Source organism: Cavia porcellus, unplaced genomic scaffold (genome assembly GCF_034190915.1).
Source record: "Cavia porcellus strain 051 isolate PalLab524CR breed Dunkin Hartley unplaced genomic scaffold, mCavPor4.1 scaffold_22, whole genome shotgun sequence".
In the NCBI taxonomy this organism is placed as follows: Eukaryota; Metazoa; Chordata; class Mammalia; order Rodentia; family Caviidae; genus Cavia; species Cavia porcellus.
The window spans coordinates 50,788,081-50,860,169 of NW_026947505.1; positions in this window are offsets into that span (position 1 = coordinate 50,788,081).

A 72,089-nucleotide genomic window follows, 5' to 3' on the forward strand; every position below is an offset into this window, starting at 1 on the left:
CTTGCTTAGAAATCCACTACTTATACTATTTTTTAATCAAAATGTATCATATAAAGGCAAGAGGAAAGTTCCTCTCTGTGACAGAAATATTACTTCATCTAAGCTGAAGTCCCCTGTAATTCTTCTCCAATAATAAGTTTTTTTGCTTCACATTAGCTTGTAATTCCCCAGTGCAGTGCATTCAGAGAGAAAGTGGAAGTGAAGTTTCTTAATTATATATTTTGTAAATTTTCATCATGAGTTTTTCTATTAAAAATTATAGTTAAATACTACCTGATAGTCAAGATAATGCATCTGAAGCTGAAAATATCAAAACTTGAACTGTGTTCTAATCTTTGTCAACAACATTTGAGACCCATAAATGAGCTAATAATATTAGATTCACAAAAAGTATGTAAGAATACATCTTCATAAACTTTATTCATTGAATTGTCAGTTGGGCAAGAATCTGAGGAGCAGGTTCTTCATGATTAAGGATTTACATAGGATTTCTCCATGACATCACAATTCTTGCACATGGCAATTACCTACGTCAAGAAACTCTCTTTCAACAGTTTCAAATATTCATGAAATAACATTGATTCACTTGTTTAATTTCAACTTCTATGGAAATGCAGAACAGTCAGTCATCAAGAAATATCCCTGTTTTGCTATACTCCAAACTAAATCAGAACTCATCTTCTACTAATATCATAGAAGATACATACTTTGAGACTACAATGTTAAATGAAATAAGTCAGACACAGACCTTAAATACTGCATGGTTTCTCTTACATGAAAAACTCAAAATGTAAATAAACAGGAAAATAAAAGATAGCTAACAGGAAACACGGAGATAGGTCTTTTGCAAAAGAGAAGGTGACCAAGAGATGGAAGGAGTTGGAAAGAAGAGAAAGAGAAGGGAATAAAAAAGGGCTAAGATATGTTACCTACATATGCTAACTCCACACACTGAATATAATCATTATATACTGTGAGCATCCACTAATAAAAATAGCCATTCAAACAAAAGAAGATCTATTGTCCAAGCCTTAGCCTTCAATTGGCTTTATATCTCCACAGTGACTTTTCAAGATGTAATAATAAACCATTCCAGTTTTTCCTATGAAGTTGTAAGTTTCTTGAGAAAAAGGAGCATTTTTTATGAATTTTGGCATCACTGTGGTATGCTAGTAAGTGGTTTACTTTGTAGTGTAAATTGATGTTGAATGAATATATTTAACACATTCTTCCCCAGCACCACACACACAAAGAATAAATGAACACATTCTCACATAGAGCTCACTCCTATGGAGCTTGATTTATGTGTTTTACAAACATTGACTCCACTAACTGGTTTGGTTGGCTTGGGTTGGACTGAGTTGGGTTGAGTTGGATTGGGGTAATTTTGATAGGGGATACTACTATGCTGTCCAGGCCTGTCTTGAATGTATGGTCTCAAGTGATCTTTCTGCCTCAAATTTCCTGGTAGCTAGAAGTAAAAGAATGTGCCACTGTACCTAACTTCTATTAAATTTTACAAAGCCCCACTGCATATTTGAGCATTTTGTAACTAAGGTTATCAAGGTACATATAGGTTAAAAAACTACATAAAGACAAGAAAGATGCTGAATACTTGAGCTAGGATTCAGACCCCAGCAGTGGAACTGTAAAGGTCCTGTGCTCATCCTCTGCAAGATCTCTGAATGAAGGCACAATGAGACTGTATGCTGATACGTTTCTCACTGTATTGCACCTGCTTTCACAATAGTGGTTACCTGTGAACTGGCTGTGATGAATTGCTTTTCTCCCTGACTACATTAGCATGAAATGTTACCTATTTTCTGCTTTCACAATCTGTACCTTTTAATAAATTTTTGATTTTATTACCACATATTTTCAGTAATAATGATTACATTCATTGTGGGAAGTCAATACATGTGCACAATACATCTTAAATTTAGTTTTTACTTCCTTTGATTCTGCTCCCTTTTTCCTCTCTCTGTCTCTTGATCTCTTCTCTTTTCCAAAAGATTATACTCTTTAAAATTTGCTTTCCATTCCACTGTCCTTTTACTTCTATTTTATCCTGATTCAGTTCCACATACAGTTAATTTCAAGAATTTAGCAACCTTTTCTACTTTATCACGGTCATAATAAATTTCAGTGTTATGCTTTTTGCCAGATGTTACTTTCCAAAATTACATCATCTAAAACTTTAATGATGTACATTCAATTTCACCATCCAAGTGAATGACAAAAATTCTTCTTTGGGGAAGATCTATCATACTAGTTGTTGGATATGTCATGCAATTTCTGCTCAAATAGATTAGGAAATAAATCCCAACCCCTTTTAAAAAATGAATCTTTTCTCAACAGACACACTGCATGGATGTTTCTATGATTCAGAACACAATACTAGGAATTTATCTGATTACAAAAGTACATCTATTACACATTTAATAGGTTATCAATTCAAATACATCTAAGAAATTTTCTTTTTATTCAGATTTTTAAAAACTACCTTCACTAATATAAAGTCTTCATTTGGCTATCATAATTAGAAGTTAAATCCTGAGTACAGTTGGGCTTCTTCTCCTTTCTGAAGAAGCAAACTTGAGAACCTTGGGGACAGGGAATGTGTCTAGTCTTCAGTCCAGTGTGGGCACTTTGTATAAACTCAGTTCAAACCTTCATGTGCTTCTGAAGTTCAGGGGCAGTTTGCTGACTGGTCACATCTAGGGCGAAGGAAACCTTTTGTAACCCAAGCCAGCCCATCAGATGTGCCCGAGGATTTCCAAAGGGTCTCTTATTTCCCCAAAGAGTTATTAGGATGAAAGTTCTCACTAGTTGAGGCATCTATCTTCCTCTCTGCATTTCCCAAACTAAAGAAAAATCATGTTTGCTTTTCTTCCTGTCTCTGAGTGCACTCTTTGGATCTCTTCCTTTCTAGAAACATTGTGTTTCTTTCCATGAATTCAACTATTTACCAAAGACAGAGAATCAATGTCTAAATTCACCCTCAGTGAAAAAAGATTGCCTGAGAAAAGAAACACAGGGAACTGATCTCTGGAAATAAAAAAAGAGAAAAAGCCTAAATTATTATTTGAATAGATCATTTTGACACATCTGGTATCAGGGTTCTTGCTTGTAGTTGGCTCCCCATTTTAGCATAGGAAGGAAGACATTTTCCATGAAAGAGATCAACATGTCAACTTACCACATGGCACTATGGACAAAAGCCTCAGAAATCCAGAGGACTGCATTTGTCTGTTCTACACTGAACTTTCTGTAACTACAATGTCTTTGGAATATGGGGAAAGTGGTCAGGAATAAAATGAGACAAGTTTGAATGAAAAAAGCAAATATGTCGTGTCATTTTTACCAAAGACTCATGGAAGAAAAAAGCTGTAGGAATTCAGGGATGAAAAATTAGATACAAAACCTCAAATTTGGTTCCTTTCTTTTCCTTAGGAGTAGAAAATAATAGTAAATAAAAAGAAATGAAAATGTGTAGGTGTTTATACCATGTGATACGTGTTAGGAGTTAATGTGTTTTGTATGTTGCTTTTTAGTATAAATTCCAGTGGGAAACACTTCATAAACACTAATTCATGATTCTATCCAGCTTTGATCACAATATGGACTTATGAAACAGTAACATTTAAATTTTTCAACTTCACACATATCTAGATTTTTTTTATATTAACTACTCACTAAATCTGATATTTTTACATTTTACCTCCTTAAAAAAGAACAATCTTAATTCAGGAGGTAGAGACAGTGGTTTGGGAGAGGACACATTGTGATAGATCACTAGCACAAAGCCTTTCCTTGCCTTTTAAAGAACTTAAACTTTGGTAGAATCATGGTTTGTAAATCTCAAGGGAATTATAATAATTTGTTAGAGTCTGTTTGTGATTTGTATTCCATGTTTATTATAGCTGATATGAAATGTTATTCTAGGGATTTAATCCCTAGGACTTTGACAAAAAACCACTATCATTTAATGTAATGGGTGGCATGTCTCTTGTTAGGTCTAATCTCCGCTTCAGTTAAGAATCCTAACATACTTTTTTTATTATACTGCTTATACTCATACAACTGTTTTATATAGTATGATGGAGGTTACTGGAGAGGAGAAGAGCTAAAGAGCTATTGGGAAAATACTTTTTATAGAACATATAAAATGCATTACTTTATTTAACCTGAAAGAAATAATAACATGATATTGAGGTTATTTATTTTCTTCCAAAGTTTCCAAAGTTTTCAAGCCAATTTCTGTGAAAAATTAGTATGGATTTTATTGCCTACTTCCACTACCTAGAAGGTGAGTGAAAAGACATATGTAGGAGTACTTCTGTGTTTCATTGAATTTAAGATGCTCCATTATTTTATGCTCCACTAAGAAGAAAAAAGTGCCTCCAGTCTAGCTGACGTAGAATTTTTGTATACTTGCATTTAGAATTTGTATCTTATTGAAAATTTATCTTAGGCTTACTTTAGATGTACATCTTGTTATTCATATATTATGTTATTCATATATTATTGCTAGTTCTCTGCCTTTCCATGTGTTAATAAAACTTCAGTGCTGATTCATGGCATTACATTTTGAAAAATGTTTACAAAATGAAACATTTTGAAATCAACCTTTGTTAGTAATAATTTTGATTCCTAACTCCAGAGAAATGACAGCACCATGAGTTACTATGACTGAGTTTGAACATGTCCAGGCTGAGCAACTGTTTCACAACCCCTGTCTGATTAACAATTGTAAGATATATTTCCATTCAAAAGGTTAAAAAAAACCCAATACCTCAGGATCAGTTAAATATATTTTGAGAGAAAAGTTTTCCCATGGAAAATGCTTTGAGTGTGCTTGCATAATTCTGCAATTCCCTTTAAACATCTGCTGCTCTTGAGTAAGACCTTGTGTCAGAACTTCTCTTCACCCTAAAGTGATGCTCCTGATTTGCTTTCAGAGTTAGGACTGAGTGACACCCTATACTCCTAATCCCCAGGCAGAGATGACCTTGGTTAGGGAGGTAAATTTTATTCCACACAAATCCAAATAAACAATTTTGATGCACCTTGTAATGGTTTGTGTCTAGATGTCCCCCCAAAGCCTCATGGTGTCACAGAATTCTTTCAGAGGTGGTTGGATCTAGAATGCATGATTCATTTGTGGTTCACTGCTGAAAGTCTCGCTCTTTGAAAGTCCACTACAAACTGTTGTCCCTCCGTCTTGTACTACCCTGTCTTAGAGCCAGTTGATTATGGACTGAAACCTCTACAGACTGTTGGCTAAGTAAACTTTTTCCCTTTGACTCTGGTTGTCAGATATTTTGTCCTCAGCAAGCAGAAAAGTAACTAAGACACATTCCTAAATTCAAGAAGTCTTAACCCATCTCTATGCCTAAGTGATGATTAAACTGAAGGTGAAACTGCTTAAGATTTTTAATTAGATCCTTGCAAATGATTTGAAATTTTCCACAAGTTTAGGTATTTAAATTAAGACTGGATAGAAATTTGTAGTTGAAGTGTAGAGGCAAAAAAACAGTCAAATTGACCGGAATAAAAAGTGGGAGGAATTTATTTCAGAGAGGAGTTGGAGAGAAGACTGGGGTACTTACTTTATGAGAAGGCATAGTCAGTGGGATAGTCCCTATAGACTTTTGGGAACATGGATACCTGTCATTCAATTTTAAAATTTTGATTTTGTTATGTGGCTGTAATACAAACTCATCCACTCATTCAAACGTTCAGCACAACTTGCTACGCACATAGAGATCTTATAAAGCATGTGTCTTAGTTACTTTTTACTTGTTGCTGAGACAAAGATAAATGATGCCCAAAGTTGGGAAAGGAAAGGTTTATTTATTACAGTTTAGGGAGGTTTCAGTCCATACTCAGTTGGCTCCAAGGCAAGGTGCATGGTGGGGCCGCAGATCATGGCGGCTGCAAACAGCAGAAACTGACAAGAGAGAACAACACACCTTCCTCCTACCATTACATTGTATGCTGGTTCCACCCCTAGCTGGGTATAGCACTGACACCATCAATCCAAGAGCTAGACAATGAACCAAGCACAAATGCACAATGCAAACGCATGAGGCCTGGGACCACCTACATAAACCATGACAGCATGGATGTGTGTGATGTGAAAAATAAAACAAAGAAGGCCTGGTTTCCACATTTGAAATAATGAGGAAATAATGCATAATAAAAGCATGAATAATCCCTGACCTGAATTGATTTCAAGAAACAAAGAGTTTAGAGTGAAGGGTAAACAAGAAGACAAAAATCGCCTTGAAATTCTCAGAAATCCTGGGGAAAAGCCTACTGATTTTTTCCACAAGTCATCAAATATAGGTCTTTTCTATAGCTTAGATGACAGCTTGCCCCTAAGTGCCAAACAGGATAGTACTGATCCCTGGCCTGAGAAGTTGACATTTACTTGGTAGTGAAGAAAAGACATAAAACGCCGAGCAACCCAAAGGAAGTCTTAGAAAAGCCAGAATCAATCCTTAGCTAAGACTAATACAATTAGAAGGGAGACATTAAACAACCTTTAAAGTTTGAGGGACAATAATTAATTTGGATGGAATGAGAAGTGTATAACCAGTGGTTGTTCCCATTCACATCATCTTGCAGCCAAGAGATCTCAGTATTTTTGATTGAGCATCTTAAAATAATTTTGAGTGCTTCATATGTAAATATATGAACATCTATCTCTATTTTATACTATGTAATATGATATATAATTTCTATTTCAAATGCATATAGACACGTGAATTCAGGATTACTGTATAATGAAGAAAATAACAACCACTAAAATAATCTTACTAATATTGGTAACAATACTATCATAAACCAATATCTCAAGATACAAAATAAGAATGTTTATAAATCCACATTTCAAGTAATCTTCCTAGAATTTTAAATTCTTCAAGCTCTTGTTAGATTGGGTTAGCCAATTAGGGTTAGGGTTAGGGTTAGTTCTTTGTTTCTCTAGCTAAAGGGACTGCTGGCAGATAAATACCAGGCTCTCAGCACGCTACATGGATCTGCATTGTTGTCTTCTTTCAGTGTGCTTTTGATTACATCGTTAGTATTTTCTTTGTTTTATTGGTTACATTTAAGAATCTTTTTAAAACTACATATCCATTTTTGCCCATTTTTGAGATTTGGTTTAATTCAAACTTTATAATAAAAGTAGAGACCCTCTTCCCTCAGGAAACTCAGCTTATGACAGGATACTAGACTGAACAAGGTGCAGTGTCACTATATGCACATACAATTCCAGCAATACTGAATTTCTTTATGAATTTTTAAATTAAATAAGTGAGTAGAAATTTTAACATGTCTTCCTGAATTCTACTGGATTATTTTTTACAAAACTATTGGCACTGTAAACCCAACTTTGGAGACATCCATTACTAACAAAGAAAAGTAATCTTAATATAAATGTGCTGAGAAATGTGAAAGACATCCATTCTAACCAAGAAAGGTAATCTAATAGTGTGATCATTTGAAGAATTAAAAACATTTACGTTCAAGGGTTTCTGTGATACTTTTCTCTCAGTAGTATAGATATGAGTTAGTGTGGGGAAGAAAATGTTAGGTTTTCAGCAAAGTTGACAAAGACAGAGGTAAGAAAAATCCTTTATTGCTGGCACGGGAGGACTACAGGAGATTGCAAAGACCCTCAAAGGAGACAAGCTGGTGAGTCGCTTTTATGGGAATGGGTTAGGGTTGGAGACATGTGAGTGGACAGTGTCAGGAAGGGATTGAAGAACCTTTGATGCACGTGCTAAAGAGGAACCAGAAAGTTTTTGTTCTGGAACCAGAAGATGAGTGTGGGAGTTAAAGACATATGCTGTTATTTTTGGAGTGCCATGATGGACTTGTACCATGTAGAACCTGGTAGAGTCCCAGAGCAGAACCCATCAGAAAATCTCTTGGAAAGAATTGAAATTATGACCTTACATATTTTAAAATATTTTTAAAAAATACATTATCTGTACATTCACTAAGTTCAGCCTTACACTAAAGACAAGGTGATTCTTCATTCAAGAACAAAACAGTAATTGACAACTGTGCAAGACAAGGTAATTTAGGGCAATGTGCTGTAGCATAAATCATGAGAGCAAAGAAATGTGTTTGATGTCAAAAATGATGATGAAACATGTACAAAAATATATAAAATTAACAGTGTTGTTTAAAGGAAAAAACATGTCTTCCTGACATACATAGATAAAATTATTTCTTATTGTACTGGAACTTTTTTAGGAATCTTTTAGGCTACATACCCAATGTTATAATAAGCTGGACGGCACCATGGGACCTTCTTATTTCTAATATTTTGTTCCACAGTAGAATAAAAACACTTTCTGTGAAGAGTACATCTCCAAAATGGGTCAATGAAAAGAATATTTGTAATAAAGCCCAGCCAGATTCCTTCTGCTTATTGGTTTCTGCTGTCAACTGGAAATCACTAATCTAATTACACAAAAGTGGCACTTGCACAGAGTATATTACAGACCTTCTTGGAAGCAGAACTTCACTGCTTTTGTTCTTCTCCAAATCTCAGCACATTCCTATCAAGACTTGAATTGAAACAAACCTTCACAAATAAAGCACTGTCACATATATTTTGCATGTCAAATGTTGACTGAGCCTTATAAGAAAAGGTCATCATGTAGGGTCTTTCAAACTCTGGGTAAGAGTGGCAATGATGTTTGTTAATTGTAGTATGTCCAAGTCAAAAGTAAGATTCCGATCCCAGTGCCTCAAGCACACACCTCTCAACTGTGTAGGGAAGAAACAGAAAAAGTTTGAGACTTTCCTAGAATTTAATAAATGTTACTATTAATACCACTCCCACCACATTCCATGGGCCAGGTCTTATTCACATGGCCACAACCAAAGAGCAAGGGGTGTGTGTAAAGTTTAAACTTCTCGAGATGTTTTCAGTAGGATCATAGTAAAAATCAATGTACTCAACACTTCTATCAATAAGGTAATAAATACACAAAGTGATCACATATACAACCAGCATAATATTATGTAGTGATCAGAATCGGTGAATTGCACACAATTCAGAAGTAGTTTGCAGTTGACATATGCACTATTTTTAGTATATACTATCTTTAGATAATTTGGCCCTATGTTATTTAATGGCAAGTGAAACAGAAATTCCAATCAATTAAGGCATCTTCAAGACCTCCTTTTAGTTTTTTTGGTTTCTTTATATGCGAATTTTATATAAGTTCATTTGAGGAATGTGCTTTCTTTTTAAAACATTACCTTTCTTCTCTGCAGGATTCCTTTCTAATTTAGGGAAATCAGGACACTGAAGAGAACTCAAACCAAAACTATTTTGAGTGTAAGAATCTAGGCAGATAATAAAAACATATTTTTTTAACTTATTTAAATTGTGTGCATCTGCATTTATTTGTTTTCAGATTTTGTAGGTTCTGTGGGTGGTAGTCCAGGAAAAACACACAGAGACATTTGCTTTGGTACTGTACAGTGTAAACAGTATTACCATGACAGAGAGGAATGTGAAAGCAAAAATCAAGGGTCAGAAGCTAGACCTACAGGCAGACTGTTCACACAAAGGAATCCATGATTTCCTGTTATCATTTCCTCCTGTTAGAAGCACTTCTTCAAAGATGCAGTGATCTTCCTGGTACTTTTAATTAACCACTGCTCTGTGTCCTGGGTACAGTTGCCAACTGCCAAGTTGCTGTTTGGACAGCAATTATCAACTGTCTGGGCTAGCTCACTGTAAACACACTACAGTGTTTCATCACTCATGTTTTATTTAATTTCACTTGTCATCAAGGTCCTTGATTGGAGCTTTGTGATTTAGTTTGAAAGAGGTGGTTTTTACTCCTGTTGAAAACTGCTTGTCATTCATCTCATACTTTGCTGGGGAGGCACAGATGATCCTTTCTTGCTCAATGTGGCAAAGTCTGGTGCTCTGTGTGACAGCTCCAAGAAAGAGCCAGGCCATTTATTCTAATCATGATTCTATGGGAAGAGGCTAAATGAGAGACATATGATGATTTTGGGTGGTACAATCTGTCTTCAGTTAATAAGGACATTTCACTGTGGAATTACTTAGAAGAAGATCTCAGGACCATGGCCCAAATTTCAGATGTGAAGAATTAGTGATCATCCAGATAGGTTTTGTGAACAATGGAGAAAACTTCAAAGATGTGATAATTTTCCATGGACATATTTATGTTTTGCCTAAGCGCTGGCAGTGATACGGAACACTCATGCTGAACTCACAGGGACACATGCAAACTCATACAAACAATGAGCCACACAAAATGACTTTTTCATTATACTTGGTCTTAGGTTTTGTGGTCAGCTCTGTAGTGAAGCCTGTGGAATAACTTAGACTAAACCCTGGCTCTGACAATATGAAAAATCCGGTATTGAAAAGTAGGTTATATAACTAGGCACATCCATAACACCTCCCTGGTCCTCATCTGACATGGACAATATACATATAGAATATACCTTATCCAAAGTGAAATTATACCCTTTAATCCTTTCCCTCATCATGGCCCATTATTTGTGCTCTGAACAAGGAAGAGGAGATTTTTACTCCCAGATTGTCATAAGGGACTGATAATAGAGTTTTGTTTAAAGTTCTTTCTCCACCCATGAAGTTCTTCACTGTGACATGGGGGTTTCTTCCTTAGAGGTCAAGTGGGATGAGGTGAATAATGGGACAGAAGTATCATGAATCAGCAAGTACATGGTGTTTTTAAAACATGAATTTGTCTAAAGCCTTTTTGTCTATAATTTTTCCTCCCTTGAATATTGGTTATGTACACAAGTTACATGATTTGGAACTCTTTACAGCTTCCAAAGAATATTTTGAAACTACCCTCAGTGACTTAGGTCAGAATTATCTGCTTTTATACATAAGACAGAAAGAACTTTTTGCAACTTTAGTTGCAGAAATAGTTAATGAAAGAATCTCTTGTTAACAAAGGAATGGAACAAAATTAATAAAAAGTGTGTCTTTCATTTGCAGACTACTAATCTTGTTTTTCATTTTGTACCATTTTTAATTAATATTAATCAATAAATGCCTTGCTATAGTAATCAGAATGGTATAGCAATCATTCTAGATCAACTGAAAGTACTAATATTAGTTTTAATAAAACATGAGAAATTAAACATGATTCTTGGCCTCAAAATAGTCACTGTGATCCAGGCAAGATGGTACACACATGTAATCTCAGCACTTGGGAGGCTGAGGGAGGACAATTGTCACAAGTTTGAGCCCTGCCTAAGCTACAAAGTGAGTTCAAGGCCAGCATAAAACATATAGTGAAACCCTGCTTTCAAAAAGACTATATATATATATATATATATATATATATATATAGTCACTATGTACTTTAGTAGTAGACTCATGCATGAAAACATAGTAATAAAGTAACAATAAAGCATAAAATTATCAAAAGGTGAGAGAAGCTAGAGAATAGTCTTTATAAAACTATGTAAGTTGTTCCTGAAAAGAATAGGATTAAAACAGGTATTCATACAATGGGCATAAAGAAAGATAAATGACTCATTTGTAGAAATATGGATACACCTTGAGACTATAATGTTAAGTGAAATGGATCAGACATAGAACTTTAAATATTGCATGGCAAAAATAAATAAATAAATATCGTATGGATTTTTGTATGAGAAGCTAAAATTATAAATAAAGGAAAAATAAAAGACAGATAATAGGAAGTGACGAGATAGATTTTTCTAAAGGAGAAGAGGAAATCAAAAGAGAGGAAGGAGTAGAAAAGGGAAGAAATGATTAAAACAAAGAATTAAATGTATTATGTACATGGACTAACTCTATGCAAAGATTGTAAAATATTATGTGATGCAAACATATAATAATTTTAAAAATAAGTTACAAAAAGAAGAAATCTTCATCAGAACAAAAGGAAAGATGCCTTGAAAGCATCTCAAAAATCTAAATGACCCCCCTGCTTCACTGACTCGTGGGTATAGTTAAGTTCCTTTGAAAGATTTTGTTTTGATAAAAGAGCCCCCATGGCCCCCTGCTTAAGAAGACTGCCTACGAAATCTGCTCCCTAGAAATTAATTTACAATGCTCAGTCATTCAGTCACCCAGAGGCCTCAGCAGTTATAATTCAAAGGGCTTTAACTACTTCTCAAGGCATCATCAGACTTTGTCATCATTCATGTGGTGCTGGTTTTATAAGCATACAGAATGCAAGAGTTGTGAGGTCAGGAAGGCTTCCACTAACATTTCAGAAGAAGGCCTGGAAGGGCCGTTAATGTGCTCCTAAGAGGGCAGTGCATGAATCTGTAAAAGTGAGACACAAGTTCACTGGAGACTCCAGAAAATTGGAGATGCCAGAAATATGGGCCATCTGCTAAGGAAAGCCACAGGCAGTGAGAAGAGCCACCCCAAGAGAATCCATAATGACTGCAGTAATCAATGTTATAGGACCAGGTCACAAAATTCATTGAAAATGGAGCTCACAGCACAATTTGTCCAGTTGTGGGGCATAGAAAAACAAGATTTAGTGTTTCTCCTGATGCGTTTGATCTTGCATTGATCTAATTCTTTCCTATTCTTTTGTTTCGCCTTTTAGAATAGGAATACTTACTTTATTGTGTATTCTATGTCATTGTATTTTGGAAGTGTTTAACTTTCTTTTTGAGTTTTACAAGGCTCATAGTTAAAAGTTTACTTTGAGTTGCAGAGGAGTCTTTGGACAGGAACTTTTTAATAATTCTGGAACTGTTAAGACTTTTGGTGATTTTGACTGATGAACTGATTAAATGTATTTTGCCTAATAGGATGCATATGTGTCTTTTGAGGGCAGGAGTAGAATATTATAATTTAAAATATCCCCCTACAAACTTCCATATTTCAAGGTTGGATTTTTGGAAGGCCATTGGATCATGAGGTTACCACACTCACTCGTAGATTAGTCCACAATAACTAAAGGTATTGTTAGGAGAGAGCGGCTGGTCAGGAGAGGCATTTCTGTATGGACTTGACCTGCAAGATGTATCTTCCTCCTGGGATCTTCCCCTTTTGACCTGCTTCCTGGCCACCATGTTGTGAACATCTTTTCTCTGATAGTTCTTTCCCCAATACCCTTCTGCCTTGGAGCCAGTCAATTAAAGACTGAACCATATTTTATCACACAAAATAACAAAATGATATGCTTGATGATAAGTATTTAAGTAAAGCTAGAATTATATTTAATTATGAATATGTGATGATGAAGAATGCACTGACTAAACATTAACCTAGCTCCTAGTTATTCACACAAATCACTAGAGTGAATTCAACATCAGAAGATTTTGCTGCATGGAGAAGCATAAAGAAACCTTCTGGGGGTTGATGGATAACTCCATTTTGTTGGATGTGGGAAAAGTTATATGCATGTATACATATGTTAAAGCTTATTAAATTATATTCTCATTATAATTATGTAAATTTTATCATATACCAATTATTGGTCAAATAATTGTCTTAAAAATGAATGAGACTAATACTGCAGAGCAGACATTTGGCCCATAAGGAAAGCTTTACTTCATAGACTGATATATAATGTAACTTCTTTGCTTATTACATTGTTTTTAGCAGATTTATATTCTTAAGAGTAACTACAAGATTTGGAAGTAGATACTGGTACTCCCTCAACAGATTTTTGTCTTTTATCTATTCTGTGGTCACTGATTTCACTCTGACCCTATAATGCATGAGGTAGAAAGATGACAGATGATAGATAGATAGATAGATAGATAGATAGATAGATAATATATATATTTGTTTAAAAAGAAACATTGTATAAGTCAAACTTTTATCATTTTGATTTACTAACAGAAAATCGTCTTAGTTTTTATTAAATATGCACTTTCATCATTTAACTCATCACTGCTATAAATGTTTATTATATTTTAAACATATAATCAAACAATAGTAAAATAAACATATATAGACAGCACTGAAAACAATTGCCTACTACAAAAACCTTCTGATGTCTCTATGCACAGAACTTTTGGAGTCCAGTTCCCATACATTACTCACATTTTCCTTTTGACCTCAAGTGGTAGCCCTAAGGATTTGAGAATCCCACAGCTCATAGCACAGGTCACCATGTGATTGACAGAAGCAACAGCAACAAATAAATCTCTCAACACCACTGAGACCCAAGGTTGTTAGATAGCCCTGGATTTTTTTCCAAGTGCACTTTATTAGAAGCCCACTGCATACTATCTAGAAAGGGAGTAGTACATTTATTCTAGAATGGTCTTGGAAAAAGTTATCTTGGTAAACTTGCAGATATAACAACCTATTAAAATGTGAACTCACACCTACATTTATATACTGCAGATAATATCATGACAGACAATGGAAGAACAAAATGAGGGTATTTCATACCTATCACCAATCATTTTGATGCAAGTAGTAGGTACAACTCACAATAATACAACTAATGCAAATAATAATAATATGCTGTTAAAAATAAACCAGCAGAAGGAATTCTAAACCAACAGAGCTTCTCTGGACAAGCTGGGAATTGGTAAGTTTGTCAATTCCTTCCCCTCTGCTTTATCTCTAAATATTGAGATGCTTTGCTGAGTACTGAAACCCCTGGACTTCTCTCTGCTTGTTCTCATTTTGAAACACATCTGAAAATGAAGATTAACACATTCAACAATCTATTCACATTTCTTTTTGGATGTCTAATGAAATCATTTCACACTGTTATAATCATTTATTTTTGGACAATGAACTACTCCAAACTTACTAATGTAAAACCATAATAATTTCATTATATTCAAGGAGTCAGTGAATCAGGAATCTGAGCAGAAAAAAGAGGTACTGGTTTAACTCTGTTCTGTGATAGCTGGAGTCTCTCCTGGGAAGTCTGGAGTGACATAAGCAATGCAGGACTAGAAGAATCAGGAGGTTTTTTCATTCTCATGTTTGGGTTCAGTGATGGGGTGTTCATAAGGCTGAGCTCAGCTGTAGCTGTCGGAACAGCTACACAAGACCTTTCCAGGTAGCTTGGGTGTCCTACAGTGTGAGAAGTAGGCTGTAAGAAAGTCCTAACAGAGTGCATCCACAAGGCAACAAGTTTTCTTAAGGCTACATCTGACCTAACCTTGGAAGTCATATAGCATTACTTCTACAGTCACTACTGTGTATAAATGAGCCTTGAAGGTCAATTCAGACTCTTAGAGAGTTAGACTCTACTTCTTCATGGGTAGCTGTAAGGTTACCCTGCAGAATAGTACTGTGGTACTTTGAAACATACTATCTTCCATGAATTCTTAATATGGCCAAAGCAGAACTCTTAATTTCTAGTAGACCTACTGGAATAAATAAAATAAATGAAATCATCTCTACCCTGTTGCTCAAAACTCTAACTCTTCTTTTGTCTTCTACACTCCCCACATTTAATGCCTCATTACCAGGTTCTTTCAATAAGACTTCCAAAACAATTCTTAGATACATTCATTTCTCTGTATCTCTGTTGCTACCACCTTAGTGCAAAAAACAGCACCATTGCTCATCAGAACTACACCATAGTCCGGGGTTTGAAATGTAAATTAGATCATCCTTCTCCTCAGTTTGAACATCTATGATGTTTTCAAGGCAGTTAAAGTAAAAGGAAGGTGCCTTCCCCTGGTTTAGAAAGCCTCTGGCCCTGGGACTTTAATCCTCCTTCTTCAGATTACACTTAATCAGTTGTCCATGCTGCCCCCTCACATTTACTTTCTTTTAATTTCTCAGCAAAATTTAAACGCTTGTTTTAGTTTCATCTTCCTAGAATACTCTACAGGCATTGCATGCTTTGTATTCTCATTCAAAAGTCATTTTAAATATCAGTTCCTCATGACCTTTCTAATGTGAAAGTAGCCTGCATGTCACTGATGATTTTCTATTTTAATTTCCTAACTTGAAACTTGATAAAATGTAGAAATATAGTAACTTTCCAGTACATGATAAGAAACAAGAAAGTTGTACTCATCTGTATTCACATTTTATTAATCATTTCTTCACTATCAGTTACTGCCAACTCCTTCAAGTGGCAGCTCCATAGGAACACCACCTCCTGGAAAATCTGATATCATGATAGCAAATATGTCTTGAGTGGTTTGGTGACTGAAGGTCCTTGATAACTTACCCAGTGTACAGCAAGTAATGAAAACACTTCTCTATGATAATCATTTCATTGACTTAAGTGTCTTAATTTACCAACAAGAGAACCAAAGTGGGAAATTCATTTCCCATTGTCAAAAGTTTCACTGTGCAAACGCACCTGTGATCCCAGTACTTTGGAGGCTCTGAGGCAGGAGGGTTGCTATAAATTTGAGGCCAGCCCAGACTACATAGTGAGTTTCAGGGCAGTGTGAGCTATGTGGGAAGAGCCTGTCTCAAAAAGTTAAATTAGTTTAATTGCTTATATGAAAAAAATTGCTTTCATACTAATAAAGGCATGAAAAAAACAACTTTGAGCTTCCACGCTGAACTTTTTATGTCTAGTTGTGACATTTGCTAGCATTGTCACAGGCATTAGGAATGTTTAGTGTGAGATTTCTTACTAGGCTATTTCCAAGAAGCATCCCAATTGCAATGACTCTATTAAACTTTATAAAGGCATTTGTTTCTGAGGACCTCCCTCACAAAGGAAAAGGAAAGCGTGAGCAGTTTGCAGGAATGAAAGTGCCCGTCCCTCATTTTCATACTTTTTCTGTCATCACATCCCGTTTGTCTAGAAGACTGCTGTTTGCTACAGCTTGCATTTCACAGGTGAATATCCACGACTGGAAGCATCCTGAACAACAGTTCCCAGAAACCATTTTCTTGGAGCCCAGTTGACCCTTTGAAAGATCAAATAAGATAGAGAAATACAAAAGTTATTTGTATGCCCATTTACTACTTTAAAGAAATTGAATAATTCTTCTATAGCACTCTCTTTCCTTAAACATAATTTTTTCCTACTTACAATATGACTTTAGAGATTGTGATATATACATATTAAGATCCGAGTAGTTTTTAGGGAAAAAATAACCCTTGAGCAAGGTTTGTAAAATTAATCAAGTAGAGGGATATGATATTTTACTTTCTAAGTCATTCTAAAAAAAATCTACAGGATATGGTTGTAAAACTGGTTCCAATGCTTCACTCTACTCTGCATCTATGTTCTTTGCAATGTGATATCCAGGCTCCCTCTGTTAAAGAGAGGAGTCTTTCTTCTACTTCTTGAATCTGGAATGGTCCTACGTCTTGTTCTGACCAGTAGAACTCAGAAAAGACTATGACAGTTGTGCCTAGGCATCTATAGTCTTTTTACCCCGATGCTGGCTGGCTTGGAAATCTGCTGTAATTCTTTGAATGAACTTGGGCTGGTCTTCCTTATGACAAGGAGCAATAGAGTCTAGTCAGCCTGGTCAATCCAAACAGTGGCCAGTGAATCACTGGATATGTAAATGACCAACCCAGACTATGCCATCTAGTGAATCACTGGCTGACCCTAGACCAGAGAGGAAGTCTGCTAAGATCAGCCAAGCTGACCCAAGTCAGCGTAATTTCTCAGCTGACCCATACACTTACCTGCGTTAAATCATAGTAGTTGTTTTAAGCCATTTACAACACAGCAATTCAATAATTGGTACACCAGGTGCAATTCCTTATTTACTTCCTGTCTTAGACTGGTTTGTGGTGCTATAATAGAATACCATAGACCGCATAAGAAATAAGTCAGACATTAAATCAGAGTTTAAATAGCTCATTGCTTCTTTTATACAAGAAACAAGAATAAAATAAACAGAAAAGTAAAAGATAGATACTAGGAAGTAGGAGGTATCACCTTTTGTAAAGTGGCAGTGGAGCAAGAGATGGAGGGGAAAGGGAAAGGGATACAAACAGTTGAGCTATGCTATGTACAAGTACCAACTCCCCATAATGAACATAGTCATTATCGACTACTAACATGTAAAGTTTAAAATGAAAAAATTCTTAAAATAAAAATGAATTTAGAAATAATATAAAAACAACTGTCAAAAAGAAATAAGAAATGCATATAGCTCTGAATACTGGTCAAAATCAAGTCACCAGCAGATTTAGCAATTCTGATTCCAAGATGGCGTTGGAATGCTGGGCCCTCTGGAGGCGAATACTTCATCCTTACATGGCATAAAGTGGAAGGACCAAGAGGCAAAAAGGAGCTGAACAAGGCAGTTTATATAAGGGCATTAATCCCACTCATGAAGACAGAAACGTCAAAACCTGACCTCTTCAGTGTCCCACCACTTAGGTACAACACCAAATAAATTTCAACATGTTTTTTTTTTTTTTTTTTTTTTTTTTTTTTTGTTAAGGGAGTGGTTATTTAAACTTAACACTTCCACAGATAAGAATGAAAAGTATCTAGACTGATAATAAAATGTTACATTTCATTAAAGCAAACAAGGAAACTAATTGCAGCAAAAATTATAAGCATTTCCAAGACAAAGGTTAGATTTTATTTAACCTAATACTAAGCACAATACTAGCATACAGAGTGCTTGCTTAATGTTTTTGAAGAAAGTTTAAAATGTCAGTGTAACTGATGGCTAGTTCTATGCAAGGAATAGTGAAGTACGCATTGAGAACTTAGCAAAAACTAAAAAAATTAAACAGTCCTATCTTCCTAACAATTTCCAAGCGAAAAAAAAATATTTAGAAAAATTAAAAGAATCCTAGAGAACAATTAAAAATACTGGAAAACACAGCAGCATATAAAGTGCTACATACAGTTAACAACGGAACTTGCTTTTTTAATTTATGAGGTATGTAGAGCAATAATTCTCCATCATACTTATGTTACTTAGGAAAAACAACAACAAAATAAAGTGACTCTAAGAACAAGCAGAAATGGTGCTGATGGCACACAGTTGCAAGTGCATAGCTTTCCTGATTTGAGCTCGTATTTCTCATGCTCTTGGGACTGCAGGCGGGTGGCCTTTCCAGCATGTGCTCCCCTCAGCCTCACATCTGCGTGAATGTGGCAATAGAAAAAGGCCAAGTGGATGAATTCCTAAACTGTTCTCCCTGATGCTCATGGATGTTTCCTTGGGTGATTCCAGTTTGCAGGTGCACTGGCCACACACTAATTGAAAGAATTATTTTTTTAACATTTAGTGTCATCTGCAAAGGCTTTTGTGAAGAGTATAATTGTTTCAACCAGCTGCTCGGAACTGTTTTTATTAATTTTTTTAGAAAATCAAACAATGCCGAAGCAGGGGATATTTGCAAGATTCCCCCCCCCCACATTCTTTTAGGGGGAATAAATGAAAAACAACAGCCTACAGTTCTACTAGGCTGAGACCTTTGAAGACCAAAGAACTGGGTTCTATAAACAGAAACAACAAAAATATGTCCTTTTCCTCTCTATTTTTATCCATACTCCACGATAGACTGCCTTGTGTATAGTGTGTCTGGAGATCCCCTACCGACATTAGAACCCAGAGTTGGCCCTTGGAGACTATATGCACTCTTACTGACTGACAGAGTTCATTCCAAACTTCCACAGAATACATTCCTTTAAACTAGAGAAAATGCCTCCAGTGCCATGATTTCTGATCTTTGGGTGGCTTCTAGATCCTTCCAAAAGGGACTGGCCCTTACAGCTGAAAAAATCAGATGGAGTCAAATTTCTAACCTATAATACTGCCCAAATTTCCTCCAAAGATAGACTTTAAATCACTGAATCTAAATGTCACCATAGCATTATGCTGTTTTATTTTAATGATGTGCCTTCCTTTCTATTAATTTTGAGTTTCTCAATGCAGCAAGTGTCTTAGTCATCATGTACTGCTATAACATGACACCATAGTTCTATAAACAACATAAATTTATTTCTAACAATTTTGGAGATGGAAAGTCTGAGATAAGTATGCCAGCTGGTCACATTTTGGTGAGGACCTTTATCAAGAAGTCACACTGCTGATTTCTCCTTGAATCCTCACATAGTGGAACGAGTTTTCTAGAGCACTAATTCCTGAGAGTCCTTCCCCGTAAACTAATTATCTTTCAGAGTTTCCACCTCCATATCACATTGGGTGTTAGGATTTTGATACATGAATTTCGTGAATATAGGGAGAGAATAGGAAAACATTCATTACATTGTAGCTAGTTTTTTTTTAAGAAAGGAAAAACACAAAAAAGAATCAAGTAAGAGACTATATTATGAAAGAAAAAGATTATGCATGTTGTCATTGTTATTATAAGATGAAAGCTGAACCTTTTACAACAGGGATTTTTAAAAGAATTGTAAAAATTAAGGTAAAGAGTGATAATATATACTTCTAAATAATGAACTAAGACAAATTAGAATGAAGCATATTTGATAAAACAAAATTGGTGACTACTGGAAATCTTTGATAATACTTTAAGGACAAAATTTATCCTCTCAATAGTGTTTTTCACACATTTCCTTGTGATTACAGCACTGGAACAATGTGCAACTGAAAATATTCCCATAGAAGTCAGATGTAATACATTCATTCTGGAGCGTGATTTCCTCAACCTTTAATTTTTTTCACATTAAGCAGCAAATTAAATACAAATGTCTAGAGAAATGAAACACTTGCACTACAAATTTACACAAACCAAATCAGAAAAAAAAGAGAAAGTTATAGCCCTCTTGCTGATTGTAAATCCCCAGACTTCTAAATATGCACATTCAGTGTATTAAAGAGCAACTTAACCTTGCTTGGAGGACTTTGACTTTTGCAAATCCCAACATATCTTTATTCTCCAAATTAAAAACTATGTTTCCATTGGGTTGAACTTTAATATGCCAGTTTCTTCTGGTGCTTAAGCTACTTTTTGGAAGTCTGAAATTTTTAAAGCTACATAGTTTTATAGATAACTAGAATCTCATACAGAAGAACATCATGAAAAGATAATGACAAATTATAATTAAAATACAAGATTGCCTAAAGATAAAACATAAAGAAACAATCCATACTCAGAACTATTCAGGGCAAACTCAACCATCAAACTCCAGTATGGTTTGCCACCACCTCCCCCAGCAGTAACCCAGTTAGGTTGCTCTGAAGTGTGCCATTTGCTTAACTGTATGTATCACCACCCCCAATCCCTATCACATCAACGGAGCCTCACATCATCCTTTCTCAAATGCTGAATGCATTAGATAAAAATGGGGAAATGGTACACTTCCACTTCTTAACATTTCTTTGTAATTACTTCACCTAATGTAGCTCTCAATCACCCCTATCCTAACTGATCTTCCCAACCAGAAACAGATGTGAAATGTCATTGTATACTCACTGTGTAATGATTAAAAACAAGAGAACTGAATAGGGCAGAACGGGGTTGAAAGTTACCCATGTAAATATTGAATTTCTCTATGTTCAGAGGAACTGTGTAAAAACCCACAGTGGAGAAGTAGAATTAAAGTAAAAATCAAAGCTGCCTTTTGCCTAAGTAACTTATATAGGAAGACAGCACAAAAGATACTCACAATTCTCCCAAAATCCCCAGCTATGTATTCTTCTCTTTAAAATGTTATAATAATTATAATCTCAGAGTCAATTATTTACATACGAGACAATGAGAAAGATTCCATATGCTAAAGATGAGCAAATATAGTTTGCTCTGAATAGCCTATACATTACAGAATGTTTTAATCAATAATTAAAACCCTTGGTCTAAAAGATCTAGTTATCTCAAAGAGGAGGCCACCCTCAGAAATGTCATGTGAACACAAAAGCCATGGGAACGCTGGGGCCTGATGGGTTACCAGCAGGTGATCCAGATGTGCACATCTGCTGCAATCCACTCCCTCCCCCAGGCCATAGCTGGGCTTCAGTCTGTCACTAGGGACAGCCAGCACAGTGGGGAGGCAGAAGAACAAGGTAAAATGACATTCAGAGGCTTTCTGAGTTATGATGATATTCTTTGAAATTCCCAGGCGTTGTGAAGGGTCTTCAAAGGGATTCTCAACTCCAGGATTTAGTGCTCTGGGCAGTCACCCAGGTACCACAAAATCCCCATGTGTGCACAACTCCTTTGTTACACATGTATGTCCTCCCTCCCTGACGTCAAAGCCATATTTGCTCAGCTTGCTGAAAATGTGTTCTTTGCTGGCCACATTCTTTCTCTTTTCTGAGCCAGTGAAGTTTCTGCAGGACTCATAGCATTGAAGCTACTCTTTCCACAGAAAAGACACGCATGACAGTTGTTTCTGGTTGGATCATGTGCTAACCAGACCAAGCTCATTTTCCAGCATTTATTTTTTGTTTCTGTTTGGCTGACTTCTACCAACATTGTAGTAAAATGTCCATCCCTTAGCTTTATGAATGGAAGACTCACGGAATAGGTTTCCACCATCCATCCACTGGTGTGTTAAACAGAAAAATTGTTCTAAGGAAAAGTTCTATTCATACCTGAGTTAAGCACCTTCTGAATCCCTCTCTATCTTGAGCAATCATAACAAATGTAGCATTGGGGGTGACAACAGTTCAATGCTTTTGTGGCCATAATAAATGATAGTTATGGGATTTTGCAAAGGCTGAGAAATCTGAACTCTTGCCAGAGTTCTGACTGAATTACAACGTAGGTATCTTAAACATCACCAGTCATTATGATTATTCAACAGAACTTGATCTTGCCGTTTGAAGAGTTAGTCATTTACAGCAGCATTACGTGGGTTGCTGGAATCTTTATCTCCTTTGTAATACTGATTTCACTTTTAAAGCCTCGGAGTGGGGGAGACCTGAAATCAATAGCCTTACCTATTCCATGTAATCTTTTGAGAACAGTGAAGAAAAAACACATTTTTGTTACATGTCTAGCATGCAATGGATTTTCAGCAATTATTAACTCACTTAAATTTTATGTGGCAGTTATTTTAATTTTAAGTAGGAACCAGGATAGGAGACCCTATATCACTCATCCACATTCACATTGACACCTAAGAGTGACACTTGTAGATAACATCAGAGTTCTGAGGGAAAAAGCTACTATGCTAAATAGATCACAAAAGCTTCTCAGAACTTCATAGCCTTCTGACTGCTGTAATGCTGTTTCCCTGGTCATAGATGTCAAGTGGCAACAGAAATCAGCAGAAGCTTCTGCTGATCTGCTCTGAAAGTGACCATTTCACCTGAGTGTCCTGACCACTGTATCTCCATGGCTTACTCCTCCTACTTCTCAGCATTTATGTTTGCATCACTAAAAGTTCTGCTTTTTCTATAGGTTTTCTACAGGTCCCTTGATTACAAAGCTAAATAACTCCCAAAGAGCACCTTAACTTTAATACACTTCTGACGACCTTCTTCCCTTACCTCTGACAACTGAAAAAACTAAAAATGCACTTATTTTTTAAATTGAGAATTTAAAAGAACTCTGTACTCACTAACAAGGGTTCACTTCTTTCTTCTTAGCTTAGTTATTCCCAATATAGAGTGCCTGAAATGATCGGGCTGTCAATGAATTTTTTGTTATTTAAATATTGATCTTTAGTGATTATTAAAATACTTGATCAAATTCAATGGGAAAGGGACTTTTTACTAGAAAAATATTTTATAGGTCAATTAAAACATCAATATCATTTGTTGTTTTATCTGAAATATAATAAAATATGACTTTAATTCATTAAAATGGGAGATGACTATTAGTTTAAAATAGCATATTAAAAATAGCTTTCTGGGACCACAGTAGTGTGACTGGAAGAACTATTAAAATAACTCCATGTTGGCAAAAATTTCCCGTATTACTCAAATCAGCACCAGAAGGACAATTAAGGGATTATGCAGCATACTTTAGAGACAGATGTCTCTAAAGTATGGGCTCATCACTTCTATCTCTGGAAGTGATGAGCCTAAGATTGTCTCCAAATATTTCCCAGCATAAAATACGGATTCCAGACCTGATGTCAAAACCATGATATCTCCTAGAAGGTTCTGGTTCATTGAATATTCATACAATATCTTTTCCTTAGAAAAATGATTCAAAGTTCAGAGAACACGGTTAAATTCTAACACTTGTGAAATTAGATGAAAACTAGTATAGTTTCATTTTTAAGAAATAGTGTAGTACTAAAAAATTTGTCCAAATTAATGTACAGTTCAATAAAAGGCTTGTTTGTGAACAACATCTTGCACAATTGTAAAATCTGTGGCTGGCCACAGAACATAAATGCAGTACAGAGACATTTGCACCATCGTCCTCCAAAAGTTTCAATCAGTTAAGAAGAAACACATAAATTTTAAATGAAAGTGGCAACCTCAAAATAATTATAACTTTAACATTATTTATTTGACGTCCTTCTCCCCCTCCTGTCCATTGTTTCCCACATTAAAGTGAATTGTTTGTTACATACAGTTTTCATATATTTTGGGGTGAAAGAATTTTGCCAAGATAACATGAAGAGGATTGGGTCTGTGAGAAAACATCACACTTTTAGCTAAACAGATAAATAGGGTGGAGAGGAACATTTTACTCAGTTCCTAGGTTAAGACCCTAATGAAAAAAATAGCTTTCCACAAATCTGTAATGGACACCAAATTCTAATCTCTTCCATTATTATCATTTGAAAATTTCATGGTGTATTTTGGCAGTCAATCAAACTCTGAATGTTCAGATTAGGAGATTCAAACAGAAATATTATGCTTTCTCCTCTTCTTCCATTCAAATCACAGGACTAAACCTCTTTGTGAACGCCAATAAGATTTCTAAACTGAAGTTGCCTTTGGATATAAAAGAAACATTCCTGGAGAATGACATAGTATTACCACTGGGCCAAAAGGAAAACATGTTGTGGAGCATTTTTTAAATGACAAAATATATTGTTTTAGTATTAAACACAGCAATATCCCTAACAAAATAGCAGGGCTGCTGAGACTGAAATCACATCTTTTATGGCCAGATTAGACCTGGAGTTGATGGTGTGCCTCTGGGAGACCGGTTGTCTCAATATTATCATCAAACCACCAACTTTCTATCATTTTAGGTGCTCATATGAGAAATAAAACTCCAGTTAAGAGACTATGCACTAATATATTCTAATCAATCCCCTTCGACAGATACAGACCAGTAAAAACACCATGGCATTAAATTCTGCCCTGAAATACCACCTCAAATAAAAACACATTCACTAAACAAATATTTATTGATTATCCAGGTTGTACCTCATACAATATAAAGAGCTAAGGACAGAGTCACCTTACTGAGCTTACAGTCTTTTAAGGGTGTAAAGTTATTAAACAGCAATTTATGCAAATAATTGTTAAATTGTGCCTGTGATAAGAGCTGTAAAGGTTTCATGTCTAGTAGTTTAACATCCTTTTGTTGTGTGAGCTTGAATTTGCCACCTAATTTCTGTGAGCTTATTTCCCTTAGTTTTAAACAGGACTAATGATGATCCCTGCCTCAGAGGGTTGTTGTAGAGGACTAAATAAGACAATCAATACAAGTATTCAGAACCTTGCCATAGAGAACATTCTCAATAACTACTAGAGTTACTGCTATTGCCACTGTAATTGTTACTTCCCTTTCTGCTGGTGTACGCCCTATACTATAGTAGGTCTTTGAGGAGGTGAGCACTGGGTAAGGAGTCTGAGATTAAGTTGGAGTCAACACAATAAAGAAGAAAGAAATAAGATTTCAGGTGGGAGCACAGCTGGTGCCAATGCCCTGTGGAAGGCAGAAATACAGCACGGAGGACAAACTCAAAAAAGACTGACACATAAATGCTAACACAGTACAAAGTGATGCTGGAGAAGAAGACAAAACCTTTGTGTGTTTTTATTTCATCTATAACATTTATCGTGAATTTGCAAACACACAAACAATATTTCCATTCATTTGTAGGGAATCCTCATTTTATAAAAATATGCAATGCAAACAGCTTAATTCTATTCTTTAATTTCAGAGTGTAGCATATTTATTAATTCATTTATCCAGCATCTGTATACTCCTTATTCATTAAATGTGTATTATGGATCATGTATGGAGTTGGATGCTTGAATTAAGAGATATGCAAGCACCATGTCCACCATGGTGGGAGCTATCTAGAAATATTAACAACTAAAACACCTCACAGGGTTACAACAAAGAGATATAGACCAATTTCTCTGAAAGGCAAAGGAAGGATTCACTAACTCTAGAAAAGTCAGGAATGCATTAAGGAGGAGAATTTTTAAACTTGACGGATACATAGGAGTGAAGAAGGGGGATGCCTTCCTTCTGGTTAAGAATCAAGCGTCTGCGGAGGAAGGAGGCGTGTGATGTTCAGAGACAGGGTGGGCTGGTCCCTTCTCTGATGGAAGAAGAACAAGCAGAGACAAGGTGGAGAGAAGGAACTGTCCGCACCGTGCGGGCTTTGCAGGCTTTTATTCTTTGGCAGCCTGGAGTGATACGGAAAAGCAGTGTCTTAACTCCTGGGGACCAGCTGAGCTCCTATTTTCTGACTGCAACAGTCATTGAGGCAAAGGAGTGCGGACAGGGCAGTCCACGCTGGAGTCAGGTACTCTAATTCATGTGTTTCCCTGGATCACTGTCCAAGCTGCTTTCTTACACAGTGAGGCTGAAGGAGCCAAAAACAGCACAACTTTATTCTAGTTTTTATTACTAAGGGTGACTAAGTTGAAATCACCTACCATGTAATACTTAGGATTATAAACTGAATTATAGTTCCCATTTAATCTTTTGAAAAAGGAAAAGGACCAAGAGGTGGAAGAAGGTGAGGGAGGGGAAGGGAAGAGGCTGCAGAAAGAATTAAGAAGTGTTATGTACATGTGTCGGTGTCGCTCCCGGCCGGCAGGAAGGACACACGACAAAGTCTGGCAGTGGACAACCTTTTCTTTTATTTTCTCTCCGTACAGCCTGCCCTGGGATCGCTCCCAGCCGAAGCCTCCTCTGGTCCGCTCCCCGCGGCTCCTTCCGTGCTTCGCTCCGAAGCCTCTACCGGTCCGCTCTCCGCGGCTCCTTCCGGGCTTCTACTGCTTCTCTTTGCTTCTTCTCTCGTGGCAGGAGAGGCACTCACTTTTATAGGGTTACAGTGGCCAATCAGTTCAAAGCGCGCGATGCGGGCTGATTGGCTAACATCAGTTGTTGCTAGGCAGACTATCTTACAGGGCGGGTTGTGAAGCAGGAGATCTTACAGGGCGGGTTGTTTACCAAGCAGGAAGCAGGAGATCTTACAGGGCGGGTTGTTTACCAAGCAGGAAGCAGGAGATAAGCGCCATCTTAGCACACTCGATGGGAGGGGTAATCTAGCTCAGGCTTTGCTCTTTCCTACAGGCCTCACGTCCGCCAAGTAAGGCGACCGGGCTCGGCCGCGGCTCCCAACATACATGGACCAATTCCCTGTGACGAATTTTAAGCATTATGTAGTGTAAACCTGTGGTGATAAGAAAAATTTTAAAATGCATTAAATTAAAGGTTAAAAGAAAATGTATCATCTTTAAAAAATTATGTTTTAGTGGAGTATTTTGTTTTTACCATATGATGTTAACTGAACAAAACTACTAGCCAAAGCCGTGCAGAAGTGTGAGTGTCTTGGTTTTCTCTCCTTGCTTGGACAAAATCCCCAGCACCCAAACTGAAGGAAGGAAAGCTTTATTTAGTTTATGGTTTGTGGAGGTTTCAGTCCATAATCAGCTGGCTCCAACGTATGGTGTCATGGCACTGGGGCAACACTTCAAGGCAGCAGCCAAAGCAAAAGGGAACAAAACAAGTAAGCCTCTTCTCCTGCCTTATTTTGTATACAGGCCACCTCCCCGACTTCAGGGTTGGTGTAGCCCTCACAAAATCTCCTTGCCCTCCTTTGCATAGGATGAGGATATTTGCAAAGCAAGAACCTTGCTGTCTGCTGAGTTTCTCAGTTAAACTTCTAAACTTCTCAAGTTGACACAATGTATCAATCATAACAGTGATGTTCCAGTTCACTTGTGTTTACAAAAGAATGTATCAGCTGGATATAGTGGAGCACAGTTGTAGTTCCAGCATTCAATAAACTGAAGCAGGAGAACTGCCATGATTTTGATGCCAGCCTGGGCTACACAGCAAGTTCAATATCAACCTGAATCACATAGTGAGATCTTGTTTCAAATTATAAAACAAAACCAAAAGATAGAATGTATAAAAGAAATAGCAAAAAGAAAAATATTAAACAAGATTATTACCATTGATACTGGGGAAAAAAAACAGACCTTAAGATTAACAGAACAGATTAGAAGATGCAGACACAACTACAAACACACGTAGCAGCCACCTTATCTTCGACAAAGGGACCAAACATGTTCACTGAAAGAAAGATCGTCTCTTTAATAAGTGGTGCTGGAAAAACTGGCTTTCCACATGCTAAAGACTAAAATCAAAACCATGTCTATCATCAAGTACTAAACTAAAGTCTAAATGAATCAAAAATGTAATTATTAAAATAGAAACACTAAATATGCTATAATACAAAGCATGTAGAGATATTGACGACAGAGGTGGGCAGAGAGTTCATGAAGAAAATCTAACTACAGAGGAGGTACATCAAAGAATCAACAACTGGAATCTCATATTATTAAAAAGTTTTTGCATATCTAAGAAATTGCCAACAGAGTGAAAAGAAAACCCAAAGAGTAAGAAAAAACTTTTAGTCAAATATCCTTTAGACAAAAGACTTCTCTTTAAGACATATAAATAACTAGAAAAAGTTAGAATCCCCAAATTCAAAGACTCAATCCAAAATTGGGCATCTGAGATATATATATATATTTCTCAGATGAAGAAATATAAATGGCAAATAATATATGAAAAAAATGTTCAACAATGGAGTAGTACTCGGTTATAAAGAAGAATAAAGTCAGGGCTTTCATATATAAATGGATGCAACTAGAGACCACACTCATAAGTGAAGTAAGTCACATGTGTAAACATTGCATTGTCTACCTAGTGTAAGAAACCAAAGAATAAGTAAGATCCAAAATAGATATTGTGAAAGGGAACTAAACAGCCCAAAATAAAAGAACAGCTGAGATAGGAGAAAGGAGAAAAGATAGAAGGGAAAAGCTAAGATAATTATATTACTAATTTCTTGTATTTCATTGAAAAGAACTGTTTGTGCTTATATTATCTGATCAATTTTGCATGACCATATCTTGTAATCTAAGAAACTACTTTGTAGATAACAATATGCGATATATTAACCACTGTTAATTTCCCATTATCCTGTTTTGAAATTCTGTATCATTGTTTGTATTGTCTTTTCTCTTTAAAATAAAAAAGAATGTTTGAATTTTGAGATGGGCCATGATTTTTATTTGCTTCTCTTTGCCCTAAGATGAATGTAAATCTTACTTATCACAAACATATACTAATAAAAAATTAAATATACATAGGCTCTATAGACAGAACAAAGCATAGTTATTGAAAGCTATATTAAGCAAAGGTCATTCATATTCATAAATACAACAGAGGCATCATAATAAGCACCACTGAAACCACCAGTACATGAACCTTTGGCATCAATTTTTCAATTGCTTATAAATAACTTCCATTTGTATGACCTAGTCACCTCTCAAGATTTATGTCAAATAGAAGCTAAATGATTAAGGGAGATAGAATTAACCCTAAGTCTAAGATAATTTTTAAACATAAAAATTTTTTAAAAAATTTTAAAAAGGGCTGGAGTTTTAGCTCACTGATGTAAACACCTGCCTGGCGAGGTGATGAGTTTGATCTCTGGTACTAAAAAAAAAAAAAAAAAAGATAACTTATATGAATCACCTATGAGAAGTACAAAAAAATGTGGTTCTTTTTTTGTGAACTGTAATGACTTTTTTCTCATTCAGAAGGCACACTTAGAAAAATAGAGGGAAAAAATACAGAATCTAAAAGCATACAGAACCTTCCTGATGCCTGGAGAGGAAGTCTGTTATGAAAGACCCCAAGGTGAAGTGCAGGAATGTGAATTTTGATGAGTTTCCTATCATAGGCTGGCACAGTATATTTGAAGCAATAGTGTTTAATTTCCAGGAATAGGCATGTAGACATATTGAGATCCCCGACCTACTATTCCCCTGTTAACCCTCACATAGGGTATATTGTGCTATGCCTCTCAATACCCAATTGGGCACTATCATTATTCCTTTGAGAAGTATGTTTATTTCTTTGAGAAGTATGTTTATTTGGACAAAATAAAAAGGAAGATAGAGAAAAGAAAAGCTTGAACACATTCAATTGTAGTAATTATTTATGACAGAGAAGATAAAATGGATAAATTATACAACATATGTATGCTTTGGAATTGCCTGATTTCAGCCAAGGCAAAAAGGTAAGCATCATTTTGAGAAGCGAAAGGTATCAGCTTGTGACAAAGACAGTAAAATAAGACACAAAAACATGAAACTAGGAAAGTGCAGCTTTCTGTTTCCTGTTAAATACACTCAGCAACTTCACAGCCTTTCTTGAATATGGAGACTTCTATAGACCCAATAACCAAAGTGCCCATTCACTTAATTCTCTGTCTCTGTTTTTGGCTTGTTCTGTTCCTACTATATCAAAAGCACACTTTCACTGGCAATGAATGCTTCTCCTTTCTACTTAATATTCAATTGGACTGTCGGTGAACCCCAAAAATATCTAGAGATGTTTTCCAAGAGAAAAGCACAAAATGTATGCTTCACATGTAATGGTTTCATCATTACAATTCAGTATCAAAATGTTTATTAGGCAGATGTGAGGGCGATCTGGCTGCCACATCTGTCACCACACTGATTGTCAGGATTGATTTGGCTGTTCTAGCTTGCCAAGAGAGTATCCCCTTCCCCCGTCACCACTCCATGTGCATCCCTCCCGAAGCTGCACTCAGCCAAAGGGGACTACCAAGGAGTATAATTTCCTCCATCAAGGGTGCACAGGTAGCTGGGCTTGCATGTTAGTCCCTCCAAATAAGCTCTCAAAATGTTTACTAGAGTGAAAGCGTTAAAAGCTACTCAGCTCATTTTTCCTTATTAGAAAGAGTTGGGGTTGTAATGGAAGTAAAATCATTCTCCTGATCCCAAAACCAGTTCCAGCTTGTTGACTTTAATGGGGAAGTGTAACACTTGGAAATGTGAAAACACAGTAGGTAATATTTACATGAAATCTTCAAGAAGCATGGAATTTTGCTTACGTGAATACTGTGGCATTTTGCCTAGATCAGGGAACCAACAGATTAGCACATTAACACTTTTAGGAAATATGCATATAATTTACTTTGAATGTGGTCTTTGATTTTTAGGAAGAATATCTAGATTTTAAACTGACAGATTAGTTTATGAAGCTTTTTTTTTTAATTTTTAAAAATGCTTGATGCTAAGAAACTCTTAGCATTACAGAACAAGAATAAAGTCCATTTTTGGACAGGAGTTTACTTGAGGAAATTCTTTCAAAAGGCCTTAGGATATAAATAATTAAAATAGTTCTTAGGTTGTTCATCAGTTATATATTCTTAAAGTACATTGTATAGCCAGGCATGGCGGCTAATGCCTGTAATCCCAGCACTCGGAGGCTGAGGTGGGAGGATCATTGTGAGTTTGAGACCAGCCTGGGCTACAAAGTGAGCTCAAGCCAAGCCTGAACTGCATAGCGAAACCCCATCTCAAAAAGACAAAAAAAAAAAAAAAAAAAAAAAAAAAGAAAAGAAAAGTACATCTTATATTTAAGTCACAGATTAAGATCTAACTAATCATATCAACTTAATTCTCCATGAATCAGAATCTATTACTATTCTCATTTTAGAAGTAGACTAATAGAGGCACACAGAAGTTAAAAGATTTTAAAAGCTGTATGTCTGGTAACTAGAAAAGCTTAACTTTGAACATGAACTGTCTGGCTCTGAGACAAGGTTCTCAGCCACTACACCACGTCACTCTGCACATGGCTATGCTGAGAAATTGAAAGCTCAAGAAATATCCTGTAAATGAGCATCTGTTATTATCAGCAGCAGCATTAGAAAGCCAGTTTTCCCTTATCCATATCACTTATAAGGAGAGAGAGGTTATATTTATCATTTAATTAAGTTCAAACCAAACATGCTGATAAGGTTTCTATATCCTGGGAAACTGTAGTTTTGCTAAATAATACAAGTCTTGCAATATTAAAGTTAAAATGTTAATTAATTTGTAAGATATTTAATCTCTAAATTAGAATAAAAAGTCTTTAGTAGTTTTGCTCAAAACGTTAGATATTGTTATGCTCTTATTTTCTGTATTGTTCTCTATACATATCTGACTCAATAAATTTTTTTTACTTTTTTAATTTTAAAAGGATAAAACCAAGGAATATAAAACATAATAAAACCAATCAAAATTAGCCAATATAAATGATACATGACTTCAAAACCTTACAAAATCAGCAGTAGTTACTAAAATGCCGTTGGTTTTTTTTTTTTTTTTTTGTCTTCAAAATAGCTGCAGATATCTTTGGACATAGTAAAAATTGAACAGAACAGAATAAAATAGAAACAAAACAAAACAATGAATGCAATAAAAAACTTTAAAACAAGCCAGTAGTAAATCGAAAATGGCTACCATAATATGTCTTGCTATCTTTTAAACAGCTGTTCATGCAATCAAATTTAACATAATCAGACAAAACAAAAGAGAATTAAACTCAATCCAACAAAACAATGAAATGATATGGTTTCCAAGTGAAGACAGTTTTCTGGTGAGCCCTTGTTCTCTCCTCCTGCAGTCCACGAATGGCAGAATGGCACTCACTCCTGAGGATGGCCTGGGTCTGGCTGTCCCCACTCTGGCAGCAGTGTTTGCATGGCACTGGTTTCGAGGTGGAGATCACCTCCTGGTGAGGCCTGGTTCTCCCCCCACAATCTGTGAATGCTGCTGACTCATGGATTGAAGTTTGGGTCTCAACTGTTATATGAAGCTCAAATTCAGAGAATCCACAAGAGTTAACCCCTGCATGGTGGCGTTGATTTGGGAGGAAGAGGAAGTAGAGGAGGAGAGAAACAGGAGGACAATCAGGTTACAGAGGTCCAGTTGGAGAAGCTGCCCTTACTCCACACTGAAGAAAGTCCCTTGTCTTGTTTGGGAAGCAAGCAAGGATTGATAGTCACAGAGATCACTGGCCAGTTTCAGCTTACAGTTTATGCCACCCTACTGCCACAAAGGAAGGTTACTTTGAAATTTTTACCAATACTCCACACTGCTACCCTCCATATGACATGTAGAGAACATTATGTTACTTAGTTTCCTCACAGATACAAACTGACCCAGGCAACAGCAACATCTAGAATACCAGTAACTTCAATTCAGGTTGTTACAATTTGTGTCAAGATGTTGCTCCAAAGCCTCCTGCAGTCATGGGATGTGGGGTTTTTGGAGGTGGCTGAATCTAGAGTTTGTGATTGGTTCATTGTCTAGTGCTGAGATTGGGTGTGTGAGTGCCACACTCACCTGGGGCCAGTAGCCTGCAAACAACATAAGGGAGTAAAAAAGACTTCCTCCTCCAGCTCTCTTGTTTTTGGCATCTTCCACCACCATAAACAGTTGCCCTTCGGCTCTGCCACCCTGCCTTGGAGCCAGCTGATTATGGACTGAAGCAGCACAAACTGTGAGCTAAATAAGCCTCTCTTCCCTTCACTGTGGGTGATGAGTATTTTGTCTCAACAACAATAGAAAAATAACTAAGACCCAGACTAACCAAACGCATTTTGAGGTTACAGAAGACAAGTGGATATTTTCCCTTTCTGAGCTTTTTCTTTCCTTCCTATTTCTGTTTTATCCCACAATGTTGTATCTTTCCTTACTCTCTCTGTCTTTTCCTTACCATGTTTTCTCACACAATATTTTCTATCTGATCTCCAGAGACTATATATTGAAGTTAACATATTTAAAATAAAAAATAAACTAAGAAAACATGAGAAATCACTACAAGGCCCTTGAACTTAACCAGACTATTTAATAAACTCCTTACCAAACACTAAAACATAAAATTTTTGTATTTATTAGATCCTTTCTTCTCTCAATCTTCAATCGAATATGAAACATTCGTTCTGGATGATTAGAATCAGGATATCCAGAGAAGAGTTTTTCACTCTCTGTTCCAATTCTTAAATCACTGAGTCCTATATGAATACTTGCAAGCTACCTGTCTATCTTTGATGAATTATCAAGAATTACTTGGCTGAATCCTAGCTCCCTCTTCAATCTTTTGAATATTCATTCAGGGCTCTAACAAAAGGAAAAAATCATTGCAGATTTGTGTTTCCTATCAATTCCTCCAGAAATTTATAGAAATGGTTAAAGGTAAGTGAGGTTGGAAGCCAGAAATCGTGACAGAAAGCTGAAGAAGACCAGGTAAAAAGTAATGAGACAACACAAAAGATTTTAAAAATTAAAAATAATGAATCAACAATAAAGATTTCATTCTCAAGTTGAATGTGTGTTCCTTTTGAATAAATCGGATGAAATTGTCCAGCAGAGGCTTGTATTATCATGAAATTTGTGAATATACATGTGGAAGAATCATAGACCAAGGCGTCCTCGACCTACGTGTAATAAAAAACATGAGAATAGATGAGCTAACTCAAGAAGAGTTCACGAAATGAGCAAGTAGTAGCTCAAGGTCAGAACTCTTACTCACAAAATTAAAGAGACTGGGGAGAAAGAAACGCCTACGAACAATGATGAACCAAATACTACCTATTAATATTTAGGACTGATCTCACCTTTCTAAACTCTTTCTTATGTTTCAAGGACTTAAAGTCTAATTACTCTGTCTTTTGAGATTCCTGGACAATTCTGTGTCCATTTAGATCTATAAGCAGGTGCTTACATGAAAAGAGATAGCAGAAGATGTGGTTCGTGGAGATCATGGAGGTTTAAGCATCAGTATAGGGTGGACTTGGAGGTATACTGTAAGCTTCGAGGCATTGTTCTGAGAGTTACTCACTTCAGGGCTACAGAAAGAAATTTATTTGCTTCATTTTACTAGGAATTTGTGAAGCTTAGACAATTTTAAGCTTCATTCCCTAATTATCTCAATGGTTGGAAAATGTATTTCTGATCTTAAATTTTTACTCAAAATGCTCACATTAAAGTCTATGTTCATGAACAAACCTTCACTGATATAGAAAATATAGTGTTAAAAATGATTTTTTTTTTTTTTATGTACGAAATTGAGCTCAGGCCCTTGTGCTTGCCAGGCAGGCACTGTCTCAGCTGCATCTCAGGCAAATTTTTCAGCATGTTAAACTGTAAATAAAACATGAAAAACAGAAACAGGGATACATTTTTTTTGTGGGGAAAGGAAAACCCTTATAAGCAGGAAAAGAGACCTAATAAAACATAACAAAAAAAGGAAACAGGTTAAAATACTCTGTGTGTGTGTGTGTATATATATATATGTATATGTATGTATGTATGTATGTGTTACAATTAAATGAAACTAAAGTCTTATAAACTAAGGAAAGAGCAGATAAAAAGGGAGAAGGGAAGATATACGAAAGACTAAAAATGGTGAAGTCAGGTCCCAAACTAGACAAAAAAAAGCCAGAGCCACTGGCAGATGGGTTGACTATAAACAGGAAAAGGAGCATTCTGTTCTCCTAGGAAACATGACAATTAAGAGGATATGAATCAGGAAATTGAAAGAGGTTCCATTTCTATAAATGAAGATTCCAAGTGAAGAGGACAGGCTTTCACACCACTCTCTTTTGGTAAACAAACCCTCATTTTCCTTGGAGAACCACTCCTTTATATCATCAGGTTTGTAACTATGGGGTGGAGCACACGACCTAGTCCTATCTTACAGAACATGACCCTGCCATGTCCATGATGACATGTCCAAGAAGAGCTAAGTGGGAAGCGATGGTGCATTTGCTGGAGTTTCTGGTTAAGTAGCAGGTCCTTCTTCAGGGCTTCAGGTAGAGATGTCATGAGTCACTCTGATCCGTGATTGAAAGAATCTGAGAATGGAAGTTAAGTCAGAAGTAGAGAAGCCAGAGACAGAGAGACAGAGACACCAGCTTCTGGGACACAAATCAGGCACAAATCAAGTGCCTGCTCTGAGTCTCATCTGAAACCAGACCTTCTCTGGGATTTTTTTCAAATAATTTAATCAGTAAATTCTACTTTTGCTTAATCCATTTGGGTTAGGTTTTCTCTGTAAACCATATAGTGAAGTCATCTGCTGAAAGTAAATGGAGTGAGATGTGTTTTTCAAAGCAAAGACAGCATGAAGAGCAAAGAAAAAGATCTTAACCAATAATCACCCAGTTAGGCCATAAATCATAGTTCGGTTTGGCTGAACTCAAGCGTGTTAGTGTCAAGCCTGTATCAATAGTTTGCTGTTTTATTTTTTACTGTTCTCTAAGGCAAGTAAAGAACTGATTTTTTTCATCACTTGCAGTTGCTTTGTGAAGTATGGACCACCATTGGCTGGGCTCATATGACACCTAACATCTGGACAAAAATTGAAAATGTGATGTCAACCATGTGTTTTGTCAAACACAATTACAAACCCCAGGGTAGTTAGAAAATATCTAATAATTGTTTCAGATTTCATCTGAATCATGCATGTGCAGCATTTGTGACTCAAAAATTTCACAGAATGGAGGAACATAATCTCTGCACCCACTATTCCTCTGCTTTACAACTCAGCCCCAAGCCCAAATATGATGTCAGCTTTCCCTCCACTCAGTATTTCTCCTGTGTAGAGTTTTCTTAGTACAAATGCATCAGATTTTCAGCTCCCTGAATAACTGTTCATGTTGAAGTCTTATATTTCAACTTTATCACATAAAGGGAGTAGAACTGAGGATGTTCTAATTGATAAACATTTTATTTTTACCACAAATGAAACTGATGTGCACTAAGGACACGAAACCTTTGTAAGACCTTTTGTGAGTGGCTAACTGGGGCTGGAATCTTTTGAATACAACCAGTGCTGATTCCATGCTGCCACCAGTTCTAATAACTTGCTCACAGGTAAATTTTGGTTATATTTCTATCTGGCATAGTACTATTTAATTACTATGAATATATTTGGAGCTACCCAAATAAGATCAAAGCTCCCTAAACACTTCATTCTAAACACCCCAAAAGTTCAATCTTCAAAAAAACTTAAGAGGTTTTCTCTGTAGTATTGAATATGTAAGCACCATAGCTATTATCCCTCTGTCGACCCACCATTCTTGGGATTTATGAATCAAATATTCAAAATCAATTCATGAAGGCACTAAATCTAAAGAGAGTTTTGCAAAATTCTCATATATATGATTATTATTTTTTGTTTTGTAGCAATTTTATAAATTTATTACCTTGAGGAATGGAATAGAAAATAACAAACAAAGCCATTCAAGAAATATGATCTCATTTGCAAAAGACAAAGCAGACGTAATTATTTTATGTAAAAGTATGAAGGAGGAAGCTTGAAAGTCTGTATCCTGATTGCAGCCATTGTATAGAGTAACAGAGATTAGTCTGAGTACAAGGACATTTGTTCATTTCTTTTCTTACTCATTAGCTCATCCAGTTGGAATTATGACATTTCCTAATAAAATTTTCATTACTTTATTATTGTCACTATTTTCATTATTGTCAAATTGCACGCTATACTGTGCAGTTATGGAGACTATACAATATACATTTTTTAGCTAAAAGTTATACAGACAGGTTAAACAATTTATTCTGAATTAATCTCAGAAAAAAGTTTTTATAATTTCCTCCTTAAATCATGGTCAAGACTAAGTTAATAAAATAGTTACAAAGAGAGGAATTTGGCTCTAGATATTAACCAAAATTTGGAAATTTAGGGAATCATCATATGGTTAGCCCTTTCAAATCAGAAAAGAGAAGAAGTAAGATGTAAAATTTTCAAGAATATAGTCTTTTAAAATGTATTTAATTTTTCTTGATGCTACTGGAAATGTCATAAATATAAGCTAAGAGTAATAACAACAGTAATAATGCACAGAGGGAGGTGGTTGGGAAGAGGAATAAAAAGAAGAATGAAACAAGCTGTGCTGAGACACATGCACCTCTTCTCTGAGATGAATGCAAACGTCTTGTACTGCAGACCTGTACTAATTAATACAATTAAAAGTTAAACATAAATTAAAAATGAAAGCATTAGTCAATCTTACAATATCCTCACTAAGCAACCAACCAACCAGTTCACTAAGCACAGTAAATATGGTGCATACAGAAGAATGAGCTGTTGATGATAAGATATGGAACCAACCAGTGGAAGGAATCAAATGTTGTGTACTTTAGTGATATTTTTTCTCCTTGTCACCTGTTCTACCGCTTAATAACCTGATTAGAATTTTGCTCGAAGCTTTTTGAGGTCAATCATATCTTGTACAATGGAATATATACTTTCTGTTGCGTTGTTCAAACCTGAAATCAGTAAGTGAATGATGAAAAAGTAGGTGTTCATTCTGAGGACTTACAGATTATAAAGTACTCTTATCTTTGCTGTTGTCTCATAGAAATAATCCAGAAATGCAACAGTACTGGGAGAATAAATTGCTTTTCTCCATTGACTTCAGTACTGCCTAGATAATTGGGGCCCAGTGAAGTTTAACTTAATTAAGTTTCAAATTTAACTTCATGGGTGCTCAACTTAAAAGTGGGGAGAACTGTTTAAAATCTGAGCTCCTCCACTTATTACCTCTGTCATAAGAAGCATGCCACTTTCATGCTCCCTGGGATCAATTTCAGAAAGAGCTGCCTTTATTAGTAAAATTAGATTTACTGCTGAGAGATAGAAAACCTCACTAAAAGTGATTTAAACAAGATACAAGTTTATTTCATTAACTCATAAAGCAGGTGGCCAATTGAGGCTCATCTGACATCCCATGCAATCAAAGCTCTAGTCTGCTGGTATATTGTCATTTCCAATAAGAGTTTTCCATTTTGGGGTTCAATATGTTTGCTGAAGTTTCAGGGATCACATTTGTATTCCAGCCAACAGAAATACAGATATATCATCTCCCCAAATGATTGAAATATGTATTCAATGCATTTCTTGTGAATTGCACACAGTACTTCTACTTAAATAAGTCAAAGGCTAGTCATATCCCATCCACAATGACTACTAGGAAATAAATCTTAATTATGATCAGTCATAAATTTATGTAAAATTCAAAACTTCTACTAAAAAAGAAATATTTATTAACTATACTCATAATTATACTGTCGGTTATATTATTTGGGCCATGTATGCTTAATTGTTTCTTTGGCTTACTCTCCTCCAGAATTAAAGCTCTACAGCCGCCCAGGATAAAGCTCCTGGTGTCTATCAAGGATCTTTAGATAGACCCTTTGTAGAATATCTCTGACTGCTGATTAACAACTACACCCCCTTTCAGTCTAAAGAAGCCAGATCAGTCATCACCCACTTCTCCCTCACGGCAGTTCAAGATACTTCTTCAGAGGGGGGAATGTTACAGGCAGTTGAGCTAGTTAGAAATATTATAGGCAGTGCGACAGGGCTAAGCCCTGAAGAAGCCAGCATAGAGGACCAGAGATGTTTGATGACCTTGGAGGAGACACACACCTCTTGCTGTGGGCCAGATCTCAGGACAGAAGGCAAAACAAATGCAACCAAACTTAAATCTGGATCACCTTGAAAAGCTAGGAGTCACCATCCCAACCCCCTATATCAGTGAGCCACTGATGTGACTCACTTGCCCATTTGTTCCTGATTTGGTCAATTTTGCCTGAATAATTAAAGTAGTTGTTTGAGCATAGCTCTGTCCCATCTCATGCCCATCTGCCTTGCATGTTCTCAGTTTTCCCCAACTTTAGACCCACCCCATCTCTTGATTCTACTCTATAAAAGCCCCAAGAAAATACAAAAAGAAAAAAGGAGGAAAAGAATTTTGTGATCAATAGCAGTATGATACCCTATCCTATTAATAGCATCAGTTTGTTAAAATGTTCATTTGTAACATACAAAAAAATACACCTTATATTAGCAATGTGCACTATTATCAATGAACTGACTTCATATATAAAGAGAAGGTTGCTTCCTTACACAGTGGTATTCCTGCATGCTTTAAACCAGAGTACAGATGTGACCACAATAAGTACACACCTATAGAACTCCATTGCAGAGCACTTCTGTAACTGACTTTGTGCATAGTGTTTGCGGAGAAGATACACTTCCCACGAGCTGCTCACAGCCAAGCTCTGACTGGGGCAGCTTTCTTAAAATGCTCACAGCAGTCAGGTATTGTGAAACTTCCTTAAAGGCAGGACAGTTGAGAAGCTTCATCCAACCTGCTCCTCCTCTCTCCTTCACTAAGGGTCCGACATGCACCATGGTCTAGTGGTTCTGTCTTCTCCCACATGGACACTTCTCTTAATGAAATTTTCACCCATGTTTAATCCTGCCCTGATATCTGCTTCTCAAGGAACCTAGATGAATAAAACATAGTATGTAACATACTAAATACATAGTAACATAGGAAGAAACATAGTAAGAAATAAAATTTATGGTCTTTCTTGATTAAAAACGAAGACTTTATCACAGAACTACAGTTGTGCTAAGTAAGCACATCTTCAGGATCATCTTATATTTTTCATATTCATAAGTTCAAGTTCACTTTGTGGATTATTTTAATTATAACATCAATAAAATATTTTGTGGCATTATTTCTTTCAGATACAATTGCAATATTTTCACAAGCTTATCACTGTGGAGTTGGTATAATACTTTATAAAAATAAAAAAATTTAAAAATCATAATACACATATATGTTAGAAACTATTACTAAAAGTTTTTATGTTTAAAATTCATTGTTCATTAATCAAATGTTATGTATCCATAAGAAAATAGGTACAAAATTAAACACTGGAGAGAGAGAAATAAATAAAATATACCTACTTCCAAGTACTATCTCACCTAGTCACAGAAACTCAGTGGTAACAGCCAGCAACCAAGTGCCCTTCACCCCGCTCCTTCCTTTGTCAGTAGGAAACGGCAAGGAAAGGCACCTGCTCAGATCCAAAGAGCCTGACCGCTGAGCACTCCCAGCTGTGCTTCCTGAGTTACTTACAATGCGTGTCTAGGTGCAGAGACACTTGGGTAATCCTGGAGAAGTGTCAGAAAGCCAAAAGGACACAGGCCTGAATTTTTAAATTCAACTTAAGACTAACCCACACAGAAAAAGGTATTAGAAAGCACAAGGGCAGGAGAGAAACAGGTTAGAGCTGAGCTGGCAGGAATAGCTTTAAATCTGTCCACACAGAGTTTGGCACAGAGAAGTTCGGGGAGTCACTGACACGCACACATTCTGGAAGAGATAAAAAACAATAGTGGTCCCAGGAAAAATTTGGAAGAAATATAGACTTTCTTGTGTGTTACTGATGTTTTTATACTTCTTAAGAATCATTCTAGTCAGCCATGGTGGTTCATGCCTATTCTTAGCACGTGGAAGGCTGAAGCAGGAGGATCACTGTGAGTTCGAGACCAATCTGAACTAGATAGCTAGATATTGTCTAAAAATAAAGTAATAATTCTGTCAATATTTGGGATATTGTCTTTCAGGTTTTTTTTCTTATAATTCATGTAATAGCAAAAAGAGCTGCTGCATTCTTCAATATTTCTCAACCCATGGTTTTGTTTTAAAATCATTTAAAAAGAAATTGCTTTTACTAATTTCAATTGTTTGTGAATAAACTATACTAAATATCAAATATATCAAATGTTATAACTTTGGGACTAAAATAATCTGTTGGTAAAATTTCATACATTGTTTGCAAATGAAAAGTAAATTTAACTCTGTAAAACTCATAAAAATAAAATATTCTATTTTTGTATAGAAATTGTTGTGAATAAAAGCAGTTATGAATGGTAGACATTTTAAAAATAGGTAAAATTCAGTGAGATTAGGTGAAATCTTTAAGAAAATTGAAAGTTCTTGATTCCCGGTAAAGATAGTGGATAGATAATAGCAGGCTACAGACTCTCCCTGGGATAGTCAACTTAGAATTCAACATAATACAGTGTGGGGAGTCCCGAACAGAGGGAGAGGAATCCTCTTGGCCTAAGATGAGAAGAACCAATTAAACATACAGTCTCGGAGCTACGATTGGAACAGCTAAAGGCTCCAGGCTCCTGCTGCAGTGCCTGAACTCGTGCAACAGCGCCTTACTAAGCCATCTGAAATCCCATCGCTTTGACTCACTGGAAACACACTTGCACTGAGGATGGGAGTTGGTGAACTGAACAGAGAGCTGAGCTGGCGAGGAATCTGCATCTACCTGCGGTGAATGACGGGAATAAAACTTTTCCATAGGAAAAAAAGGACTTTAACAGACAACATTCTGGGACCTGGCAGACTGGCAAGAATAAGGAGCTGCAGTGACTTCAGTCAGCTGCTCCCCTCTCAAGTGGGATTGGTGGGGAGCGCTTGACCTGGGTCACGCCCGGAAATGAGACCCAGTAGGCTAGCCCAAACCAAGTCCCCCTAATGCCTGGTGGTGCACGCTAATGCAGTGAAGCCCTTAGCAGGTTGACTGACCCAGAGGGGAGAGCCCAGAATAGGCTGTCCCATTCATATGTCCCTCCATAGTACACTGCAGTGGGCAGGAGCACCTAGTCAGCACGTTTGGGATGAACTGTAACCAACAAAGAAAGAAACTGGGGCCTCCTATATATACCTTTATGGAAAGAACAAAAAATATGAGAAGAGGAAGCAACAAGAAAGGATCCCTAGGCCCCAACCCGGAGAACATTGATCCAGGAAAGGTAAATGCAAAGGACACTGAGGATGGCAAACATGCAACATCAGACACGGCACCAGTGGACAGAAAGCGATATCTTCAGGACCTCACAGATGAGTTCAAAAGTGAACTATTTAACCAAGTAAAGCAAGATATAAATAGAGTAACAAAAGAACTGCTAAACACCTCTCAAGAAAAAACAGATGGAAGAAGGGAAGAACACAAAAAAGGGAGAATTGTTTGATGAAGAAAATAGAGAAAACATAGAATATATGAAGCAGGTTCAAAGAGATTACCGGGAAATTAAAAACTCCATTGAAAGCTGGCAAAACTGCTTGAAAGGAACTAAGGATAGGTTATCTGAACTGGAGGACAGGTTTGCAATGTGGGATCATGAAAGGAAAAATTTCTTGGAAACAAGCAGTAACAACACAAGGACTAGAAGATGACAAGAGATGACAAGAGGAATAAAGAACGTGAATGAAGAAGTAGGGGTACAAACAAAGGAACTACAAAGGCTATTCACAGAAATAATTAAGGAAAACTTCCCAAACATAGGAAAAGAAAAAGATATTCAGATGTATGAGGCATACAGAACTCCAGCCACCTACAACCAAAACAGAACTACACTCAGGCATATAAGAATCAAGATCCCAGAAATCCAATATAAGAACAGAATACTAAAAGCTATCAGAGACAATAGACAGATTACTTACAAGGGAAAGCCCATCAGAATTATGGCAGACTTCTCGGCACAAACCATCAAATTGAGAAGAACGTGGAGCGAAGTATTCCAAACTCTGAAAGAAAATAACCTCCAGCCCAGATTGAGGTACCCTGCAAAACTGTCCCTAGAAATTAATGGAGAAACAAGATGCTTCCAAGATAAAGAGAAGCTGGGGGAATTTGCAGCCACCAGTCCAACTCTACAGAGAATACTGCAAGACATTCTAAAGAGAGAGAAAAGCACCAGGATTCCAGAAAATGTGGCTGAGAGGCCCCAAGGAATGGTGCAAAAAGCAAAATGAAGAAGACAAACAGACAACTAATGATGGAAAAAGAACACAACAGAAATGAGGCAGAGAAGGTTGGATATAATATCCACTACAGATGGCCTAGGTACACTAAATGTAGGGGAAAAAAAAAAAGAATCACAGGCAGAGTGCGTCAAGAGGTGCAGTCCACTGAGGTGCTCTTAATAGAAAATATAATTAACTTGAAGAAGGATATATGGACCGAAAATCAAATATGAGAAAACAGAACTCTATGTGACAGGGAACCAAAGAATATAGGGGCAAGTGGACCGGTATTTATGGATAGGTTAGAAAGTCAGGTTTTAATAGGTAAAGAAATACAACTAGAGATCAAGTCCAGGAGTGAGACAGTTAGGAAACACTTAGGTAAATAGCAGATTGCCCCCCAATATAAAACCGAGGGTGTTGGGGAGACCCAAAAATGCACAGTACACCCTGGAGGAGTAAAAGGGGAAGAAAAGTCTTTTAAAAAGATAGCAGAAGATATTGCTAATAGTGTATCAGTAATTAAAACCCATATTACTCGCACCACTCTGCTTAGATAGAACTTATTATATTCCAGTTTGTATACAAGCACTACATCTGAGGGCACAGACAGCTATCCCAAAATTATTCGGATATAGCACAGCAATCATCTTTAATTTCCTATTAACTTAATCTGGATCCTTGTATAACTTATACTGTTATAACTGATCTTAGTTAAATCTTATTTGCTTGATTGCTGTTTGTTATTGACAGATTTTATTCAAAATTGTTAAGGTTGATAGTATCAAGTCAGAGAAGATAGACAACTATATGAAAATGGCAATGATTCACTATGATACCCATTCTGGTTTCATTACTACCTGTTTTTGTAGTTCTACACTACCTATAAAGTTGTATTTCTATTAATACTGTTATGTACTGGTATATGCAATAATACTTTATCTGATTATATAGACAATTCTATTGATGATAAAAAGAGACAACTCAGTAACCATGGTAGAACTCCTTGTACAGCAGTCTTATGTCTTTTTAGTTTTATGTGTTTATAGGAATATGTTTTGTTCTGTCCTGCTTTGTTCTGTTCCTCCTTCTAATATAGAAAGGATAGAAATACATATTAAGACTCATACTTGTGTACAACCTATAAACAGTTTACAAAAACTAATCTTATGACACATGATGAAATGAACAAATGCTCTGAAAGAAAAAAAGGCACTACAGGACCCAAAGCTGATTCTGGAGTGTCATGATGTGAAATCCAACAATATTATTATTCTTTGTTCAAAGTGATTTTAGTCTGCTTTGGCTTGTTTAATCTCAACATTAATGAAGATATGGATAAATGTGTGTATGTTTAAGTGTATAGGATTGATAACCACATTACTAAGACTTTGTTAGATAGTTGAACGGAACTGTTTGCAGTCTCACTGTATATGTTCTACTTTTGTATCTTGAGCAATTATTTGTAAGAGGACAATATGTAAATATCAACTAGTGATTTATTACTGTTTATTTTTTTCTTTGAAAGTATGTTCTATTTCTACTCATTTTCTATTTTGCATTGTCTTTCTTTAAATAAAATTTTTAAAAAAAGAAAAAGAAAATTGGAAGTTCTTTCAAAAGACTATGGAGTGTGTGTGTGTGTGTGTCTGTGTTTGTGTTCCATATCCCTTGTCCTAAATCGTAAAGCAGACCGAGTGGTCCAAATCTTTTTGAGGAGGTTGAATTGGAGATGAACATTTGAGTGAATAAAAAATAGGAAAAGAATAAATGAAGGAAGAGGCTGCCTCAGAACATTTCACACTGGCAAGAAACTGAAAGGAAGGGTACCAGATCTTAAGAATTCAATGACTTTACGATGGTCAAGGACACATACAGCAGATTGTCTTCAAAAATAAACAGTTAGAAAACAATAAATAGTCAAAAGAGGCATCTCTTATGACTCTCCTAAGAAGTGAAAATAACTGAGTCTTCTCAATAGATAAGATGTCTAGGAAGTTAACTGCAATTTAGCCCTGAGTGTTGCAAGGAGCATCAATCTGCATTGCTTCTTCTCAGGTAGGTACGAGGAGGTGGGCAGGAGTATAACAGGACACACAGCTTTGGGAAGTCCTCTCTCAACTCTGAGGCAATTATCCCACAGACTTAGGCACATGGAGTCCCGACGCTGGACCTCAGTGTGCCTCTGTTTATCATCTTCCTCATTATTGGAAGAGAAACTATTCGGTCCTGTGGCAAGGTAGGAGCTGAGGCTGACAGCAGGCTGCAAGCTACCAGGCAGGCACCAAGTGCAGCAAGGTCACCTTCCTCACTGGACTCGCAGAGCAGGCTGCTTTCTTTCTCAAGCTTCACCAGTTCATGCTCCATATAGTATTCCCCTTAATCACCTTTGACTGATTACTGGTGTGCTATTTTTCCTCTCTTAAAAGACCACAAGTTTTTTTCTAAGTTGTATACATTGGCGTCTTCCATTCTTTAATACATAGTGGATGCTTATTGAATGTGTTCGGAACAGAAGATACACTGGTGACACAGGTCATGGAAATGCTTGCTGACTCTGCTTTCCAATCATAAATGTTCTTTCTGAGGTTTACTTTTAGTTTTATTTATTTCTCTCTGTCTTTGGAAATTTCCCTGGAAAGTCTACCAAACACTCCCAAGCAGCTAAATCAAATAGCTTATCATTCTCTATGATCCTCCAGATCTTTTCAATATCCATTGTGACTGCCCTATATTATTTTAAGGACATCTCACTCTTTGGGATTTTCTGTCTTGCTTTCTGTTTTATCATTCATTTTAAGCTTCTTTGCTTTTCCCTTCATTAACATTAATCATTCACAACAATGCAACTTTAATTTGACAGGATGTTATTAAGCATCTACTGGGCCAGATATTTTTATGTCCTAAGATGAGAACTGACTCAGTTGACTTCAGTTACCACCTTTATGAGTTTATGCTGGATCTGAGATGAAAAGGAACTCAGTTCTTCTTGCACAGAAATAAGATTATGCCATTGAGCAGATGGAGCTATTGTAGTCAAATAAAGCTCTGCATAGCTTCCAACTCTTTAACACCACTAAACCTTGAACTTCCAAGTTCTGTCTCTATCATCCTCCTTTTAACTGAACTTAATCCTCCCCACTGGTATTATTTGTTACTGTCTAACCCATGCTGTTCCTCTTACAAAAATACCAGACTCTTGTCCTTCTAGTTTAAATTTCATTTAAATGCAATGAAAAATCTCTTTATAAGAAGTAAGTAATTCCCAAACCCTGAAGCACTGTTGAAATGCCCTTCTCCTCTGGTGATATTTTTCCTTCACCAAAAGACACTACTTGCTTGGTAATTTTATGACTTATTTCCTCTACAATTCATTCTCAGTTCAGTACATCAGCCATTGCAGATTCCCCTATAGGAAAGTCTGTGCAGCAAACACCACCTTTATGGAGCCTCTTGCCTATAAATACTTCTTCTCTAGCAAAGAGAAAACCAAGCCCGGAGAAAAAGAGTCAGTGGATCTTTCACCCTGCATTTCTACCTGCCTCCAGAGTGGGTGCTCCCCACTGAGTAGCCAAATTTTTCCCTAATGTTGAAAAACTTTATTTTCAAATACACAGTTTCCTGAAACAAGTGAGATAGATTCCCCTTTTCTCAGCCACCACATTCTTGTCAGTATCACCCCATGGATAGCATCCAAACTGAAATGTATGATCCTTCCTAACTCGGGAATGAGCTCGGGCCCCCACTCCGTGGTCATCTGTATCTGTCCAGAAAAATACAAGTGGACTGTGTGTGCACTTCACTGTTGGCCAACCTGAAACTGCAGGTTAAAAAGCACCTGGACACCCAGGAAGAGAAGAGAAAAAGCAAAGATAGAATCCAGTGCCATTTGAGGAATCACAGAGAGCATTTCTTTCTGACCATTCTCAAGTGACTTGGATCTGGAAACCCAAGAATACTCTTCGCCAAGAATTTCTTTGCCTTAATTTTTCAAACCCATCTGAATTTCTAAGGAAGCTTGGTCCATATGTTTCTGAGTCATTTACACTTAACTCATCACTAGAAGTCCTTTCCTATGTCTTTTCTCCCTTGCCAATGAGAAATGCAATCTCAGTCCAAGATCTCTTAGTTGAATCTATACTCCGAACTGAAAGCAAAATCTTGTCTTGATAAAACATTCTCATCAGCAAGTAGACAGCGAAACCCACAGGAAAATAGAATTCCCTGAAGCTCCTGAAATTTCCTCCAGTTCCAGTCCTTCCCAAAATCACATTAGATCAAAAACAGAACGTTGCTAATGTAAATGACCATTGCACCAGGTCCCATCATGATTGCAGCTGAAGCCCCGTAGGGAACCATTCCCCCAACACTTGCTATCAGATATTTCAGCCTCAAGTCTTCAGAAGAATCACAGTAACTTCCTCTCAGAGTCGAACTTTTCAAGCCACAAGAGCCTTTGATCTTTCCAAACTCACCCACTGCTTTTTAACATGCAAAGTAGCCCAACCATTGCTATAGAAGGCCTGAACTCAAGTAGTATCCGTTTACCTCATACATAATATAACCCTAAAATAAGCCAAATTCAAACTGATAGAGTTTAGGAGGAAAAGGATGTATCAGAACCACAGTTTCCAGCTGGCCTTTTAGTGTAGGCATTGTAGGGCTGGTTTCAGTATCAAATACTAGAAAAGTGAATCTCGGGGCTCGGGGGGATTTCTATACTTGCTTGAGGATCTGTGCACAGGAGCAAATTCCAAAGACTCATATATCCTGAAGAAAGAGGGCAGAGCCTGCCAGGTTGGAGAGGAGGGTGTCAAGGGTGCCCCCTGGGTACTTCTTGGCCAGCCATTTACTCAGACCCAAGTGCTACCTCAGCATCTCGTCTTCCAGCCAACAGGTTCCAGCAGAACAAAGGCCTTTCAGATGATGGGAGATCAAGACTGGGTCATGGTGGGAAAAGAAATCACACCCCACTTCATCCAATCTTTTTTTTTTAAATTCCCTGCTTATTCTTAAATCATTTTCTTAAGGATTTTAAAACAATATTTGCATTTAATCATCTGAAAAAATATCCTTCATAGTGGCTTTTTCAAATATCCCTTCATGAATCTAGACACAACTTGAACGATTTCAAATAGCTCATTTGGCTCAGTAAAGTTACCATCCTTTCCCCCTTATTTTAAATTGTGTAAACAATTAGTTTGAAAACAGTATACATCTAGTCCAGCAAGTCAGGTTTTAATTACTTTAAAACATTTATAATTCCTGCTGTCAGAATCAGGCTCCTCCCCTCTGGCAAGTTACATTCTAGCAATGGTGATATCTTTATGCTTTGACCTACACTCTTAGATTAATTGACTAGGCACAGGGCTGATAAATCAAAAATCAGGCATGGTTGGACAAAGAGCAAATAGCTGCTACAAAATGCCAACAATAAGAGAAACTGTAAGATTAAATACATTTTTTGAAGTTCACAACAATGTTCACATTTGCATTTAAATACCAAATAATCTTGTAATTTTTATGCATAGTTTTCAGTCACTGTAACAAAAACATGCTGTTGAGCTCCTGCTGAGCCCACTGTACTCAGTTTCTTTGTTTACATTCACAGCTCTAACCCAGACTTGGTTGAAAACAAGTTTCTCATTCTTTCTTGCATTCAGCATATTGAGAAATCTAGCATTTCATTCTCCTCCCATTCTCATTATTCTTTATGGATTCACTCATAGGTGCCTAAATGTTTCAGAATCTGACTTCTCTTCTGCCTATAAAAATTTCGATGCGGGTTTACCCTCTCAATGTTAACTACTCTCAGATGTCAAAAGTAGATTGAAAATTAGAAACTGTGGCAAGAGTATTTACTAAAAGTCATCTATATGCATAAAACTTGGCTTTAGCCCTGCACCTTGCCCTAAGCATCTTCCCAGCTTCCTGAACCCAATCTTTCCTTCCAAGAGGACGTTGGCTCTTATCTTTGTCACTATCCTGACCACGTCAAAGAGACAGACTTTTTATGTAGAATTTCCAGCTTTCTTAATTGTCCAAAAAAGGACCCTAAGAGAATGAGTGGCAGTAAAGAGTACTTAAATAAGTTCCATTGAATTAATCAGAGGACGGTTGAAAGCAAGTGTTGAAGAATTAGGCAAAGGGGAGAATATAAGATCTAAACTGATAATCAGAAGAAATTCAAAAAAGAAAGAAAATATTAAAAAGCAAATACAAGCAAACTATTAAATATATTAAGTAGAAACAAGGCAAATAATGTGAATGGAGAGAGAAAGGATTAAATCCAGAGTGACTTTGTCTGTGTAGAAATGTGGAGTGCAGAAACAAATCCCTCAAAGGTACATTTTACACACACACACTCTCTCTCTCCAAGTCAGGGATGCCCTCCTTTCCTTGGCACCAGCCAGAATCAGAGGAAGGTGTCAACTTATCAGTTGCCACAACTGCTAACACTTCAACTTGTTCACAAACGTCACCGAGAGAGTGAGTGGCCCTGGCAGCTGGAGAAGGCAAAGCAGTCAGGTGGAAACTGCAGAAATTTCCACAAGGCTCCTTCCAAGTTCTCAAGCACCAGCCTTGGATTTATGTGAGGTATAAAATGCCTATGCCTTTATTGCCTCTCCCTGACCCACCTAGATGGTGCTTCTGATAGAGATCTTATTTTGCCGTCTCTCTGCTCCTTGAAAGATCATATCTTAGTGAAGGAGGGAGATCTCCCCTTCATTACATCTCACTGATGCTCCCTGGAATCCAGTACACCTTTTGAGGTTTATTACTGCCTATAACTCTTATTCTACCTTATGGCAGAGAACTGTTTTTCATGTATTTGATCTGTTTCTAATATTCACCACCTACTTTTATAATTTATTCCTTGTCATTTTCTATTAGAATACAGAAAAATGTAATCCCAAGGTTGTGAAAGTGGAACAGACACACAAAATTCTACAATCCAGCAGTGGTGGATCGATGGCACACATTGTTTTTCCTTTAAGACAAAAGATGTTACGTATGAGTTATGTTTTTCCAAACTGAAACCTCAGCATTCAGGTTTAATTGCAGCACTGGTACTTTGTGATAAATATGTGGGTTTTGGGTTGCAGTTTGGGCATTCATTTCTAAAATGTTTACCATCACTACAGTCCTTGAACTCAATATGAACATTTTGTGTAGATGGAATATCTTTAAAGCTTAAGAAACGCAAACATATTTTTTTCTCATTTTTAGCACACATCAATGCAACTGAGTCGTCAGGGGACACACAAGATACCTAACTTCTTTAAAGCATTACACTGCTAACTTCACACAAAGGAAGATCCTGAAGTGGTTTTGAAACCAAAAAATCAATGAGCAGTGTCCAATGTCTAATATGTCTCAGCACACTTTTTAAAAATTAGAAATTCAGTATAGCATACTGGTCAGGAAGTCCTGGTCCCTGACTATCCCACATGAAAGCAAGAGAACCACATAAAGTATTTATGATTAGCAGAGATGAGACTTCAAATAGGGCAGCCAAGCTCAACTCTGTACAAGGAAATAGGATGGAAACAATAGAAAGGAAATGAACTACAGAATATGAGAAAAGTAAGAGGGAGCTGCAGTAAGAACTGAAAACTGATTAAAATTGTGCGAGAGACAACGTGGACTCTCTCGGTAGACTCATGAATGGCAGGAATCCTGTTATGTGAAAAGTACACATGTGTGTAATATTCTACAAACGACGCTGAGAAGTTCCTAGAACTCCTCCAAACCTCCTAGTGAGTCCTATGGCAAATAATCTTTGAAGAATACTGTAGTGTTTAACCAAGCTATTTGGGAAAAAAGACTAAAGAAAAAACACAATTTTGTCATGCACAACAAAATTACTGCCAACAATTATTTTGCTTACATGAAAGACAATGAGTCTTACTAAATCAACACTTGGGTGCTAAACCAGGTGTGGCTAGTCCTATGTTCTATATTCTATAGGAAATAAAGCTATTCCTCAAAATGTTTCACATGTGAATATCATTTTAATTTTTGATACTTCTAACTCAGTCATTTCATGTGGTAATAAAAATAATTTGTGCATAAGTGCTCTCCAAGGACTCTGTTCCAAGTGCTGTAATTCCTTTCATTTGGCCCACAGCCTCTGTGACATTTCTCTGCTAAGGGCCTCTCATGGGTTTCATCTGGATCATTTGTGTCTCTAGATAATTTGGGTTTACTTTATGTCAAGGCCATTCCTAGTTCCAACATTGCTGTGTCAGAGATGGAGCCAGATGCCAAATTTACTCGGAGGATTGAGACTAACGTTTCCGATTGTCATGCCAAACAAGGCTACCTTCTGAGGGAACAAACTCGAATAAGACTAAACAAACTCTGAAAAAATGTTAAGTCTCATGCATAATTAAAGAATTGTAAGTCAAACCAATAATGAGATACTACGCTAGCACACTTTTAAAACAATATAACATCCATGAGGATTGATGATACTGTGGAGAGGTACAATGCCTATCAAATTGAAGACTATTTCAGTAACACAAAGAACAAGCAAAATCTTTATTCCCTTTGGCCAACAGTTCCGTCTTTAGGGAGATGGAAATTGTGTACATCAAGTTCTTTCCAGCAGCATTTAGGTAAGGGAAAACAAGAAACATTCAATGGCAGAAAATGGTTATAAAATTATGGTGAACCCATGTGGACATCCCGGGCTATGTTGGCCATGATAACTCTACCCTCTCAATGGCACTCCAAGTCAGTAATTGGATGGCACCTATTCATGCAACTCGGTTCTGGCCATTAAGATGAGAGGAACTATTTTTCTGAAGCATTTTGGAAAAAGAAAGCCTCTCTCCTAAGAAAAACTGGAAGGAACCATTTATCTTCTGGAGCTGGATGTGATCCCTGGAACCATTGGAGCCATCTTATGATGCACCTGAGGAGTAAATCAGCACAAAGGAGCAAACGTTAAGAGAAATGGGAAAACCTGGGCCCTCAGTGACAGCACTGAACTACTAAATCAATCAACTTACAAACTCAATTTCCATACGTATGAAATGTTAAACTATGGTATACCTTAAGCCAATTCGAGTTGACATTGCCTATAATTTGCTGCCAAAAGAATCGAACAGATTTAAAATTAATTTGACCTTGCATATGCATTATAATAGCAAATACTAAGCAAAAAACTACAATAGATATTTGTCAATAACCCTAAATAAAATCCTTCAAAGTTTATCCAACATAATTATGACTATATAAAATCATGACTCTATGCATATATATACATCCTATAGTATTACAAAATACAAGTTAAGGAAATTAAGAATGAATTATAAGTTAAGGAATTATAAAATATTTACATTTTAAATTCATATTTTAAGTGTTACTTTGTAACTCTTCACATCATTTCTCAAAATGATGAGTCCTTAGATGTCAAGGAATACATTTCATTCATTCCAAGTTTCAGTACAATTATTAGTTTTACATAAGTCAGGATGAATTAGGTTCTGTTAAAGTAACAAACAATCCCCAAACCTCAATGTCCACGAAAAACAAAGATTTATTTCTTGTTCAAAACCACATACACACTAGAATTAGGTGGAGAAGTTGAATCTTCAACAGCCACTCAGGGATTCAGATTGGTGGAGCAGCACCACCCCACTGTCTGTCACTGAGCCAGAGGAAAGAAAAAAACATCCAACTGGCATCCTGGATTTTACTGTTCTGATGATATTATTTCCACATGCATTATATCAGCCTAAACAAGTCGTTTGGCCATACCATAGTTTGAAGGAAGAAAGAAAGCGTTTCTTTTAAATAGCCGAAAGGTAACAGACACAATGTCTCTAGGCAGCAAAATTTGTATAGAGATGCAAAACAGCCTCTTATGTGATCTAAATACTGTTTGGCTTCACACAGCAAACTGATTCAGTCACATTCACATGGCTTATTAAAACATGTGGTCACATCTAAGATATCATAAATGTAATAACATTCTTGAAGCTCTCCTATGAAAGCCGAGTAGACTGAACATTGACTGACTCTCATATAATATCTCCCTTCCAAAATCTGTACACATCACCAAAAGCCATGACTCTCCCTGATAGAACTAATCTGATTTTTTCCACACTGCTTGTTTTTCTATATGTCCTTTAGATTTTTTTTAAACAGTCTAACAATTCTGGTTTCAGTTCAAGCATAAATTCTAAATTGTGAAAACTCATAACTTGCCTCACAAAGCCCATTTCTTGTCTCATTCCTCTCCTCTTCACTGCCTCTGCCTACTGGAAAAACTTTCTTTCAATCCCAATCTTTCCCTAAACTGCAGCTTGAGTCTCCTAATCAGAGCGCAGTCACCGTTCTCCATTGCCCGCTGTGACTCTCCAACTGTTCAATTGTCATTCTTCCTGAACAGCCTGTAAAAATCTTTGAGAATCGCAGGTTCCTTAAATTTGAGATCTCAATGGTAGGTTGTTTCTTCCAATTCTTGGAAGACAGGCTAAGGCTCCTTCTCGGGGACTCCTGCTCTAACAGCAACCTGAGAGCATGAAAGAACTTGGGCTAGGGTGACGGATTAGCAACTAAACAAGGTACAGAAAGATTGTTTGTACTTTCTTCTTTTGGATCTTTTTCCTATCATTTATACATTTTTCTTCAATTCTTTTGCCTTTTGTTCAACTTACTTTTCTCAGAGTATCTGAAGCAAGAACTGTTAGGTTGTAAGTACCCAAAATTTTCACTTAAGCTGATTTTATATAAAAGGTTTTTAAAAATTGTTTCGTAAAACACTGAATGATAGTTCTGGTTTCATGAAGGCTTCACCCAGATGCTGAGATGATGTAACCAAGGCGGGATTTTTTCTTTCTTCTCTGCCTCCTTGCCCTCCTTTCTCATTACCAGCTTGGTGTTTGGCAAATTTTCCACCATGAGTGCAGGATGGATGTCTGGAAATCTGAGGCTCACAGAGAGTTCTCAGCAGTCTCAGCAAATCCCTGAGTCCCATACACTGCTCCAGTCACAAGTCTCTCCAGTGGTTTACCCAATGACGAACTTGGAGAGTTCTATATGTACACTAGATCAGGCCAATCAGGCTCACCTCTGAGGGCGAGCTGAATGTGAGTCCCATCTACCCAGCCCATGGTGGACACTCGGGGTATACTACTCATAGAGGATACTCAAGGTATACCATTTTGGAAAAAATACTGTGAAAGTATTCCAATCACATGACAGAGGCTCTTGGTCTGCTTTGTCTTAGTTTTGTCCCTTCCTTTCCTGGTTTAATTTTAGCTTTGTATTTAATTTTGGGGAGAAGGGAAGGCAGGAGATAGAAGAGAAGTGGTCTCAGGATTCAGTAACAGTGATTTCTTCATATGCTACTATTTCTAGCATATGAATCCAAAGAAAGAATGCAAGCTGGAGATCTAAAATCTAGTGTTGGATCTCCAGCACTAGGAGAAACCCTCATGATTTACAGCACGGACTTGGGTTCTCATCAATGAGTTAAGAGAAATGGATTACGTGATCTTGGAAGTGAAGAAAGCTTCGGGAAACAAGAGATTTTGGAACCACGACTGTGAGAAGTAAATTAAAGGATTAATAATGTTTAGTTTTTTAAAGTTGTCCAGCAGTGCAGACCAGCTGACATTAAATTGTGCAAATAGTTCCTTGGAACCGGATGTCAAAGCAACCAGACAGAAAATCAGAACAAGGTTTGCAGAAGATAAACAAGTGGGCTTTTGTATTTATTTTGGTCCCACAGGAATCTCTGTGGAGACAGAAGGGCCTGGACCTTATCATGAGTTTCCCTTTTATCTTTTCATCTTGCTTCACAAAAGGTGGGGACCTAATGAATCCAAACCTACCAGGGGAAGGGGATGAACCCTCTAAACCTAAGCTTTATAAAGCAAAAGCTGAGCACATCTTCTTCCTCAAGAGAAAAGTACTCACTTCCACCAACCTCCACATGGCATACAAAGAAAGATCGTAATTATAAATGAATTAAAAACTGCTACATTACCCCCCAATAAACCGGGATCAGAAATTATTTCACTCTTCCTATAAAGAAAGAACTAATTAGAAAGAAGCTAGACTCGCTTGTTAAACAGTCTGCAAACTCACAAACCTCTTAATCATTTTTTTCTTGGAGGAAAGTGAGAGCCAGAAGTGGTGCTTGGATACCCCATTATTAACACTTACCTCTTCGCTTCTGCGCTCTTCTGCTCTGCCACCTTGTGGAAAAAGAGGGTAATGCAAGATGTTTGGAAACCGCCAGGAAAAGACGACGTCCTGTTTCCCAGCTTTCAAAGAGCAATATAAAAGACAGGAGACAGGAAATAGAGTGATAGGTCTTTGGCAAATAGAAAGGGGATTAAAAGATAGAGGGGGGAAAGGATGAAGAGAGAGGAGAAGGGATGTGAAAAGAAATAAACTGTGTGATATGTGTGAACCAACTACCCACAGGGAATGTACTATAATGTACCATGAACATGTACTGAGAGGGGAAAAAAAAAAAAAAAAAAAGCAAAAGAAACAGAAAATATAAGTCAGAAGAGACTTGGAGTCCGCCCTGTGTACATATCCCTTGTCATACCTTCCACTCTACAGACCTGAGAGGCCAAGCAAGCCTCCTCATGCTGAGCCTGGAGAAACACGGCAGGAGGCTACAGAGGACAGCAGGTGAACCCAGGCCCCCTGAGGACATGGCCTTTGCTGTGATTCTCCTCCTGGCAGCAGAACTCCATCTCGGTGGGGCTGGGCTTTCTCATTCTGTGATACACTTCATTTTGAGACTTAGTGGTAAAAAACCAGTGGTCACTCAGTAGGCAAAACACAACCCTGCACACTGTGAAGAAGCTATGTGACAAGATACTGATAATCAGCACAAACCTGTTCCCTGCTGTATCTTCTGCAATCCGATGGTGATAGGATGTCAGCGTTGCCGTAGGCATGACTCAGGCTATTCCATAGACTCGTTGGTTCTGATTCTTCATCTAGGTGGAGTCTGTCTCCAGCTCTGAGGCTGGTCATTTGGCATCTCATGCAAAAGGATGAACCAATAATGAGACTAAAATTAGTGATGATTAGAATTGGGAACAGTATCTACACTTACACTTCCCTTGTTAAAAAGAAATATTCTATCACTTAATTTCAGCTTTGAAACCAAAAAAAAAAAAAAAAAAAAAAACAAATACAGTGTGAATTTCACATAATATTGCCAGAGACTGTGTGCTACCCATTGTTTTAAGAAATAACTGACATTTAATAACATTCATATGATTTATAAATGAAAATAATTTTTCCCTAGAGAACAATTCAGAAAATAAGGCATTCAAAACACCAAACTTTCAAGAGACTTGTTGAGTTTAAAACTTCTATCCAAGAAAATAACTCCTTGGATTACTTAAATGCCTATGTAGTTTATTGAGGCTCAAATGAAAGATGTTATCAAAGTACAAAGTGTTATTAATAACTTTTGGTGACCAGCCATCTCCTTCTGGTATACTCTTAGGCAAGCATCTGCCTAGTTCTATCTTGTTACTTGACTTCATTAAGTATTTTTCAGACATCTGCACCCAGGATTTCTGAAACAAAAGTAGATTCTGCATGGAGATGAAACCACACAGGGAGGGGAATGTAGAACAGAATTCTTAAAACCTGATGATCCCTTTAAAGGAGTTTGAAGAACTCCAAGCTCCACATCTCTACTGAACACTGCCAGGAAGCCACATTACTGAATCACTCTTTGAATACTGTAGAATAAACATACAATAGAATAATCACTCTGTAATAAAAGCATATGTATCATGCTGTCTGGTTATAGCAGATTCTATTAATGCTCTCTGGCAGATCCCTTGGGAGGCTGGCTTGTGTTTGTGCCAGGCATCTCCTGGTTTGTGATCACCTCCTTATTCAGCCCCTGTTGCATTTGTTAAATAGTTTGTCCTCAGGCATCTACATTGCAAATAAAGGAGTGGGCATTTATCACCTCCCATCTCAGATACACTTTCATTATGATAAACTACTATGAATCTAAATACCCTCCCTCCCTTACCGCTGATGAAATACACTCTGAGTGGTACTCTGTGATGTCTTTCAATCTTCTCTGCAGGCTTGAACCAACTTATCATATACCTTCAAAAGACAGAGCTAATTTCCTTCTCCCTGAAGGTAGACCGGACTTAACTCACTGCTAAGGAATAGAAGATGGGGTAGTGATGCTATCTGACTTCTGAGACTGGGTCATGTAAAGAACAGCTTCTGTTTGACTTTATCTCTCTCTTGACCTCTGCATCCTGTGGGAAACCAGAAGCCACATCATGAGGACCCAGAAGTAGTTGGAGGAGAGGCCTGAAGGTGGAGAGCACTGAACTTCTTGCCAACAGCCAGCTCCAGCTCCCCAGCCATGTGAGCAAGCCAGCTTGGAAGTGGACCCTTTCTAGATAAGTCTTCAGATGACTATGGCTCCGGATGACACTTTAACTAACACCTCTTGGGACTCTTCAGCCTGAGCTGCCCAAGCAAGGTACTCATGAAATTGTCATCCACTCAAACCCTGAGACAGTGCAGATTTATTGTTGTTTTAAACCTCTGAGTTTGGACAATTGTTGCCCAAATGATATAACTAATATTGTTATGTAACTAATACAGGTGATTTCAGTGCAACTTTTCCTATCTTCTTCCCTTCATAACTTTGGTTTCTCATTGATTCTTCTATATGGTTTCCCTGGGAACTCTTCCAATAAATCCCTTGCACAACTCTTTTCTCAGAATTGGTTCTTCTCTGGAAAATGGCTAAACTTCCTTCCAAAATAATCCCAATTCAGAGCACTTTTCTCGGCCCAGGCTTTCTTCAAGTCAAGTTTTACTCTCTTCCTCAACCACTATTGTCTATCTCTTCCTTCACCTTCCCCTCAGATCATTGCATGACCCCTTCCTTCACCCATGAATTACAGAGGACAAGGAAGCTGATATTATGAAACCGAGGAGATGAAAGAACTTTACCTGCTGCTGTTATTTAACAGTCCCCTCCAGAACTCATGCTGAAAAGTGACTATCAGCTAACTATGTTTAGAAGTAGAAACTAGAAAAGGAGAATTAGGCCACAAGGGTAGCATCCTCATACACAGAGCAATGCCACTGTTAGTGTGGGAGCAGGTTTGTTATAAAACCAGGCTTCTGTACCCCATCTCTCTCTCATCTTGCCTTTTTGTCTGTCTGTCTCTCTCTGTCTCTGTCTCTGTCTCTCTCTTTCTATCAGTCTTATACCATGTTATTATATGTAATAAAACAAGAAGGTCTTCATCAGATGTCACTGCTCTGTCTTGTATTTCCCAGCATCCAGAACTGTGAGCCACATAAATTTCTATTGTTTGTAATTTACCCTGTCTGTGGTATTCTGTAATAGCAATAGGAAATGAACTAAAACACTTACCGACCACTGGCACTGTGAAACATTTTAGCACTCTGGCAGACAATCCCCACTCTGACTCTGTCTTCACAAAGAGACCCCAGCTGGTCTGTCAACAAGACAAGAGCTCCTTGGATTTCAGCTGACAGTGTAGGTGGAGGGAGAAACCTCCTGAGCGCAGGCCACATGTGAGTCAGGCAGAAATCACATGGAGGGCTTCTCTGGCCCTTGTGAAGCAAATCTGTGAACCATTGTAAGTGTTTTTTGCTAGTAGACATAAAAGAAGCTGTAGATTCAACAAAATACATGAGCTGTTGATTTCTTCCGTGGGGTGTTTCCAGCATGGAAACTGTTGACCTTAAAGAAGTAGTCCTGGTTCTTGGCAAAGATGGCAGATAGATAACAACTGGCTATAGAAGCTCCCAGAGATAGCTGACTTAGAATTCAGCATAATACAGAATGGGGAGCCCCAAAGAGAGGGAGATGAGTTCTGTCATCCCAAAAAGAAATTAAGGTGACTTGCCAACCATCCAAGGTTCTGCCGTGACTTGCCAAGCTGTCAGAGGTTCCGCTGCTTCAACTCACTGGAGGCACAGTTACATTGAGTTCAGGGGTCAGTGAGTTGAATGGAGGGCTGAGTTGGCAAGGTGCCTATATTGACCTGTGGTGAGTGACAGGAGTGGAGCCATTCCATAAATAGTGGGGCTCTGACAGATGACATTCTGGGACCCGGCAGGACTGGCAAGTACAAGAGGCAACAGTGACTTCAGTCAATTGCTCCCTTCCCAAACAGGATTGGTGGAGTGACCTAGGCCTGGGTCATGTGACCCCAGCTGAGACCCAATAGGTTATCCAAAGTCAACTCCCTGCAGCAGTGGCACACACTAACCACACTGGCCCAGTAGGTTTGGCTGGTCCAGAGGGCAAGCAGCACAAAGTAACACAGTAGTGCAGGCCACAGCAGCTTGACTGATCTGGAGGGGAGGGGCCAGCATATGCTGTTCCTGTCTGCAACTCACTAGCTCACCACAGTGGGAAGGATCATCTAGCCAGTGCACTTCAGAAGAATTGTAACCAATAAAGAAAGAAACTGGGACCTCCTGGAAGAAGCAAAAGAGATGGGAAGAGGAAGCAACAACAAAAAGTTCCAGACCCATCCCTGAAAACATTGACCTAGGACAGGTAAATACAAAGGAGAATGAGAACAGCAAAAATGCAATATCAGACATGGCACCAGGGGACATAAAGAGATATCTTCAGAACCTCATAGATGAGTTCAAAAGTGAAATATTTAGCCAAATAAAGCAAGGTATAAGAAGATAAATAAAAGAGATACTAAGCACCACTCAAGCAGACATAGATGGAAGAAGAGAGGAACTCAAACGAAGGAGAAAACCATTTGGTGAAGCATATAAAAAATATAGAATACATGAAGCAGATTGAAAGAAATCACAAAGAAATTAAAAACTCTATGGAAAGATGGCAAACCAGCTTGAAAGAAACTAAGGATAGATTATCCAAACTGGAGGACAATTTTGCAATGTGGGAGTATGAAAGGGAAAACTTTAAAACTAACAAGGAAACAAGCAGTAACAATACAAAGGCTAGAAGATGACAAAAAGATCTATAACTTGAGAATAAAGAATGTGAATGAAGAAGCTGGGGTACAAACAATGGAACTACAAAGGTTATTCACAGAAATAATTAAGGAAAACTTCCCAAACATAGGAAAAGGAAATGATATTCAGATGTATGAGGCATACAGAACACCAGCCACTTACAACCAAAACAGAGCTGCACCCAGGCATATAATAATCAAGATCCCAGAAATTCAATATAAGAACAGAATATTAAAAGCTGTTAGAGACAAGAAACAGATAACCTCCAGAGGAAGGCCCATCAGAATCACAGCAGACTACTCGACACAAACCATCAAGTCAAGAAGAGCCTGGAGCAAAATATTCCAAGCCCTGAAAGAAAATCACCTCCATCCCAGATTGATATACCCTGCTAAACTGTCTCTAGAAATTAATGGAGAAACAAGATGCTTTCAAGACAAAGAGGAACTTGGGAAATTTGCAACCACCAATTCAACTCTACAGAGAATACTACAGGACATTCTAGAGAGAGAGAAAAGTACTAGAATTCCAGGAACAGTGGCAGAGAGGCCTCAATGAATGGAGCAAAAAACAAAATGTATAAGATAAGCAGACAACTGATGGCAAAAAAGAGCATTAACAGAAATGAGGCAGAGAAGTTTTTATTCAAAGCTTATACGATTGACAGTATCAAGAGTAGTATCTGAGAGTATAGGCAACTACACTGAAGATGATAAGACTCTATGATACACATTCTGGTTTGATAACTGCCAGTTTTTGAAGTTCTATACTACATACAATGTTTATTAATACTGTTATGTACTGATATATTCAATTATACTATGTCTGATAATATAGCCAATGATCTGATATGTTTATTCCATTTCATGTGTTTATAGGAATATGTTTTGTTTTGTCTTGCTTTGTTTTGCCTCTCCTTCTAATATAGAAAGAATAGAAATACATGTTAAGGCTCATGCATGTGTAGAATCTACAAACAGTTTATGAGAACTGATCTCACGACACATGATGAAATGAACAGATACTTTAAAGAAAAAGAGACACTAAAATACCCAGTGCTGATCCTGGAGGGTCATAATGTGAAACCCAGCAATAGTGGGTTATTCTTCAGAGTGATATTAGCCTGCTTGGGTTTGTTCAAACTCAACATAATTGAAGATATGGATAACTGCATATATGTTTAAGTATATAGGATTAATAACCATATTTCTAAGTTTTTTGGATACTTGAACAGAACTGGTTGCAATCTCACTGTTTGAATCCTCCCTTTATATGCTCCACTTTAGTATCTTGAATAACTATTTGTAAGAAGACAATCTGTAATCATCAACTAGTGATTTCTTTCTGTTTATTTTTCCTTTGAAATTGTTTTATTTCTACCCATTTTCTGTTTTGTTTAGTCTTTCTTTAAATTAATTTTTTAAAAAAGACACTACAGTTCCCAGTGCTGATCACAGAGTGTCATGATATGAAATCCAGCAATACTATTATTCTTTGTTCAGAATGACTTTAACCTGCTTTAGTTTGTTTAAATATAAATGAAGATATGGATAACTGCATACATGTTTAAGTGTATAAGATTGACAACCATGTTACTAAGTTTTTGATGGACAGTTGAACAGAACTGTTTGCAGTCTTGCTGTTTGAATTACCACTTTCCATGTTCCATTTTTGTATCTTGAACAACTATTTGTAAAAAGACAATATGTAAACATCAACTAGTGATTTCTTACTGTTTTTTTTTCTCTGAATGTATTTTTTCTACCTCTTTTCTGTTTTGATTAGTCTTTCTTTAAATAAAATTTTTAAAAAACTGAGAAGCAGTCCTACTCTGCCACAGTGCCATACACTATGCTGAATGGTCAAGACCCAAGAAGCACATACAGAGCAGCATCAACCAAGAGTAAAAGGCTCACGACAATCAACATGCAGTGTCTGAAATGTGGAGGGAGAACAGTTACTCTAGTAGAGAATGTGTTTCAAGCTAAGTCTATTGTTAAACCTTCAAAATACCTGAAAATTAATTAGAGTTCTTTCAATTATAATATCATTATGTACTTGTTCTATACCTAAACTTACTTTTTATTACCATAGAAAAAATAAATGATATGCTAAGTGAATCAACAAGATAGAAACATGGTAAGGAATATATGTTATCTATTTGGAAAAAATAATTTTTCAAGAATTTTTTTAGTACATTTGTATTTTATCATTAAAATGTAGCTTTAGGACGAAAGAACCTCCAGCAAAAACATTGCAAACAATATTTGTTTTAAGTTTTAAATTTGCATTCCTTTAAAACTTTTACTTTAAGGAGAATGTATATGTGTTTTAGGACTGCTGTAACAAAAACAACTAAAATATTTTAAAAATTTCACTCAAAAAACAGATTTATTTTCTCATAATTCTGAAGCAACAGGTCCAAGATCTAAGTTCTGGCAGGTTTTGCTTCCCATGAAGCCTCAGTGTCACTTGTAAATGGCTATCTTTCCGCCTTGTCACACTTGGCATTTTCAGCTTCAACATTGAACTTAGAGGGAGGGAAGATAAGTTAGTCTATAGTACAAAGGGGTTTTTGTTCTGCTTTGTTTTGTTGTTGGTGATGCTAGGGATCAAATCTAGATGATAGGCATAGTAGGTCAATTCTCTACCATTGTGCTGTATACCTAGCTCTATTGAAACTTTTTTTTAAATAATTTAGACTAGCTTTCTCTTTAAAACAGTTCCCTGAAATAAAGTTTTGGCTGTTAACATGTTCCCTTCATTTAAGAATAGGAAACATAAGTCCATTGGCGGCTATATTTGTTATAGAACCAAAAGAAGAAACATGATGTGTAGAAATTTGAACCTTTATAGTCATAGGAAACATAAAAATCCTGATCTGGAGTAACCTCTGGAAATAATACTTCCAGTTTTCCTTTGAGTCACTTTCTGATCTCCAGGCTCTACAAAGCTCTTGTAAATAATGCTGAGCCTTCTGCATAACTGTTCTTCCTTCTCACGTCCATTATGATTTGGATCTTCTCTGCTAACTACTGTTAAGGTGTGGCTGTCAATGTCCCCCAAATCCTGATGTGATCATGGAGATCATATAGGCACAATAGCTGACTTGCAGTTAGGAAGCAGCCTGGTTAGAGATGAGTCACTGGGGCATGACCTAGAGGAATGTATTCCCCTTCCAGGCGCCTCATTTCTCTCTATGCTTCCTAGCTGCCATGGGTTGAGCATCGTTTCTGCTACTATGCTCTTCTGCCATCCTGTTTTTGCCTCAGTAGCAGCCGACCATACTGAATGCATGAACTAAAATAAACCTTTCCTCCTAGAAGGTGCAGGTATTGGGTACTATGTCTCAGTGACATGGAAAAGCTAACTAAAACAACCGTACCAGATGTGTCTAGTAATGTGTCTGGCCACATCTGGCATAGAGCATGTTCCACATGCTTCAATTCTACCTTTGAGATAAGAGGAAAATCCAACTGTCCCATGATCTGGACGGGCCCTGAATGTAATTATTCTGCAGCACTTAACTGAAGCATCACTTACAATTATGACAGTTTATGTTGATAGGGAAGGTAGATCTAAAGAAGAAAGCTGACCCAGAGTGAAGTTTTGAGGTCCGTAGGTACTTCTGTTACAGGAGTTCCTGGGACAAAGTTTACCTATTCTAGGAGTTAATATCTGGCCAATCTAGCTGTATGCCTTACTATGCTGATGGATTTACAGATCATCCATTCAGCCAGCTAGTTAATTATTTCTTCAGACAAAAAATGTTTGTCTTCAGTCTTTTGGTACCATGCAATTATTTAGGTACCAGAGACCCATACAGGAACAAGACACAGTCACTTCTAGAGTTCAATGGAGGAGATAATATAATTGTATCTATGTGTCTATATGTCAAAAGGAGCTTGGCAAAGGTAGAAAAGGGACTAGAGTCAACTCTCTCTCTGTCTCTCTTTCTCACACACACACACACACTCCTTTCCAACCTTAGGTGAAATGACTATGTCAGGAGGAATAATTCCTATTGGAGGTTCCAGGGTAGAATCTCTTCCATGCTTAATCCAACCATATTGGCATTTCTTGGCTCCCAGCTGCATTATTCTAATTTTCACTTCCATTGTCACCCCTGAGATTATGATATGCATTCATCCAGACCATTAGAAGAACCTCTTTATATCACAACCTTAACTCAATCACATGTACAAAGTCTCTTTTTCCATATAGAGTAAAACATTCACATGTTTCCAGGATTCAGGCATGAACTTCATACAGGTGGGGCATTATTCAGCCTGTCACACTGACCTTCTTCTTCTGACCCAGGAGGCTTTTTTTGTGGGTATCAAGTGTTAGCCCTCCTGTTTTTTTCATTCCAGACACAAAATCAAGCCAAGCAGTCTCCACTGGGCAGAAGAGGGCTGCGGGGACTGATCACAAAAGTTGGGTCTGCAAGATAAATGCGGAAAATGGACTTTTAACTGAGAAGCCTTGGGAACCTTGCCCAAAATAAAATCACAACTTCTTTGTCAGCTGTCTGAGGACTGAGTCACTGGTTTGGCCCCTTAATGAAGAGAAACTATCTCTAAGCCAATTGAGAGATCCTACCTCACCTCACCAACATTCTATAATTTCACCCCCTCAGAACCAAGAAAAAAAACCCAGGAACATCCAGAATGACAGCAGTTTTCTGCTTGGTGAAGACATGATGGAAAAGCTGGGAGTTTTATCAGGTTTTTTTCATCTAAGAAACATACTCAGATGCATCATTATGTTCCCAGATCCTCAACTGATATCCAGACCAAAGAATGTGTAAAGTTGTACAGTGGGAGCTGAAAATATCCAGACTTGCGAAAAACACAGAGCAGGAAGACTGAACTCCCTCTGGAGATGATGAGCGAGACAATAAAAACTTAAGTTTTCACACACACGCACGCACTATTGTACAGAGAGGGAAAGCACACATACAAGAACCCTGGGATTTGAAGAGTCCCTGGTGGTATGCAGAATTCAAATACCAGTTTATATATGTTGCCGAACAAGTAGAAGTTCCAGGAGGATTTGACTGCATGCACCAACAAGAAGCCTAGCAGAGATGGTTCCTCAGAAGGTGTGGGACACTTTAGTGTTTTGGACTTGAGAAATCAGGATTTCCTTTTTACAAGAATTTTTTTAAAAATCACAAAAGAGATCATATGATAAGGTACTAGACTTCCACTGTGTCCTAGAAATCAGGGCCAAAGGAGAAAATTAAGTATTAACACACACACATACACACACACACACACATACACACACACACACACACGTACCAATTTATTGATTGATATTAATTGTGCCTGCAGATTTTCCAACCCAAGTTGCCTTGGGTGAGATTGCAAAGACTATTTAAATAAGTTTCTGGGGAAGAAACTTAGGAAAACATTTGTTATAGGCTGACAGCCGCAGAGAGACAGTTTTGTTCCTTTGCTCAAAGTACAGGACAATCTCAGGTTTTTTTCCTTGCTTGCACTTGAATTTCTAATTAACTGGCTTCATGGTTGCCTATTTTCTTTAGAACATATAATAGTGTTTCATCTTTAGAAGGGTTTTGAGATTTAACAGCGTGCCAGCAGTATGGTCAGCTTCATTTAACCTTAACATCACGACCCCATCAACTTTCTGGACATGACATCTTCTAACAGGTTCCAAGATTCTTTGGTGGCAAGGAAACCTTCTTTCACCAACCCATTGTCCCAAGTCTTGACCAAGGAATTATGAAGAATTCATCACTATGGTGTCACAGGTTAGCAGAAAGAAACATGATCCACTCTTTATATAACATTTTCAAAGGAGGGCAAGGAACAAAGGAAACTGATTTTTTTCCTGTTTGCTTAAATTCTTTTTATATGCATTTTACATTCATAATCTCCTGTAACAACATCCAAGCAGCACTGTTTTCAGTGAAAATCTCTATGAAACCCAGAGATTATGCAAATGATTTATTATCACCCAGCAGGTTGGTCTAATTCCAATGCCCAAAACTCTTTGCTTCACATTCTTTAGACGGTCTTGTCAGTCACTAGCTACAGAACTTTCTTCCTGCAGTGAGCATGATATTCTAGTCACAACCAGTCATACTCTGGTTTTTGTATACATAGAACTGTAATGTCCAAAGGAAAAAAAAGCTAGCTAGAGTGGAGCTTAGCACAGAGTGGGTCCTAAACAAACTGTTGATTGGATGAAACTAGTTGAAACTTTTTAGTAGATATTTCCAGTTTCAGATGGAAAACATGACAACTTGTGACACTTTAGCATCAATGCCCCTGTTTAAAGTCCCTAATTTGTTCTATTTTGCCTTTCTGTTCTCACATCCCACATCTACTCCTGCAGCTGGAGAGCACCAGCGCATATTCACCTCTGGTGGTGCTGCCATGGGGCAGGACTTGCTTAGTGAGGGCAGCACCCGTCTCCTGTGACACACTGCTGTGCTTCCTATTCCTTGACAATACCCAGTTTTATGATGGGAATCCAAATCCCTTAGGTACAGAGCAAAGCAGTGTCTGATCCCATCTGTAGTATTGTAGCATCCTTATTTTCTAAAGGATACAAGCTATCTGGACAACACTACTTTTTATATTGTGATAACATATACTTAAACAATCCAGTTCATACACTTTTCTTACCATGTAACATTTGAATGCAATTCTCATTACTTAGGGTGTCTGAGGTTCTTAGGCAAGTGATTGGAAGCCCTGCTCACCAATGCATATCCTTGAGCGCTGACTTCCACATGCATTTAATTTAATTATCAGGCTAGCTAGTGCATTTAGGGCAGATGACTTATTCTTTTTACAAATTTGGAGTGAATCTCCAGGGTTAAGACAATGCTAAGACTTTAAGCTGATACCCCAAGCTAGTTAAGAGTCTTAATTCTGCAAAATTAGCTACAAATCAAGCAAGAACCCACTTGCTCCAAAGATGGAGCTTCAGTAATTCATTAGGAAAGCACCACATTACAATCATAGTATTTTAGGAATTTAAGAGATAGGCAAAACTCATTAAATAGAAAACATACTAAATAAAAGCTTAAAACATTTTTTAACTTACCTCTTCCATCTCAAATTGTATCACATCCACAAAACATTTTAAAAAATTTTAAATGTTAGGAAAAAGAGATATGAAACTCTGTATTTTTTATCCTTTTTTGGTTTTGCTTTTTTTAAAAATAAAAAATTTAAAAATTTAAAAAAAGAGATATGAACTAATGAATTAAACATCCAAATCTATCCCTGCATGCAAACTGAACCTCCAATGAAAACAATGCATCCGTCACCCACGTTTCCATGAAGGATCAACACCATAAACTTAAATACTTCTAAAATCAAGAAAGTATCCACAGCAATTATTAACAAGCAACTGGCTGTTTATCGACAACTTGGCATTAGTTGTGCAGCCACTTTTACATCCCTAATTGATAGACACACATTTTCCACACCACTAGAACTTCAAACAGCGGCTTCTCTGCCCTTTCCACATAAAACTCTAACCACTAACATGCCTGGCAAAGGCCCATTAAAATATGAATGTACTTGAATACATAGTGTATGTAATTGCTAATATTCCTTGGCAAATCAAATACACTATTAACAGCACAATAATGAGTATGCATAGAGGTTCCCCAGTGTGACCAGACGCATTTGTAAAATAAATAAATAAATTTAAACTGCCACGCTAAATAAAGTTGTCCTGCCACCTCAGGTTACCATCTGTTTCTAGTTTTCCTCAACAGTTTTCTCCTAGCCTGTTTTCTCAGCCCCAAACAACTCCAGCTGGCTAGGCTTCCTTACAGGCAGTGTGGACCAGCCCAGGAGCTCCTGGGTTACCTCTGACATCCCTTGAGCTCAGATTTGGATGTCACTTCCACAAACAAGATCCTTGCCATCCTATTTTGGCCTTTATTCCCTGTTTTTAAAAAAAAAAAGGAAAGTTTTTGAAAATTCAAAATATTTTCCTTTTGGAGGTATGCTAATAATGGACAAGTGCTAGGTTTGGCCATAAATTATTGTCCAGATGAAGAGAAAACAATTACAAATTAGAAACAGATTTATTCACACTCAGTGCATTAATGAAAACTTTAAAAAAAGAAATAAAGAAGGAAGGAAAACTAAACAGTATGTACTGTGTAAAAAAAAAAAAATAATGGCCCGGCAGGCCTACTTTTTTATTAACAACTCATCAGTAAGCAGGTTGTAATTCATAACAAAGAATTCACCCCAAGGAACACCACATGACTGTGAGCTTTTTGAGTTTCCTAAGAAAATACATATGTTGTTCCACTTGGTTTCCTTTCAATAAAACCCACCAGTTAGCACTTCATTTTCAAGCTGTTCTGACAAATCAGGTGAGTTAGCTTTGTAGAAAAAACAGAAGCCAATTTTTCAGCTGAGAATTTTAGGGAATTTTTTTAATAACTTAAATAAATTTCCCAAAAGGCAATGAAACCATGATAGAGGCTGTGAAATGAGTTCATTTGGAACACTTTGAAACAAAGTCTATTTTAATTTTCTTCATTAATTTTTCCTGAGGAAATATTTAAGGATACATCCCTTGCTGCTAAGGTATGTGTCTGAAGAGAGCGCAAAAAGGAACTGTGTGATTTTTTTGTGTGTTTTTATAATCCTTCAAAACATGATTAAAGATATTCTGAAAGGCCTCTCAGCAGCTCTACTAAGTAGGAGACTTAACAATGAGAGTGGTGGGGACTTCCTGCCCTTAAATACTTACTGGACTAAACACAAATCCCAAAGCCCCTTACAATATGGACATCACTCAGGATTCTGACCTGACCTCCCACAACTCCCCCGAGTTGCAGGTAAATCAGACCATTGGATGTTCCCAAGACAAAGGAGCATTTTCTGCCATGTCCACCATTCTTTTGTCATTCTTTCTTCTTCCTCCATGACTTCTCCTGTCTTCCACAGTTTTTACCATCCTTTAAAGCTGTCTTTAAGTCCAACTTTCTCTAATGAAGTCATCCCTAATCCCTTTCAGTGAATGAACACAGCACCTTGTTTTTGATCTATTCAACACAATATTTACTCTTCTGTTCTCCTGCCTCACATAAAGTTTCATACATAGAGAGTTATTTGGGATTTCAGTTTTAGCTGTGAGTTAGAGTGCCGCGTGTGTGTCACGGGTGGCAAATATTATTGTTCCTTAGATTTATTCATGATCACACAACTAGTCCTGGCCAATGATCTTTCACCATAAGTGACATGTTTTCTAGTCTCTCTTCTTCTCCACAGCCTACACAGAGGCCCTGGATTCAGATGGTAATGCACATGAAGGCCTGAGTCCCAACAGTACATTGTCCTGGAGGACCGCACAGTTTATAGTTCTTTTATGGGAACACAAATGAGCATTTGTTGTGATGGTCCTTTTGAATTTGGGCAGCTAGCAAGTCCTGGTCTAACCTGTTTGATTCAGTGTGAACTAGAATGGGAGTTCAGAAGTTGTCCCCTTCCTATCCCTGGATCATAAAATGATGAAGAGAATTGGCCACGTGAAAAAACACAGTTCTCTGTATTTTACATGGAGTTCTTCTCCTGACAGTTGCCTCTTCAAGGCCTCTCTGCCACCAGAAAGAAGATGGAAACTTAACTTTAGCATGAAATTGTCCAGACTACATTCTGGAATTGCAAAGACATGTTCATAAGCAAGTTAGTAAAAGAAAAAAGCATGTATTTGATCTCTTAAGACAGGAGATATAACTTTGCTGGAGGGGGTTGCTTAAATTTTCCATTCTGGCAATTCCTCAGGCCCAGCAACCCACCTTGAGCAGCAGCAAGAGCTCAGCACCAGCCTGCATCTGTCCTACAGGTGCCCATACACGCTTCCTCACTCTGGCTTCCTTGGCTTCCCCAAATTTTTGGCTTTGATTTCTGCCTCCTCCTATCAGTCTATTACTTAGATGACAAGCTTGGGGCCACAGCTGTGATATGACCTCATCCTGGTTCCTGATCCCTAGGTACTGATGTCACTCATCCTTCCTCTCATAACATCAAATTCTATGAATTAAAGATTCTCTTGCCACCAGTTCTAGACCTGCTAGAGGCACAAATGCTAGCCTAGCACCTAAATGACCTTTCTGAGGAGAGGAATCAGGTCCAAAATATCCACCAGTGCAGTCTTACCTCAAGCAGTAGGATCCAAAATGCAATTTGTCAACCTGCTGACATTCCTCCTCCTCCAAACCTCATTGTCCTAAAGAGGATATTACTCAGCCTCTTAAGAAAAAGGAAACAAACAAAAAAAAAGCAGTCTCATCCTGTTCTTTTCTTTCTCTCATGAGCTTAAGTTGGCCTGTGAGTCTGTGAAACCCACCAGTGACCAATTTCTACCTCTTGTTCTGTATCATGCTCCTTATCCAGCATCTGTCATCTTCTGTGATCACCACCTACACTGCACACCGCGTCTTCAACCTCTTCTCCCTGCAACTACCTCGCACTATTGTTCCCAGTCATAAGTAATAACACATAACTACGCTAATTTAAAATCCTTCATTCCCAATAGCCACAGGATAAAGCTTAAATTCCCAATGTTGCCATTCAAAGCCCTCCAAAACTGTCCTATCAGATTCAGGCACTTTCTGCCTACCTGTGTGCCCTTTTCTCCAGTCACACCGAATTCTTTGTTCATGTCATTTTGCATGTCTGGAATTCCAATCTTTGGCTCACTCTCTCCCACCTTGACTTCAATTTTCCTATTTTTCATGTCTTTATTTCCTTCTTCATCCTTTGAAGAATTATTTATTTAGTCAAGAATTCACTGGACATAATACAATGTGTCTTTTCTGCCCCCATGTCTCTTTATAGGTACACTTACAAATTGCTAGTTATGTTGTTTTGCTGTGCATGTATTTGCATCTAGATGAGTTCTACTAGATGCTGAGCCTATCTCATTTAAGCTGTGATATACACTCATGCAGCCTCACCATGCAATGTTTCATGCTGGAGAACATTTCATAATTTACATAGGACACTCGAAAGAGTACACTCAAACTCCCACTCCCCTCACTCTGCTCTTACTATTCATATTTTTGCTCTCTTGATTAGACTCCCTGGGAGTTATTTTGTCTCCTTTTCTTTGGCTCCTACTTTAAGCATTTTTAATTTTTATTGATGTACAATAGTAGTACAAATAATAAATCTCTGATGTTATAGTGTTACATGTGAATAACGTATTTTGATTATGTTCATGCTCATTCCCACCTCTCCCTTTTCTCTCTGACCTCCTAATCCCCTTCTCTATCATTAAAAGGCTACCTCC